The 72,089-nt window shown below is 38.3% G+C and overlaps 1 protein-coding gene across 1 annotated transcript; it reads right to left on the bottom strand.

The window, feature by feature from the left end:
- Positions 1 to 20,107: 20,107 nt before the first annotated feature.
- Positions 20,108 to 56,418, bottom strand: NAF1 (nuclear assembly factor 1 ribonucleoprotein; the record flags this gene model as incomplete). Its single annotated transcript, XM_084245972.1, has 8 exons — positions 20,108 to 20,580; positions 23,842 to 23,944; positions 27,347 to 27,398; positions 28,215 to 28,372; positions 34,063 to 34,145; positions 35,926 to 36,019; positions 52,076 to 52,244; positions 56,078 to 56,418. The coding sequence occupies 8 exons, from the start codon at positions 56,416 to 56,418 to the stop codon at positions 20,108 to 20,110; spliced, it is 1,473 nt and encodes a 490-aa protein (XP_084102098.1).
- Between the last annotated feature and the right edge of the window lie 15,671 nt (positions 56,419 to 72,089).

Here is a 72,089-nt window from a genome sequence, read left to right as displayed (position 1 = left end):
TACAATCACCGTTTTCACTACTCTCTGTCTTAGCACATTACAGCCAATTTTGAGAGGAAATGCTTTCTCTTTGTCAGTCTAGAAAACTCCTATTCATCCTTCAAGACACAGCAAGAGAGTTACCTCCTGTGTGGTGCCTTTTCCTGCCCTTCCCTTTATTATCTCACTGTGCCCCATAACATTTTTATTAAGACTTCCATTAAGTGAAATTAATGGAAAGTATGTATTCCTTTCTCTCTCACCCCTGCTAGAAAGTGAGCTCCTTAATAGTATAATTTGTGGTTTAATCATTATGTGTTTCCAGAATATAAAGCAATGCTTTACAACAAAGTTTTTCAATAAATACTTATGAAATAAATAAAGGGAGATGTAAGTCTTTTGATGGCACATTAACTGAAACCAGAAATAATTTAAAAAAAAAAAAAAACCTTACTTTAAGCATTAACTACTCTGTTAAAGAGTCACCTAGGAAAAGAATCCTAATAACTAGAAAGTTCATAGCATAAAGAACTCACAAAATGTGAAAACTGATGCCTGTATGAAATTTTCAGAAGAACTAGTGGTTTCTGCATACCTAGTAAGAAGTTTGGGGAAAAGAATGATTTCCATTTTCTGGATCATCACAGCACTAGATCCAGTGCTTTTTAAAGAGTTTCAACAACTTGCTAACAAGGTATGTAAGTGTATACTGGTAACACTTACTTCCTCTTCAGTTTAATCATCTCTAAGTCTTACTGGCAATCAAAGATGATTAGATAAGGAGGGAATCAGCTCTTCTGCTTAAGAGTTTTTCTATGGCTCATTCCACTTGTTCTTTTTGGTTTAACAGCTCCCTGCATTGCTTGCTGATAAGTACTGTCACTTACCTAATATACAGAGGTCAAGGACCCAAAGGAAAAACATTTCTCTTCACATTACAATAAAGCAGAACGACTTGCATGTCAAGCTCTACTTTGTCACATATAAAATATTTTATTGCTTGTAATTGTTTCTCTTTTTTATCACACATATAAAGTGAATCACAAAAATATATTACATACTACTCAACAAGGCTTAGATTTACTATTCCAAAATAGGATTATGCAATAATACCACACTAACAGACTTGAGATACAATTTTTAAAAATCATTTTTATTCCCATTAGAATATCAGCAACCTATTTTGAAGAACGCAGTCACTACAATTTTGTAATGTACAGAAATAACTGCATCTAGCCTCAAAGTTTAGTTAGAGTCAAAAAGAGGAGAAGAAAAAGTAAGAAGAGATGGTACAGAAAAAAAAAAACAAAACAAAACACCTTTACTTGGGAATGGGGAGAGGAGGGAAGAAAGAAAGAAAGAGAGAGAGAGAGAGAGAGAGAGAGAGAGACTAAGGCTTGATGAGATAAAGAGAGGGATTCCAGGAGAACTCAGCTCCACAAGCCCCACATCTATCTTGGAACAAGCACAGAAAAAAAAATCAAATCCACAAAGTAATATTACTTCACATTTGTAAGAAAAGGCATTCCTCAAAAGACAAGAAACAACTAGTATTAGAGAGGACATGAAGAGAAGAGAACATTTGTGTATTATTATGGGAATATAAATTGGTGTAGCCATGATGGAAAGCAGTATGAGGAGTTCTCAAAAACTTAAAATTAGGAATTCCTCAGTTATCTTATTTTTGAGTATTTACTTGATGAATACAAAAACACTAAAGTGAAGAGGTATATGCATCCCCCTGCTTATTGCCACATTATATATTACACAATAGCCAAGCGCTGGAAACAACCTAAGTGCTGGTCAAATAACAAGTGGATAAAGAAAATGTAGCGTGTATGCAGCATGAAATACTACTTAGCTTTAAAAAAAAAAATGAAATCCTGCCATTTGCCACCACATGGATGGATCTAGAGAGTTTTATGCTAAGTGAAGTAAGTCAGAGGGAGAAAGAAAAACACCTGATGATTTCACTCATATATGGTATAAAGAGAAAAACAAATGGAGAAACTAAAACAAAATTAAGCTTTTAGATTATAAGACCAAATTAGTAGTTACCAGATGGGAAGGGAAGATTTGCAGGGGGGTGAGGTGGGGAGGTAGTGATTGTCAATAAATTGGGTAAAATGGGTCGAATGTATTGTGAGGATAGAATTGGACTTTTAGTGGTGAACTTAATGTAATATATACACATTTTATTTTCAATGATGCCCTCCTGAAATGTGTTATAATGCAATATTACATCATTAAAAAATTATTAAAAAATAGACTTGGCAGTAAAATGTCATCAGGTAGATGGAGAATATTACGGACTAAACTGTGTCCCCTCAAATTCATATGTTGAAGCCCTAACACACAGTGTGACTGTATTTAGGGACAGGACCTATCAGGATATACTTAAGATTAAAGGAGGTCTTAAGGGTAAGTTTCAAATCCAATAGGACTGTGCATTATGACAAGTGGCAGAGGCACCAGGGATTTTGCTCTCTCCCCACATGCGCAAAGAGAAAGACTGCATGCAGATGCAGGAAGATGGTGACTTTGCAGGCAAGAGAGGTCTTACCTGATTTCCTGGCCCCCAGATCTTGGGCTCCCAGTTGCTGGAGCTCTGAGGTGGCAGTGTTTGAAGGAACTGTTCTGGTATTTTGTTATGGCAGCCCGAGCAGACAAACACAGACAGCTTTAGCTTTCTTGAGTCACTCAGTACTAGCTATTAAGGCAGTTTGCTAAAGAAAAATTTATAATTTAGTAAAATTTTGAGTTCACTGAAGGTCTTCTGCCCATTAGCTGACAGAAGTACACTGCTTCTGGCCCCCAGAGCAGGAAAGTCTATTTTCATTATTGTAATGGTTGGTCTGAGTGAAAGAAAAACAGGTCTTCATTTTTCAAAAACTAAGCCATTACTGAATCCAGTGAGTTTAAACATTTAACAGTCAAGTATATCATCCTCTAAAAAAAAAAAAAAAAGCCTTTAGGGCCTCCCCTGGTGGTGCAGCGGTTGAGCACTGGGCTGTGAAGCTGCCCGCAGCCTCTGCAGCACTGGTTCAATCCCCGGCCGCCGGAGAGGGTCCCACATGGCGCGCAGACCTCTCCTGCCGCCCGCTGCTCCCCTCAGCAGTGTACTTTGTCAGTCTGCCTGCCCTGCTCTCCACTCTGGGTCTGGTGAATTCTCTCAGCCTCCTGCGATTCTGACTATACCCATGCTTGTATAAATAAATAAATAAATCTTAAAAAAAAAAAGTTTAAAAAAAAGCCTTTAAGTTAACTAAAAATCTAAATATCAGTGCAATTCTCATTAAACTTTTGTTTATGATTCTCATTATTGCCATTTCTCTTTCTAGCTTCAGACCCTTAACTTCTGTCAGTTGCTTCAGTTCTGAGATATCAAGACTTGAACACCACTGATCTCAGAGAAATTTCTTTTGAAGTAAACCCTCCCAGGCTATATTTCCTGCTGCAGGCTGTGACTTCAAACTCAGTTCCTTCCTCTTTCATCTATCAGAGGATGAATTACTAAAAGAGAAAAGAAAGTAGTCCTTCTTTCTGATTGTTTCCCCGTATGTTTTTCCCTTGTACAGGTGAGGCATAAAAAAGGATTGAGAGAAAAGAAAATAAGCTCCATGTCTGTGTTTCAATACTTAGGGTCAAAAGCCTCTGAGTCTAATCTCTCACAATTTAAAGTGACTCATGGGCTTCAGGTAGTTTACTTTTTGTTCTCTTGTTCACGGGTCCAGTTCATTTGAGTCTCTGTCAAGTATTCTGTTACTACAGTAATAGTATCAGTCCCACTTCATTTTATCTGAGTCACAAAAGTTTTACTTGTCAAAGTTAGAGTTGTTTATGCTTTGGAATTTTCCTTTGACTATTTCTTAGACATTTGCTTATAACTAGCTTATCAGCTTACAGATAGGGGAAGCTATCTTCTATTTCTACTACGGAGAGCTTCTGCTTGTTCGGTCAATGACTGTGCATGAACTCGTGCAAGGTGTGCTTTGGGTGATTCCAATATGCACCTGTGCAAATGAACATGTAGTTAAGTTGGTAATTTCTAGTAATGCCACATTCAGTGTACTTAGCGTTTTATAAAAACGGGGTTTTTTTAAAGAATGAATACACATTACCAAGCAAATGAGTTTGCTAACCAACATGACAGAAACTGTATGACAAAAGGTCTTGAGAAAAGAAGTCAGCTTTCTGATTTTTATTGCCAATTGATTGGCAAGAGACAATAGAAAAACTCAAATCTTCCCTAATTAAGAAAGGGAATGACCTTAATAGAGGTTGTGGAGACCAGGGCTGAGAACAAAGGGGTTAAATTTTACTAACTGAGGAAAAGATTAAGGGCAAAGAAATGTGGAATTGGTTAAAGTCAGTTAGATTCAGGGCAGTTCATAGATGAACAGGTATAAAGAGGCTTTTCCTCATATAACTGTAGTTCTACATTTCTCTAGGCAGACCCCTAACCTCCTGCTAAGCACCTCCTCTCTGTTTGTGTGTGTTGATTGACTCCTTCTAGCCTTGGAGCTCAGCTCAAGGTTAGTCAGTAAGTCCTCAGGCTCCACTGAATCTATAAAAACAAGTCTCAGAGAAAAGTTAACACCCCCCTCTCTTTCTCTCATCTCTCAAGCTCTTTAGAGCTGAGGCCAATTTAACCATTTAGCTTCAGCTACTTACATACTTAGTGGAAAAATATACTACCAAAGAAACATCTGTAAAATATAGGTGATATTAGACTATTTTCCATTATGTTCCATACATGTGAATTTTTTGTTCCTAGTTTTACTGAATTTACAAAAAATGGACATATAAAGCCAGTGATATTTTTATTTCTGAAATTACTCATCTGTGTTAAGTGTTATTAAAAATGCACATTTATTTTCTGAGATACACCCATTCTTGACTCTAAGTTCATTAATTTATCAACCACAGTCACAATGAATGATCACTAAGGACAATTTACCATGCAGTGAAAGTGAATCATAACAGAGCAAATGGTTCCCTAAGAAGGTCAGTAGAGTGGTCTTTTCAGCTTCAGTAATCAAAACCTTGGTCTTGAGAAAAACCCTAGTCATTAGCAAATGACCGGAAAAGCTATTATTTGTACATAACGATAATTTCAGCTTAATTATAGTCACAAGTCAACAATTTGTTCAATGCTTTTTCATGCATTGAGAAGTTTTCAGTCTCAAAATAATAAGTAAAACCAGTGCTTGAAATTTTAATTATTAGGCTCAATACAAGTTTTTCTTCATCTTGATATTTTCAAAAGTTATACTCTTAGTGGCCCCCTGCTTAATAAAACCTAGTTTATAGAGTCCCTTTGTTGTTCCCAGGATGTGCTGTTCTATATTTGAAAATTCTTATGAGACAGTTGGTACAGAGGTTGTGATGTGAACATAGATGCAGGCATAGCCTGATGCAAATCTTAGCTCTGCAATTTGCTGTGTGTGTTAGCATTGGCCAATTGTTCCTTGTGAGCTGCAGTTTACTCCATAGTGTAATTCAGATAATAACAGTTCTTATATAATAGCATGGTGATAAACATATAGCGAGATAACATCTATAAAATTAGCACTTACATAGTGTCTGGCATATAATTTTAAATGCTTAATAAATGCTGCCTGTAATTAGATCACAAACTGAAAATTGGAAGAAAACAAGGGAAATAATCACAGACTGAAACTTAAGGTTACTTTTGAGACTATTATCTGTGACTTAACAAAAATGCGTCAGCTATTTAATATTTGACAAATTAATGTGAATACTCATTTATACTGTATCTAGATTTTTAATTGCTATAAACTTCTATTGGAAACGACAATTTCCTAAGCCAATAAATACACTGGACTGCATTTTCATTTTATTACAAGCAAAATTTCATCCCTACAAAATAAAATACCTAGGGACCTCCCAGGCGGTTGAGCACAGCGCTGTGAAGCTGTGCAGCCTCTGCAGCACAGGTTCGATCCCTGCCGGCCTGGGAGATACCCACATGGTGTGGCAGACCTCTCCTGTCTCACCCACTGCTCTCCTCAGTAATATATTTCATTCAGTCTGCCTGTTCTGTTTCCAGCTCTCTCTGGTGAATCCTCTCATCCTCCCGCACATCTGGCCTGCACCCTAGTTCCTGTATGCATAAATAAAATAAATCTTTAAAGAAAATTAAAAAAATAAAATACCTAGAGTTAACACCCATAGCCATACTTCAAGTGCTCAACTCTTTCCAAGAGTTATGTAAAATAAACCATACTTGCTTTTAGAGATAATGAGCATTGGCAAGGATGTGGAGAAGAGGAAACTCATGAATTATTGTGGGAATGCAAATTGGTACAGCAACTGTGGGAAACAGTATGGAGATTTCTAAAAAAAAAATTTTTAAATATGAGACAGTCATTTCACTCTGAGTATGTATTCAAAGGAATTGAAATCAGGATCTCAGAGAGAAATGTGTCCTCCCAGGTTTACTCTGGCATTATTGTGACACAGATACTGAACCATGTCACTATATGTGGAATCTGAACCAGTTCAGAGAAACAGGCAATAGAGAGGTGGTTACCACAGTGTGGGGCCAGGGTGGGGGTAGGGAAGAAAGGGATATACTGCTGAAGTAGTACATATTTATAGTTAGAAGATTGAGAAGTTCTAGGGATCTACTTCATAGCATGGTGATTACATCTATAATACTGTATTTATACTTAAGTGTTAAGAGAGTAGATCTTAATTGTTCTCACCACAAAAAGGAAATGGTAATTATGTGACAGGATGGAGGTGTTAGCTAAATGCTGTGGTGGTAATCATTCTGCTATATATAAATGTATCAAATCTACACCTTAATCTTACACAATGTTTTATGTCAGTTTTATCTCAGTAAAGCTGGGGGAGACTAAAAACATACTTGCCTTTGACTAAGCAAGTATATTTCATTTCATAAATAAAATGCAAGTACCACTTGCTTTATATTTATCGTAAATCATTTAGTAGCTTTGATTCAGTTTCCCTTAGGCTTACATTAAGTAATCTTTGAAAATAAGGAAAATTACAATGAACAAGATGCCAAATTATACCTTGTAATGTTTATTTATTAACATTGTTTTAAATTGTATGTTTCATTTAAATATAATGTCATATTAAGCTTATCTAAAGGATTTGTTTTGAGAAATGCATAATAAATCAATTCATTCTCATTCACTACACCTGTGGGAAGCTCTATTTGGGCTGTGAACTAGAGCATTAATATTGATAGTCACCTCAGCAGCAGCCATGGTCTAAGCCTGGGAATCCAAACTGATACAGTAAGGAAAATTCACACTGATTTTTCAGGGTTCTTATTATAGCAGTTCAAAGTAGGTAGTTTCTGTAAATTAAAGTTAAATATACCAAACATTATCATAGCACAGGTATAGCTTTGACTAATTTGGTAGGCAGTAGCCCCAGGCAGTTGTATAAATTTAAATTAATTAAAATTAAATATACACCTATACTTTGCACAGAGTAACAATTTTTCACTTTCCAAGAATGAAGTTTTATCTCGATTCAATATTGCCCCCTTTGATAAGGTCTGACAAACAGGAACTGAAATATCAGAAATAAATACTATTTTCAAAACCCTTTGTCTATGTTGCAGTACACTTGTGGGTATATTTCAAAGTTATAGATCTCTTGAATATGGAGACTAGTAAAATATTTTTTCCTCCTGCATACATCAATAGGAAAACACATCTGTATTATAATTTGCATACATGAGTAGTAAAAGAATAACCTCTTTGTGCTTTCTGGGAAGCCACAGTATGCAAAGTCACCAGACCTTGACCTTTTAGATCTAAAGACATTCTGCCCCAACATTTTCAAAGTAACTGCTTACAGGCAGGGGGACTTGTGAAAGGCTGGGTCAGTGACATGAAAGAAGGAGAGGAAATGAGGGAAGACACCTAGGTACTAGCATGTAGTGAGTACATTTTCGCTTTCCAGTAGCCATTCAAACTCATTAGCCAATTGCTTGCCCGGTTTCTTTTGAAACCTCCTAACTTGATAGGCTAGCACTTGGAAAGCATCTATTATTTCCAGTCTCAGTTACTAAAATCCCCCTATTTTCTTTATTTTTTCCCTACTATTTCCTTAAAAAGAAAACAATTATTCAAATCTAAGGCCCAGAATTCATTATTAAAAAAAATCATACTTTAAGGTAATTTAAATTGCTATAGATTTACACTATCCTACATTTTTTCAATTAGTCAAAACTATCCTTCTTCACATTAATTGATAAATCAACAAATCTTATGATTACGATAAGGTGTTCTGTTGACATGCCTCATACTTCACACAATAAAAAAGTATAAATATGAGCATTTTAAGTGCAATGAAATATTCCTAAGATATGTTCAATTAAATAACAGCCAAAAATATACTCTTGAATTTATTCTATCATTCAACAAATATTTCCCCCAGATACTACTAGCGCCACAGAAAAACGCATTTATCCTGAAGAAGCTGGCGCTAAGTCATCAAACCCGCTCAGCTCTCACTTCAGTGGGTTGGGTTCTCCTAAGCAAACTGTTTAGTGCCTTTTCCCTTTCTGTACAGTTCCTTAATGAAATTAGGCTCAGGAAGACAGTTTCTCATTCCCTCCTTTTCCTGAATCTTTGCTATGTCGACATGTTATTTAAAACTCTCCATCTGTACTTACCACGTTCCAAGGCATTTCTGTTCAGAGCAGAAAGTTTAGAGCACCAAGTTTTCCATTAAAACACTGCAACTGTACAGGGTGTTGATGCTTTCCTTTCACCTTCTTTTGTCCAAGGAGAAAATTAATCTTGCAAGAGCTCAGAGAATACAACTAGTAAAAATTATTTCTCTTATGTACATTTCAAGAATACTTCCTCTCCCTGTTACTGCCTATCTTATGTTTCCTATTGCAATATAAAATACATAATTTATACCATAAATTATCTCAAAATAAAGTACTTAAAATAATCTCATGGTTAAAACACCAATATTACTTGGCTAGGTTATACTGAAGTGTTGGCCTCCAATTGTTTGGGAGAAGAAAAAACAATTCTAAGTATTCACTCTAAATTCACTAAAATTCCTCTATTTTCTAGTCTGTAAAATATTTCAATCAATCTAAGAAGAAAAAACCCTTTTTTTTAATTTTTTTAAAGATTTATTTATTTATTTATACAAGTTCCAGAGTACAGACCAGATTTGCAGAAGGGTGAGAGGATTCACCAGAGACAGGGTAGGGAACAGAACAGGCAGACTGACGAAATACACTGCTGAGGGGAGCAGTGGGCGCAGCAGGAGAGGTCTGCTGCACCATGTGGGACGCTCGCCAGCCGGCAGGGATCGAACAGGCGCTGCAGAGGCTGCGGACAGTTTCACAGCTCTGCGCTCAACTGCCTGCACCACCCGAAAAAACCCTTTTATTGTGAGGCTTATATTTGTTTAAAGTATAGCAATTCCTCTAATGCTGTTCCACTCAATGTTGTTTTGGTTATTAACATCGAGGACAAAAAAAAATTTTCTGGTCAGGGACAGTATGTGTGGAGTCACACATTCCCCCATGTCTGGGTGGGTTTTTGTCTGGGTACTCCAGTTTCCTCCTACATCTCAAAGATGTGCACGCTGGGTTGGTTGTGTGTCTAAAGTGTCCCAGTGTAAGCAAGTGTGGGTTAAGTGTTCCCAGTGGTGGGACATCCTGTCCAAGGTGGGTCAGGCAGACACTCAGAACTGCTGGGCGAGCTCTATCCACCAAGGACATTGAACTGGAGTAATAAATGGCATGGAAAGTGAATGAATGAATGAATACAAATGATTGCTTAATATTCAATGTGCTCGGGTCTTTATTTAGAAGTTTAAGGATGTTTTAGAGACCAGAGATATGCTCTCGAAACTTAAATATTGCTTTTATCAATTAGCCTGTGGCAAAACTGTTTTTGTTATATGTCACTTAAAATTAAAGTTTACAAAAACGTAGTGATGATGCTAAGGGAGAACTGTATTTCAAAAACTAGCAGTTAGTGAATAAAGTAACATTTAGAAAGAACACAGGTGATAAGAAGGAGGCAATATCATAACCCTCACTCACTGAGTCAGAAAAGCAAGCCACAACGTGTTCAGCAAGATGCAGGGAGGAGTCAGAGCCTCTTTGGGGAGATACAACCTGACATCACTTGACACAGAGAGATTCCGCAGAATCACCTCACACTCCTGCATATGTTTAGCAATCATGGCCATCTTCAATGAGTTTGAGAGTGGCCTATAAATAGTATTGGGTAAGGTGTGAATGGCAAGTGATAGGTGTTTGATCTTTTGTTCTGAGTTGAATTGAAAATACATTTTCTTACATTGGTTGTGCTTTTAAAATAAAGGCATAGAATCTTTACTTTTTCATGCCTTTCAATTTGTCTTTTTTACTGCAAATGATATGTAAGGGAGCATCCTGCCTATTAAGTATGTAGATCTGGAGATCAAAAAATAGAAGACAGCTTTTCATTATTTATTTCACTGGAACATACAGTACATGAAACCTGTGGGTTGCAGACACGGTTTCCATGGAAACAATTCTATATGAAAGAATGCCTGATAAAGCTGGCAAATTTGCTGTTACCATCATCAGCCATGGCAACGTTTGTGAATCCCACCATATTAACTTGAGTAATTTGCTTGGATTTTGCCTACCCTTTTCCTGCTCTGGAAATCCAGTCAGTCAAACGTGTACATCTGTTTCCATGCATTTCTAAAGATGTTAAGCTTTTAGTTTCTATTAAATTCTAGCATGGATTTTTCAAACCCGCAGTGAATGAATCCTGGCTACTTTATAACACAGGTATTTCTATATGTGATCCCAGGAATTAAAACTACAACCTCCAGGAATTTATTTGTATTTAGAATAACAGATTAATTTGTTATTCAAATTTGTATTTAGAATACTAATCTAATTTGTATTTAGAATAATAGATTTATGGGTGTTTTGGTAGTGAATGTGGGGTGGTAACACCTGAACAGTAAATCACAAGTAACATTGATCTCAATTAAACAAGAAAAAGCCAAAAAAGCAGAAACTGACCAGCTATCTGAATTTGAATACCCCTGCTACAATAACTAGAAATTGTGGTCCTTTTCACATATTATAAAGCCCAGGATTTTTTTTAGGAAACTCTTTATATAGGTGGATCTTTTAAAAATCCATTTTTTTGGGGGGGAGGCTACATTTCAGGCTGTGATTTTGGCTATTACATTCCTACTTTTGTTATTTTTCCCAAATGATCAGTGTTGACAATACTCTTCTAGGTAAAGCTGTTTTCTGCACAAGTGTACTCTTCTATGAGAGCACTTGGTGCCCTCGTTTGCCTATTTCCTACTGCTGCACTCTAAGGTTCTCTATCCAGCAACAAACGAATGACTAATAAGCAAAAACTAATATTATTAAATAAATAAGAGTTCATTGGCTGTCTAGGGTGGTTAATCAAAAGAAATACTAACAACAAATGATAGGTACTTCGCTATCAGTTTCTCCAAGAGATTTTACAGATTTGTGTTATTATTTCCTAATATTTACAAGTAAATATAGTATATCTAGTGAGGTAGCTTCTCAATCCTGAAGTTATTTTACAAAGTAGATAAAACTTTGAAGTGAAAGCAAGTATTTCCTGGAATACTGTCTTATTCAGTTTTAAATTTCCTGGAAATCTTATCATATATACATATATCTTATATTATTTTTTGCTACCTATTAGGTTAGCTCTTGAAAGTTTCTTAATGGACAGAGAACTGTGGTGTAATCTTATTGAATGATGAATTATATATATAGATCAACATTCCCCACCCCCGAAGAAGACCCAGCAGATTTGTCATCCTTAGCAAAAAAAAATTTGATAGTCATGTTTTGATATCATCTAGGGTCTGAAAGTAAATTTTATTATCCTGAGAAAAAAAGATCATTAACTTTACTGCCCAAAATGTTGTGGGTTCCATATTTGCGTCAATAAAGTACTCTCAAAATGAGTTTCAAAAAAAAAAAAAAGTGAATCTACTTTCTACTTATCTCTCTGAGCCACTTTTGGGACACAACTTAACTGGAAATCTGTGCCAATACAGATTTTGACACCCCAACAAGTACTTTCACTTAAATAAAAAGAATCACCACCAATGACTGTGACATTCATCTGGAATGTTATACTTTAGAAACATAAAGGAGAAGTCCACAGGTTATGAAGCAGCAAGAAGCATCTCAGAAACAAGGTTTCAATGACAGCTAAATACCTTTTGTGGGTTAGGAAAAGAACCCCTGTTGTCAAGCTGTGCTTGTCCTCAAGATTATACTCTAACAAAAAAGCTCAATACAGTCACAGTAAAATGACATAAGATTATGACAATTTATATAGGACACTCTGAAAAGTGGCCTATTCTTATATTTCAAGCTGCATTCACAGAAATGCATCGTTTTAAACAAGCATTTTGTAAAAGGGCTTGCACCTTGTCTACATTGTCAACATATACATGTATATATATGTATATGAATATATATGTCTATATACATACATATATATATAGTTTGGTGTTTAGAAATATTCTTTGGCTAAAAAATTTTGACTAAAGGATTTACTTGTATGATTAAATCCACTTTTTGGTAAGAGGCTTTTGTTTTGCTTTCCGTAACAAAAATAAATCACACAACTTTAAGAGATAGTTATATACAATCACCCATGTCCTCTACCCTGAGGAAATGGAAAGATGCCTCAGATGGTTAAGACTAAAAGAATGGTCTCATTCTCTCCTAGTTTCTATTTCTCTTTCCAGAAACTTTTCTGGATCATCTGTGTTCCATTTGGGTCCTTCCCTTTTCTGTTGTTCTTGTGCATAACATTTTTATAGTACAGTATTTGCAGATATCCTCAGACTTTGGAAACTTGCTCAAATCAAATTTTACTGTTCATCACACTTTGCTTGGCAAGAACTAAAAAATGGTGACACAACCAAATCTGTTAAGCTGAAGACTGTGCCCCCTTCCTTTTAGTGGAACAGTGATTTCCTGCTTATAGTCTAAATTACAAATTCCTTACTAGGCAGAAGCATACATTCTAGACATTTTCTAGATATCTAAGATCATTAATGACATACTTCCTCTACTGCTGGTCATGCTCATTTAAGTCTTTCTCATACAGCCATTTGAATGTGTATTCATCTTTTTTTTTTTAAGATTTATTTATTTATACAAGAACTGGGGTATAAGCCAGAGGCATGGGAGGGTGAGAGAATTCACCAGAGACAGAGAGGAAAACAGAACAGGCAGAAGGACAGAAGACAATGCTGAGGGGAGCAGCGGGCAAGACAGGAGAGGCCTGCGCACCATGTGGGTTTCTCAAGGGATGGAACCGGCATTACAGAGGCTGCAGATAGCTTCACAGCACTACGCTCAACCTGCTGCGTCACGGGCGAGGCCTCCCATACAGCCATTTGAAATCTAATATAGTTTAGGGCCAATATTTCTCTAAATTGAGATTTATTAATTTGGTCTTACAAGTTAAAAACTGCACAAAGAAACCAAAAATTCTTATTTCATAAACAAAACTTTAGTTCTTTAGCTCAGTGTTTCCAGTTTTGTAGTCTGTGGATGTTTTTGAGGGCTCATACAAATTTTTTTAAAGGATTTCTGCATTATCAGACTTGAGAGACACTTATGCTATACCTGATCCAAAACTCTGTTTCCCTCTCTTCAGATAGTACTTTAAAAGCAAGATGAAATACATGGACCCACTCTCCTAGAAAAATGAACATCTCACAGATTTTTAGTGAGTTCTAGAATACAGGAGAACCAAAAAAACAACAACAAAAAAAAAAATAAGCACACAAACACCCAAACCCAGCTAAGAGCCACAAAGCTTACACTAAGGAACAGCCATTTCTTATCCAAATACAAAATATTTTAACATTCTTTTAGGCCCCATGATCTGCCTTCTTAGCAAATCTAAAGATATCTCTGAGAAATGTACATTTACTATGAATTTCTGCTAACATCTATGACAGCATTTCCCGCAAAATGTGTTCTGTAGTATAATGGTACAGGGATATGTTCTACAAAATGAGAAAAGCAAATATGGGAAATATTTTCTTTCTATCTAACTATCCATCTATTAAATCCATATATGGGATTGAACCAACTGAAACTGTATATGGTTCAAACTATTTAAATGCCTACTGTTATTTTCTTCTGTTCTTAAATATTGTTCTGCTCACAACTTTGCAAAACAAAATTAATTTGAACTTATATTGTTGCCAATAAATATATCAGCAATTATACTTGGTCAAAAACCAAACTGACATTAAAGAAAATTAATCATTTGCTTTGAATGAATCAGCTACTAAGCTTGCATAATTCTGCCTGTGAGTGCCAAATCATATCTGTGATGACACACTGCATGATTCTTAGTCAAATATATTTTCAATAGCGGTGAGATGTATGGGGGAGAGAAGACATGCTTCCCACCACTGCTGGATGGCAGAGTAGAGAACCATGAAAGGTTTAAAGAGCTGCAGTAACAGGTTTTGTACATTGTAGTGGCCATTGAGACCGAGATTGTTAGAAACTCATGTCTGCCATTCAACTTACAGACCACCATCACTTGCTTATCACATTTTAAAAGTGAATCTATGTTAATAGTTTACTCCTTTGCATTTATTGTGTTATTATGTGGGTCACATCTCATCACAATTTTTAGCCCATCTAACCTCAACAGAAAGTTCTTTTTTTTTTTTAAATGACAATTTTTCTTTTTAACATTTATTTATTTATACAAGCACTGGGTACAGTCAGAAGCGCAGGAGGGTGAGAGAATTCACCAGAGCCAGAGCGGGGAACAGAATAGGCAGACAGACGAAGTACACTGCTGAGGGGAGCAGCAGGCGGCTGGAGGTCTGCATGCCATGTGGGACTCTCGCCAGGCGGCCGGGGATCGAACCGGCGCTGCAAAGGCTGCGGGCAGATTCGCAACCACAGGGGAGGCCCATCAATAGAAAGTTCTTAACATATAAAGTCGGTTTGTTGTTTGGGGGACTTGGTATAATGCAACTAACCATAAAACAAGCTAATGTAATATTTATTCCCACCCTTATGAGTAGAAATAAAGGGTACTAAACAACCAAAACATGCATAACTATCAGGTTTTTTGTACAAGCATCTACACGCACACTCACATACCCACATATAAGGGGGTATACACATATATGAAGCATATGCCTTTTTATTGACTGTGCAGAAGACAACTTAGTTTTCTTCATTGGCTATGTTCATTATTTTACCTTTTGATATACCAATTCCAATTTGTACCTCCTTTCCAGGACACTAAGTAATTGTACATGTCTCATTCACCAGTGATAACAACTTGGGTACAGAGTGCAGAGTCGAAAATGAGATGTAATTTCATTGCTGCTAGTAGCTCAAAACAAGTGCTTTGGTCTGATGAATGGTATTAAGAAGATATTTCTGAACTTTAATTTCAGGCACACTATAGTAACTGTTTCCTTGGTTTTCTGGAACATAATTGCTACATAAATTTAGGATCAGACTGGGTTTCAGAAAAAGTAGAGAAAACTTTTGGAATATTGGCAATTTATCTACAGAAAAGAACACAAATGTTCTTTTGCAACCATGAATGCATTAAACCATAGTGTAGTGGCAACATTATCTGACAATGAAATCTCATAATTTAAAAAAATTGTCCAGTTTATAGCCTATTAAAAGTATTCTCTCATACAACAGTTAGACCTCAGAACTTATTATTGTTGCTATCAAATGTGAAATATCAGAGTGAAGACTTTATGAATGCGTATTATATTAACACACAAAGTCACTCTGCAAAAATGTTAGTTTTTAACATTTTTAAAAGGAATCCTGTATTTAACAATATACTGTTTTCCCTATCACTTAATTATAGAAGGACATGACTATTTCTAAAGAGCCTGAGTATGTGAAGACAGCACGCTAAGTATAGAATTTTCTCAAGTTTATCTCAGGTACCTTAGCCAAACAGACTGGGAAAGGGTGAGAAACAGACATAAGGGATTATTTCTCTTTCTGCACTTAAGTTCCCTGATTTGTGTCATCTGGAGGGGGTAAGGATGCTTTTTTCTCCAATAAAACTCAATAATGGGAAACTGTATAGAAGAATTAGAAGGCACTCAAACCAAATACTTATATTGTCTTAAAAATATTAATATAGAAATCAGAAGGAGAAAGACAAACACCAGACGGTATCACTTATACATGCGATATAGACACATAAAGCAAAGGCACAAAAAAAGCCAAACCAGTGGCAAATCCTAGAAATCTGACCACAGAACTGAGGCTGCCAGTGTGAGAGGGAGAGGAAAGTAGGAAGGAAGCACAATGGACTATGGAGAACTGCGGCTATTGCAGTGTCAGGCATGGAGTAGTAACGCTACATGAAGGGGGAGATCCTACATCTCTAATCACAATGTTATAAGCCAATGTTACTTCAATTAAAAAAATAAATAAATTGCCTATGTAGTCCTACTTTGATAAACATAGCTGAATATCAAATTGTATGCAATTTTGGGGGGTCTTTCACAAAGCCAGGCAAACTTTTCAGTTTGACATCACACAACAAAAGGACTTCATTAGTACTGCTTTAAGGCCTCAAAGTGTGTCCCCAATAAGAAGCTACTTTTTAGCTGAGATGTCTAATTTCAACCCAGAAAAGGCTTAGAGTAATTGATTGAAGTGTAATAAAATGCAAAATAAAACCTTGCACTAGATTAAAAAAAAGTGAATTTATAAAATTAAATGCAAATGCCTATTATTGTTAAAAAATGTATCAATGATACTTTGTTATCTTAAACCTTGTCCTTAAAAATACACTAAGATCTAAGCACCTGGAGATTTTAAATACTAACTCTTATTTATGAAGTAGGTTAAAATTACAATAGACTGGAACTCAGATACTACTCATTTCTTATTCATCAAATATCCTGAAAATTTTAATGCACTTAATATCCACCAGCTCTAAGCAAGAAATAAAAAAAGCAGCATAAGAGTCGAGGAGGGGGTAGAAAGTAAATCATTGGTGGGCTAGAAAAGAGGAAGGGAAAGCATTCTACATTCCTCACTGTCCAACAGACTTCTGCACGCAGGCCCCTGTCACTGTGCATTACTTACACATCCCCAAGGCCAATTATATGGACATAGATATGGAAGAATTAACTAGGGTCTACTAATCAAAGTGATGCATACATTCTGGTATTTAACTACACATGAGCTCACAACATGGACTTTAAGAAATGACTTTTGGTGAATCCTGAAACTGCATGTTCTGTTCCAGGTCTCCAATGTACAATCTCAAATCCAGTTCCTTCAATATCTAACAGTGGACAGATAATCCAGTTACTATGGACCTCACTGTCTTTTCCATAAAAGGGAGAGGAGACAGTTGTTGATCTTAGTAAAACAAAGATGGTTGCTTAGGGAGTAATTTTAATTATCACCGCACCAAATTTACAACTGTAGACATGGAAAGATACTCTCTACATTCAATCATGTGAATGTTATTACATTATTGTAGGAAGAGGCTAGTATAAAGGTATTTGAGTACATCAACATTGGATTTACTTCATACTATGTGGCAGTTAAAAATCTAGGACAACACAATTTTAAAAGCATTGATAAGAGGTCCTCCCTGGTGGCACAAGGGGTTAAGCACCGCACTACGAAGCAATCCGCAGCCTTTGCAGCACCCGGCCAGTCAGGGAGCACCCCACATGGCGCAACAGACCTCTCCTGACTTGCCTGCTGCTCCCCTCAGCAGTGTATCTCAGTCAGTCTGCCTGTTCTGTTCCCCACTCTGTCTCTGGTGAATCCTCTCACCCTCCGCCCCATCTCTGGCCTGTACCCCAGCTCCTGTACACATATAAATAAATAAATCTTAAAAAAAATTGATAAGATTAAGGTGGAGATGATGAAAATAGAAGTATTTCTCTTCCAAAATAAGAGATGATTGGCATCCTCCTCTTAAACTCCAAACATAGATGTAGTAGACAAAATACAGCTCTGACAACTAAGTGAGAAGCTATAGATATATTTTAACAGCTATGGTTTTATTTCTCTCTTCTATCTACTCTCATATCATTACCACTCACCCAACAGAACTCCCTCAAGGTCCAAAGAAGATGGACAGCAAGCTTGTGCATATTTACCCTGAACTCGCTACAGACCAAGAATAAATCCTGAAGTTAATCCCCTGGGGGTACAGGCATATCTCACTTAATTTTGATTACTGTGCCTCAGATTCTGCATTTCTTACAAATTGAAGGTCTACAGCAACCCTGCATCAAGCAAGTATAATATGCCATTTTTCTAAGAGCACATGCTCACTTAGGGTCTGTGTCACATTTAAGTAAGATACATACATTGGCTTTTGAAGACACAATGCTCTCGCACACTTAAAGACTACATAACTTTTCAAGACTCTAGGGGACAGAAAAGTTGGTGACACTCTTCTCTTTCTTGCGATATTCACTTTATTGCAGTGGTCTGGGGCTGAACAAGCAATGTCTACGAAGAGCACCTGCATCTGTCATAGTTGGCTAGGTCTCATCTCAGCTACCGAATTCACATCTGAGGATAAAGCCCAAGAATCTGCATTTTTAACAAGCTTATGTGTTTGTTATAGGTAATTTCTAGGTAACCTAGAAACTATAGGGAGGATGGCAAATAGGACCGAAGTGTTTAAGGGAGGAATTTTATTGAAAGTAGAGATGAAATGGTATCATTCAGCTGTTGTGTTAAATATTTACTGTCAGATACCAGTACTTAGGGATTAAAAGACTCCCTAAACACCACAGCGATTAAAAAAGGTTGTAGATTCTCCATAACTGGATGGCAAAGTCTTACTTTTCCCATTCTTGCAGAAAGTTATTTTTCAGGCTGTTAGATATCATCTCACTTAATACTTATGGTCATTCAAACAGGAGACGACTGGATCATCACAGAGAAGCTGCAAAAACAACTGAAGAAATAATTTAAAAAATGTAACACATGAGGGTGTCACAGAACGAAAGATGGAAAAGCACCAATTCAGTATAAAGTGCTGACCTTAGAATCGAGAACTAGATTATCCTTGTCATCTCAATGAGTGGCCTTACTTATCTTTGTTGGAATCCTTAGGTTCTTCCATATTTATTAAATGAGGACCAGTTTAGATGACACCTTAAGGCTTCTATTTCTAAAGTTCTGAACTTTTCTTATATTTACATATCATGATGTAAAATGCTCACTAGTTATTTAATCAAAAACTCTAAATTCAGTCAGTCATTTGATAAACACTAAGCACCTAATAGGTGCCACACATATGGGAATCTGGGTAACAGACATGGAAGACACTATGTCCTAATAGACTAACTCCTAACTCACTAATTCCTAATAGGAGTTAAATACATTTTGTGAATAAACAACACTTCATTGTAAACAATGTCTATACCCCTGTAAGTGGTGAAATGGTAAAGTCTGCCAAAAAGTATCCAAATAATGAAAATCTGCATATATAATTGAAAACTTACTATGATTAATAATTACAAATTTTTAATTATAAGTCATAGTTTTTGCTAATTGTAAGGTTTTCCATCTCTTTGCTTTACTTGCTTTAAAAAAAATTAAGACACTTAAATTTACTGGTAAATTGAATTTTATGATCAAATTTCCAAAGTTTGCAAAAATAGTTTATTTTAAAGACTTGAATAGGACTTTAACATCATATTTTCAACTATACCAAGTCAATCAATGAGCTTAGTAGGTTGAATCTGTGATGAAAGTTCCTTCAGATCTATTTTTTGACCTGTATGCTTTATTTAACTGGGCAGGGATGGGGAAAGCACAGATGCAGTTTTAAATATTACACATTTGAATTTTCCCTCCATGAATTTGAAGTGAAGTTTTCATACAGACACATTTTCTCTAAGGTTACAAATATATATATGCTTATAAGTGAGGGAATCATTTATTATTTTACAGTGTTTTAAAAATCTAGTTTTGTAAATTCTAGTTTTAAAAAAAAAGTCCTTCCTACACAATATTAAAAATCTACATTTCTCTGGAAATGCATACATTCACCTAATTCACCTAATAGTATGGCCCAAAATGAGAATTACTGTCTCCAGAAGAAGCGGGTGGAGGCAGGGGTGGAGGAGGGGGTGGAGGGGGTGGGGGGAGTGAGTATGGCATGGGTAGTACTGGATGAGCTACCATGTGAGGTGCAGGAGCCCAACCCACGTTTAAAGGTGCAGGTGGGGGAGGTGGAGGTGGTGGGGGAGGAGGGAGTGAAAAATTACGCATGTCAAACGCTGGAGGGGGAGGAAAGGGATACTGTGGCATGATGGGATTATCTTGTCTCTGAGGTGGAAATCCCAAAGTCTCCTGAGATACCACATGCTCTGGGTTATAAAACTGTGGAGGTGGGGGTCTGCCATGACAAGGTCCAGGGTATCTGCCCCGGGAAAATCCTCGTGTGAATTCTCTGTTGCGAAATCCTTTGGCGGGCTCTAAAGCAGAGCCGTGAGCATTCCAATTCTGATGTACTTCTGCAAAATCTTCACCTTTGAGAGGGGAAAAAGCACAAAAGCAAAATGAAAGCTAATTTTAATACATCTGAAACATTGCTAAAAATTCAATAATCCCTTCTTATGACAGTTTCAGAAGTTTAAGGCTGAATATTATCACATTTAAATAATCCAAAAAGAGGCCTCCATGGTGGCTCAGGGGGCTAAGTCTTAGCACTATCATTACCAGCCACTGCAACATGAATTCCATCCCCAGCCAGGGAGCTAAGCCACATGGTGCAGCAGACCTCTCCTGTCTCGCCCGCTGTTGCCCTTAGCAGTTTATTTCAGTAGATCTGCCTGTTCTGCTCCCCACTCTCTCTGGTGAATCCTCTCACCCCCCAACCCTGCTCCTCTGGCCTACACCCCAGTTTCTGTATGCATAAATAAAAACAAATCTTTTAAAAATAAATAAATAAATCCGAAAGACAATTGTAAATAAAGTCACCATAAATATTGTGGAAGACATTCTTTTTCCAGCTGAAGATTGTGTATTCTAATAGATACCCAAAAATGCAAGTGCTAAATAGTATAACATTTCTATTTTATTTTTTTAATAAAGATCCAATCTGCCTTCCAAAATGTTTCCAATTTACATTCCCAACAACAGCTACATGTTCCTCTTTCTTCACAACCTCCCCAATTCATTTTTTGGAGTTAGTGTTACCATGACACCAAAACCAGATATTTAAAAAGAAAACTGGGCCTCCCCGGTGGCTCAGCGGTTGAGCGCTGGGTTGCGAAGCTGCCCGCAGCCTCTGCAGCGCCGGTTCGATCCCCGGCTGCTCCCCGGACACTGGAGGAGGGTCCCACATGGCGCGCAGACCTCTCCTGCCGCCCGCTGCTCCCCTCAGCAGTGTACTTCAGTCTGCCTGCTTTGCTCCCCTCTCTGGCTCTGGTGAATTCTCTTACTCTCCTGCACTTCTGATGGTACCCAGTGCTTGTATAAATAAATAAAAAATAAATCTTTAAGAAAATAAAAAAGAAAAGAAAAAGAAAACTATGACCAGTATCCCTCATGAATATAAATGCAAAATCATTTGTCAAAATATGAGTAGAATTCAGCAATATATAAAAAGAAGTATACACTATGGCCAACTGTCACTTATTCCAGTATGCAACACTAGTTTAATATTCTAAAACTAATGCAATTTCCCTTATTAACAAACTAATAAAGAAAAATATCTTATCAATCAAAACAGAAAAACTGTCAAAATTTAACTCATTAATGCTATTTTTCAATGTCAGAAAAAATAGGAAGAGTTGGCAATTTCCTCAACCTGATATTGTACTATTTATTTATTTATTTATTTATACATACAAGAATCGGGGTACAGGCCAGATGCACAGGAGGGTGAGATGTTTCACCAGAGACAGGCTGGGGAACAGAACAGGCAGACTGATGAAATACGCTGCTGAGGGGAGCAGCAGGTGTGACAGGAGAGGTCGGTTGTGCCATGTGGGACCCTCGCCCATTGGCCAGGATCGAACCAGTACTGCAGAGGCTGCGGACAGCTTCACAGCGCGGCGCTCAACCGCCTAAGCCACCAGGGGAGGCCCTGAAGGATATTGTACTTAATAGTGAATCTTTTCTCCTATCATCAGGAACAAAGCACATTTATTTAACATAGTGCTGGAAGTTATAACCAGCAAAAGACGGGAAAAAGCATACATTTTTTAAAAGCTAATTTTTTCTTAAAGATTTATTTATTTATTTATTTATACAAACACTAGATATAGTCAGAAGCAAGGGAGGGTGAGAGAATTCACCAGAGCCAGAGCGGGGAGCAGAGCAGGCAGAAGGACCGAAGTACATTGCTGAGAGGAGCAGCGGGCAGCAAGAGAGGTCTGCGTGCCATGCAGGACTCTCTTCCAGTGGCCGGGGAGCAGCCAGGGATCGAACTGGTGCCGCAGAGGCTGCGGGCAGCTTTGCAACCCAGCGCTCAACCGCTGCGCCACCGGTGCGGCCCTAAAAGCTAAATTTTTTAAAAGAATGGTTACAAACACTTATTCTCTGATAAAAATGCAGACAAACAAGAGTAACTCCTACTTTGGTGATGGAATGTAAAGTGGTAGGGCCACACTGGAAAAAGTATGGCAGTTTCTTTAGAAACTAAACATGCATCATCATGTCATCCAGCAATTGTACTCCTAGATATTTAGCTCAGAGAAATAAAAAAACTTTTGTCAACACAGAAACCTGTACACAAATATATAAAGCAACTTTATTTCCATAATGAAAAGCTGTTAAAAATCCAGATGAGAAAAGAAAGCAAACATTGTAAAAAAAAAAAAAAAATATATATATATATATATATATAAAAAATCCACATTCCTTCAAAGGTTCAACAACCTATGACATAGTCACACCATGGATTACTACTCTGGAATGAATTATGTATTATATTTATATTAATGAATATATTATATTTGACATATAATAACCTGGATAAGTCTCCAAAAATTGTTGCTTAGTGACAACTGTCTCCAACAATTGTTGCTTAGTGACACGAAGCCCTAATCCTAACATAACCTGAGACTATTTATATAAACATTCTTGACACGATAAAACATATTACAGAAATGGAGAATAGATGAGGGGTTGGCAGGAGTTAAGGAGGTGGTTGGAGGGAAGAAAGTGGGTATGATTATAAAAAGGCAACTTAAGGGATCTTTTTCTGTGATAGAAAAGATGTCTATCTTAAGTGTAACTATGTTAACAGCCTGGTTATGGTACAGTCCTATGTCCCGTATAGCTCTGTAAGATGTTACACAATTTGGAAAACTTGGTAATAAGCACACAAATCTGTTATTAATTCTTACAACTGCAAGTGAACTTACCAAAAGTTTAGTTATAGAAAAGGAACAGGAAAAGAATGATAAAAGGGAATCCATGTTAAAAAAAAAAAAGTACCTTAATTTAGGTATTGACTACCATATCATTTCACTGTAAAACCAGAAGCAAATAGGTTTCAGCAAAAGTGCTGAGAAGCACAAATTACTCTGACAAGGATTAGTTTCCCTCAGTTACCCGCAGAAGCCATTTTTACCTCTTTAAGGCTTGAAAAACTACCACTGACTATTCATTCCTATTACTCTCTCCTATCACATCCTGTGCTGTGTAATGCTTGTGCCTTTGATGTTAATTGGATGCCAGAAAGTAAAGAGAAAACCCAGATGTTTTCTCAGTTTATTACTGATTAACTTATGCAGATGTAAATGAAAACATCAAAAAAAATTTATGTTGCATTTACTCACCTTGTTCATTAAATTCAGATTTGAATTTTTTCCGACCTTGAACCTGAGATTTTTTCCTCTGTTTGGCTTCTTTTTCCTTTTCATCATCGCTGAAATCTAAGGCCTTGCAGAGAAAAATAGAGAATTGTGTTTCAAGGATTTTCCAATTCAACAGTACTTATTTGGAGGTGAGGATAATAAGCCTGTTATTTAACACTATCCTGGAAATAATTTATCCTTTTTGATACTTAACCATCATCCAGTAATAAGTGAATTAGATACAACAGAAAAATCAAGCATTTTTTGGTAAGTGCCTCATGACTCTTAATATAGGCCAGTAAATAAGATAATTTACCCAAGGATTTTTGTTTTTTAATTCCTGTACAGTTTCACATAGGTCAATTCTTAATAACCTTCAGATATAGTCAGTCCCTAACTAGAAGTCAGACTTCTAGCTTAGAAATAAGATACATCATAGTGCAGCTGCTGAAGGATAGATGCCATGGGAATGGGTCATTAGGACTAATCAAATGAGAAATGATCAGATCTAAATAAAATTTTATACCTTTCACTCAAAAATATACACATGCTCATTTTATTAAAAGATTTATTTATTTATGCATACAAGAGCTGGGGTACAGGCCAGAGATGCAGGAGGTGAGAGGCTTCACTAGAGACAGAGTAGGGAACTGAACAGGCAGACTGACCGAAATACACTGCTGAAGGGAGCAGTGAGACAGGAGAGGTCTGCTGCTCCATGTGGGTAGCTCTCTGGCTGGCCAGGGATTGAACTTGTGCTGCAGAGGCTGCGGATTGCCTCATAGTGCGGTGCTTAACCCCTTGAGCCACCAGGGAGGCTCCACATGCCCATTATATACTAGACACTGCTAAATTCTTTACAGGTTCGTTCTTTAAATAGTAAGATGTTGGCTATTGTTAAGGGCTACAAGTAAATAATAAAGACAAAATAAAGGTGGAAAAAAATCACAGGGGTGATTATTTAGATAGGATTGCAGAAAAAGCCTTTGATAAGCAGAAAAATGCATGACCCAACTTATGAGAGGAAATCCTTTAAATTACAAGAGGGAAGATTCAAATTTAACCAAGAATTGGGGTTTACTGTACAACCCACCGAAAAAACAAGGTTATAAGCGATTATATATTGACTTAAATGACTTCACAGTAATTATGAATTATTATAATATCAGAAAACATTATTACACTCAATAAAAAATATGCAAAAACCAGGTCACTGTTTTTGTATGTATGCATATTTAAAAGAAAGAAATAAAATATATATGAAAGTCTTTAATGGAGTTTTTAGTATGATCTTACTGAAATATATTCTAGATCAAATGTTTCATGTACTATTTGTCCATTTACCTCAGAATCTATAATCAAATTCAAAAACATCAATTAAATTTAGCACCTTCAAGTATGTGTTATTTTATTACTGATTTTATGAGCTAAGTTGTGCAAGCTCATGTTAAATCTGGAATCTAACAGACAGTAGAAAACGATGAGATCAGAGGGAAGACATTCCTTTTCCTGAAACTGTTTATTCAAATGAAAAAGTAGATAAATAGGAGCATTGCTGGTAGCTTAGGGGTTAAGTCTCAGTGCTACCATCACAACAGCCTGAGTTCCATCCCTGGCCAGGGAGCTAATCCGCATGGTGCAGCAGACCTTTCTTGTCTCTCCCGCTGCTCCCCTCAGTAGTGTATGTCAGTAGATCCGCCTGTTCTGCTCCCCACTCTGTCTCTGGTGAATTCTTTCAACCCCCACCTCTGGCCTACACCCCAATTCTTCTACACAAAAAATTAAAATAAAATCTTTCTTAAAGAACATTCTTAAGTGAAACTATATTTAAAAAAAAAAAAGGGTAGATAAATATATCAATGAATTTTATACTGTGGGAATATGGAGCTAAAAAAAGAGTAAGGAAGACTTCTTGGTACAGAGTAACCTAAGACAAATCTTTAATGATGACTTAGCAATGAAAATAACCCAAAGAAAATTTTCAGAAAATGAGTGCAGGGAGACACTCTATACTGAGAATAGAAAATGGTTCTATAAAACAAAGTGAAAGTTTCTTACAGAGTAAGAATTCAGAGACAATAGAATTACAGAAGTTTAAAGAACTTTATTGTGCTATTTTATTGTGCTATTTTAAATAACAATATCAATTAAAGAACAGGTTGGGGTATAGAGGCAATAGTTTATTTTTTAACTTTTCAACATTTTAAAAAAATTGTTTGTTTTTTTAAAGATTTATTTATTTATACAAGCACTGGGTACAGTCAGAAGCGCAGGAGGGTGAGAGAATTCACCAGAGTCAGAGTGGAGAGCAGAGCAGGCAGACTGACGAAGTACACTGCTGAGGGGAGCAGCGGGCGGCAGGAGAGGTCTGCACACCATGTGGGACCCTCACCCGGTGGCCGGGGATCAAACAAGCACTGCAGAGGCTGCAGGCAGCTTCGCAACCCAGCGCTCAACTGCTGCGCCACCGGGGAGGCCCTAAAAAATTTGTTTTTAATGGAGGCAGCATTTGGATACTCCTATCAGGGATTGCCACAGTAGTGCATCCACCACCAAACCACACATAAGCCACTGTGCTTCCTTCCTTCTTTGTTCTTACCCGTTTCCTATCCTCCCCACTCCAGATGCTTCAAGCTTTCAAGGGTTAGTTTGTTTTGGTTTCCAAGGGTTAGTTTTTAAGCTTGTCCTTCTTCTACTCTTGGTTTAGTTACTCTAAAGTCCACATTTTAAAGAGACCACTTTGGCAACATTATACTGTATTTGCCTAAAATCAGAGACTTCACATTTTTCATGAGCTCAACTACAATTAAATGTTCATGTTAGAAACAGACATAAAGGTATTCCCTCTAAAAAGCAAGCCCAACATTTCCTATTTCACAGATGATTTTTTTTTTAAAGTTTAAACCCCACAAATTCCAAATGAGTTTCCCCCACTATCTCAAAGTAGAATGTTCCTATTTAGTAGAATTTGGTAAGTTAATTTTTGGGTGTGGGAACACCATTACCATTAATTTATATGGAATAATTTTTAAGAAAGGCAGTTATTAAGTCCCATTAACGAATATCTTCATGTCCTACAAGGAAAATTAACTAAATTGAAAAATAAAATTTTTTAAACTGACAATTCTGCTTTACCACTTTATCAACAAAATTGATTAAAAAACAGGAAATTACAACGGAAAATGAAGGTGGTGATTAGTAAAATGTGACTTTTTCTAAAACTGGAATGATCAAAAACTCTAAAAAGCAGTTGGAAACTACAGGCTGGTTTTCAGCCAAATTCCTATTTTTTTTAAATAAAGTTTTATTAGAACATACACACTAAAAGGCATAAAACAGTCATCTCAGAGAATGTGAGAGTGATTGGCTCGAAGAATAATATGAACACCAAGCAGCATTAAGGACCTCCTAAAAGCAAAGAATGATAAATTTATAAAGTTAAGTTCTGCCCTGCTTTCTAAAATTTTGTGTAAAAAGATACACTTACATCTGGCGGTGGTTCCTGATCATTCTTCCATGAAGCATCTGATCCCCTATCCCTAGGAAAAATTAAAAAAAAACAAGGAAATGTTAATATTCTGTCACACATTTGTGAGTCAATCACCTAAAATAGGAGTGTTTTCTACTCTTAATCTGACAATATTTTTAGGGGTTCATATTCACTACTTCTTTCCAAAGCATTTTAGTTATTTTTATGGAAAGATTTATTCCACTTGAACTCATAGGCCATTGATTCATTGGAATCATATGCCATTGATTCCAATTAACATATAGAAAACACAGTTAACCAATGGAAGCATAAGTGTGCAGGTAGTATTTCTGTACCATAAGCCACAGCACCATAAGTGTAATTTAGCATGTTTACACACAAAATGGAAAATGCTGGCTTATTGGCTAAGTCAACCTAATTTTACCATGGCTTGATACACAACTCTTCAGGGACACATTTTAGTTGTTTTGCCTATACATTTATTATTCTTAAGAAGGCTGAAATTTATTCATTTTCTTGAGAATTACAGTTTTATTAAATAGTAAGCCTATGAATATAATCAAAGAAAATTTAAAACGGAAAAATTCTCTCAAATGCCAGTAATACTGGAAGTAGCATATATATGAAAGAAATTATACAATGGAAAAAAACAATGAATTAAAATTCAGAAAGCTTATATGGCCCAAAATGTGCTGTTTATTACTGGATCATGTTGTTTTGAAAAAAATGTACATGATCTCTATCTTTATCTCTATAAATGTACTCTGTGAAGACAGGCACCATTTAACTTTAAGAAACAATGATCACAGATAATTATTCCCAAAACATTAGAGAACAACAACTAACAAGTAAATAAAGTACTTACTTAAGTTTTTCTGTGAATATATATTGGGTAAAGTCCTTCATTGATGGCGCAAAGAACATAGTATCTTTTATTTTAATACCTTTACTTTCAATGTGCTCTGAAGAATTAAACCGTAACACATAAAATGGATGTGCAACAGGTCCAAATATCTCAAATATCTAGATAATAGAAGGAAAAAACTCTTTTAAACATTTGAAAGAACAACTTGAAAAATTAGTGATACTTTAAAAGTACCCACTTATAATTGCTTAAGGTGATTTTATCAAAGTTAGATCAACAAAATAAAATTTTGCATATAGATTCAAAGTGTTTGAACTTATTCTAGATTTCATCTTAATGAGTTTAAAATAAGTAACAAGTTTGCTACTTGTTAAATTCAAACTGCTTTGGTGGTACTAACTATCAATAGATGCAAATTACAAATTTTTGGTTTTATTACTGACATTTAAGTCATTCAATAAAAAGAAACAATCAAAATTGGTAACTTTTGAGAAATAAAATGTTGTATGTTGTTTGGAATCTTATGACATAAAACTAACTTCTGCTGCCATGATCTAATCAATCACTTCTTTTATTTATTTTCAGTGGTTAACATTGTCATAAAATTAAAGCCACAACTTTTCCAATTGAAGAAGTAGCAGAGTTTAACTCTGTTATTATTTCTCGAAAACCAAAGATGCCATACAGTCTTTAAAGTAAAGGAACTAGTTTCAGTACATACATAATTTCTAAAAACGCTTTCTGAATAAAAGTAAGTCTTTCATTTTCAAACTCTTCTCAAAATAAATAGTTGAATGTTTAATGATGTTTCTGATAGTATATGTAGCTTATAAAAATTAGATCAACACTAATATAGATTTTTCCTGTTAATAAATTTTTCATTTGAGATTATACTGTAATTTTGTATATTGGATCCTTTCATTTATTGAAGAAACAATGGTTTACAACATTGCATATAATTTAGAGGTATAAGATCACACCCTTCAGATGTTTGGAATGACACCACACACACACAACTAGGGCACCCAGAGGCCTCCACCACAAATCATTCTGCTCACCCCCCACACTCTGTTCCCCACCCCCAGTCTCCAGTAGCCTCAATGTAGAACTAAGGTAACCACACCCTTTTAAAGCCTAAGGTTGCATTAAGCTTTTCCCAGGTTATAAATACTCTTCACAGGTATAATTTCAGTGGCCATATAATACTCTTTTATAAATCTAACACATTTTACTTAAATTAGTCTTATAGGAAATTTAGGCTGCTTTCAATGTATTTCAATAATAATGATGCTGGAGAAGTATATTTATATGTAAATTTTTATACTTTAGATTTTCTGAAAACTGATTTATAAGAGATGAAATTATTAGAGCCAAAACTAAGATTACTACTAAACCTCTTGGTGAAATTTAAATTACTAAATCAGAAATTTATTTTTTATTATTAATCTGGACTAATGATAACTAACACAACACTGAAAATGCCTGTTTATTATATCCTCACAGTTGTTTATTTTTGACAGTAAATGCTCTCTCATTTTATGCTCTTCAGTATACCATTTTTTTATTATTAAGTTATAAAACAGCTCACCACCATTTCTCAAGGCTTGATTACTCTTAAAACATTCAAGGCAATTAAAGTGCTCATGTATTCTGAAGTAACACTAATAGCCTCAAAAAGTCTAAAGCTTTTTTTTTAATTTTAAAAGCAAACAATATAAAAAAGTAGCAAGAAATTTGCTCTGAAAGGTTTAAATAAAAACAGTAGACCTCTTGCAACCAGAACTGCATAGGATAAACGGATCTACCCCAGCACCACTCTCACATACATTAGAGAAATATACTGTCTTACTTCTACTTTTTAAACAGTCTTAACAACTATCAATTTGTTTAAGCCCCTTGATAAATACAGACAAATCTGATTAAGTTTGGACAGGGATAATAAACAGCCAAGTGTCCTATGGCTCCATTTCTACGTGGTAAAATAATCACTGTATGTGACCTGGCATAGAAAGCTGTTTCCCAGGGACTTGATTCCTCGATAGCATGATTTCATTTTCTAACTGTGAAACATGATCTCACTAGAGAAATGATGAACAGCTTTAGGTTTATGCAAAGAACGAAATGTAACATGATTCTTAGACAAAAGCAGAGCATATTTAGTTGATTATTCTTAGGACCATAATATTTGTAAGCCAGTTACTCTAAAATGAGTAACTAAACCTTCAAGGTCATCCAGAATTGTCTCTTATGGTCGCTTTACACTATTTTGACTTCTTATTAATAAAGATGAAGAAAAGAGAGTACTCTAATTCACTGGTTAAACAAATGATTGCTTCAATCACTGTGTGTATTCTATATCACAGGTTACTGACAAGAGAAGAACCACTGGGCCTCCCTGGTGGCGCAGGGGTTAAAACGCAACCTATGAAGCAATCCGCAGCCATTGCAGCATGAGTTCGATTCCCAGCCAGCCAGGAAGAAACCCACATGGTGGGACAGACCTCTCCTGTCTCGCCCACTACTCCCCTCAGCAGTGTATACAGTCAGTCTGCCTGTTCTGTTTCCCACTCTCTCTGGTGAATCCTCTCACCCCCCGCATCTCTGGCCTGTACCCCAATTCTTGTATAAAAATAAATAAATCTTTAGGAAAAAAAAAAAAAAAAAGAGAAGAACCACTCTCAACAGAATCAAGAGACTGAGAAAACTGTGACATCTGACCAACCAAGACTTTACCATAAATTATTTCTTTATGAAATGATCGGTAAAAATTCATAATGGGCCTCCCTGGTGGCGGAAGGGGTTAAGCATCACACTATGAAGCAATCCGCAGCATCTGCAGCAAGAATTCAATCTCCAGCCGGCCAGGGAGCAACCCATATGGAAAGGCAGACCTCTCTGTCTCACCCACTGCTTCCCTCAGCAGTGTATTTCAGTCAGTTGCCTGTACTGTTCCCCACTCTGTCTCTGGTGAATCCCCTTACCCCCGCATCTCTGGCCTGTACCCCAGCTCTTGTATGCATAACTAAATAAATCTTAAAAAAAAAATTCATACTCAGTGATGTTTAATAAGGAATCAGACTCACTGTTTTGGTCTAGTAAAAAGTAAAACAAATGCTAACAACAAAAATAAAATCTGCTCTAACAAAGACTCAAAACAAGTAACCAACAAATTCACAGAATACAGGGAAAATAAGTAGCAAAGTTGACAAAGATATTTTAATTCCCTGCTATTACAGAACTAAATATTATGGCATTTTATTCATCACTTCTCAAGAGAAAAGAATATTAGGATCAAAAAGCAAAAAGTACAAATGCAACTCTGAGCTTGTCCTTTAGTCAGTGAGGGAGGAAAAGCTTTGCGGTTTTAGCTAAATGGCAATAATTTCACTTCCACATGAAGTTTTAGTGAATTTTAAAAGATACACAAATACTTATCACTGTGGTTGATGATTATTGTTACTACTCAAGAGCAGGGGATAAAGAAACAGTGTATAAAGGTTTGGAAACGAAGGTTGAACTAATTTAGTGTCTAGATAAATTATGCTAATGATCTAAAAGGAGATTGAATATCATTTTCTGGTCACTGGTTTAGCTGATACTCTCAAACCTTCCCTACTTCCACCATTAGTTGCAGGAATTATTTCAAGGTCCTTACATTTATAATCAAATATTTTTGAAAGCCTTGTCACTTTTCGAATTTACAAAGCTTTCTATGTAAAATTTAAAAATAGATGTAATTTATCCCTCTAGACTAAGTCACATAGCTAAAATTGGAGGCGTAAATGTTACATTTTTATTTGAATCCTCTCAAAGTCATATGACAGCAAAACTGAATATTATTAGTCATTTACAGAACCGAAAATTCAAACGTATTGGAGAACATGAGAAATGTGAATTTAGAGGCTTTTAATTGACAACATATTGGGTATTTTGAAATTAAAATGGTCTAAGTTAGCTACTAAAAAGACAACTGTCACGACAATCAAAAATAAAAGGAATCTTGAAAATAATCAGTTTCAATTCATAGTCAGAAAATCAAGGAATATGTTTCCCGTGCCTCTACTCCCCTATGCTCTTCTACTACTTTGTTGAGGACACCGAGAAATGTTTTGCTTTTTCACCAGGGCAAAATACTGGTTTCTCCTAAGTATCCAATGTGCATGGAGAGCTGCTCACAGCAGCAGTGATCTACTCATTTCTCATCCCTTTTCTCTCTCAACCTTCTCTAAGGTTAAACCCTGAGCACATCTCTAACCTTTTTAAAGACAACGGCAGCACCGACACTTAGAAGTACCAGGTCTAGCTATGTCAAAGGAAGTGACAACCGCACCATCACCATCCTTCAGTGTTAGAAAGTCTTTCTCCCCTTTCTAGAATTGCTGAAAAATATTAGTTCCACAAGCCAATTAATTCTGCTGCTAACTGTTTGGCAATCCCAACTGCCTCATTTCTCTTTGCCTGTCACCCTAAAAGACTGCGTTGGTAGTGCAAGGTGGCAGGACCCTGTCAAAAATGGATGCCTTTTTAATTGGTATTGGAATGGAATAGTAGGGAAGGCAAAGAAAAAGGGAAGATAGGAGAGTCAACCTAATAAGATAGTTTGAAATATATGTTTTGTTTTGATTAAACATAACTAATTATATGTACTAGAGTAACAACAAAGCCAACTACTGTTATCCAGGGAAAACTAAGCCCCAGAAAGCAGCTTCTCCAAAGATAGCAGGCAGTTTCTTCTTTGTTTTCAAATCAATACACATTTACTTAGACATAAAATTTACAAACGACCATACTACAGACAGTGGGGAATACTGACATGAATAAAATCTTGTTTCTACTGCCAGAAAGGAAACACCACTTGATATATAGTCTCAATCTTAGAAGGTTCTATATGCTTGGCTGACTAATCAGCATTGTATATTTGCTGGGGAAAATGTATGGTCTTCCATATTAAGGATGAACAGTAAAAATATATATAAAATAAAATATATATATTAAAAAAAAAAAAAAGGATGAACATTAGTAAGATGGCTACAAAGGACTGAACCATATGGTGAGCTGAAACTATTCACAGTTTCTCAGAATGCCCACAGTGACACTTTACAACTACTGCTGAAATCTTTTTGAACTTGAAAAAGATTCCACTCACTCTCAGCTTCCACCTGAGGAAGTTAGCCTAAAAAGTTTTGGGTCACTACACAAGGGACTCACAAACCAAGAGGTTAAGAATACTATACTAGGGCCTCCCTGGTAACACAAGGGGTTAAGATGCAACCTATGAAGCTATCAGCAGCCACTGCAGCACGAGTTCGATCCCCTGCCAGGGAGCAACCCACATAGCGCAGCAGACCTCTCCTGTCTCACTCACTGCTCCCCTCAGCAGTGCATTTCTCTCAGTCTGCCTGTTCTGCTCCCCACTCTGTCTCTGGTGAATCCTCTCAACCCCCACACCTCTGGCCTGTACCCCAGTTCTTGTATGAATAAATAAATCTTTAAAAAAAAAAAGAATACTATACTATGGAAAGTCTCTTGTCCTCAACTCTGAGTACATAGAGGGTAGGGGACTTTATCTTATCCAATTCGTATATTTACTGCCTCCCAAAGCACCTGACAAATATTAGGAAAAATTCTTAAACTGTGTTTTTAATGTCTCAAGCAGCAGACAGTTGTAAGCAATATTAAACCAATTTACAGACAGAAACAAAATTCTGAAGAAAATCAAGAATGTACTAAAACAGATTACTCAACTTCTAAAATTAATAAACTCTTACTAGGACAGACAGGAAATATCAGAAAAACCAATCAACGAAGAAACAGAATAATCTGTAAGATTTAAATTTTTTTTACAAACCTTTCCTGCTGCCTGTCGATCACTTTTAAAAACTACAGTCTCCTCATTAACTGGAGGTAGGTTAGTCATAGATTCAATTATTACTGGAAAATAAAACAAAATAGATTATTTCAAGATTTAATCAGAAGATAATGGAGCTTTTAAATGGAAAATTAGCCCTTAATTCCAACATAGTTTAAAATAAAATTTAAAGTGGATAATATGCCTCAGTAACTATTCCTGTTGGATAAACAAAGTATTTATTTCCAAGTATCACAGAGAATGACACTTTTTAATACAAAAAGTTAAAATTCTAAGAAATAATTTGAAGTAATAAAACCTCAAAGATATTGAGTCACCTATTAAAGAGTCAAATTCAAGCTGCAAACATTTTCTCAATTTTTACCCAAAAAGAAAAATCACTTTTAATCACAAGACTCCTGTTTTACAAGAAATTAGTCTTTCTCAATCTAGAAATTCTTTTCCACAAAGTACTGGTACATACTTACTATTAAAGGAAAAAGTTAGACCTCACAAAAGTATCTTCCTTTGAACAGATGAAGAATGACAGAGCTCACAGTAATTTTTAACACTTCTCTTCTCAAAAAGTAAAAGCATTATCCCACTGGTCTAGCATAATCTACAAGTCTTGTAAGTGCCACAAATGTTACACAACCAATCTACCAATAGCAAAGAGAAAAAAAACTAAACATGTTAAGTTCTTAGAAAATTACAGCAGCAAGTAAGAGCACTCAATTACATTACACAGATAATGCCATATCCACTTTGGAATGGTATGTATTAGTTCAGATTATAAAACTTCATGAAAAAATTTCTATTGTATAATATTTAATTTCAACAATTAAGTACTTCTAAGTTCTAAACATGTACAGATTATGGGTCAACATTTTTTGAGCGAGATCTGCTTCTGGAATAAAGATGATAAGCAAGGATTGATAATGACAGTGTGCATTAACAGACTCCATTCTCAATCACCTCTGCTCTCTCTAACCCCCCTCTCCCAAAGTCAAATTGCATGCTAAAATATCACCCACATGACCAGATTTCTTTTAGCTGTAATATCTAGATCTCATATAGTCCAATAGCTACATGTCATGGCATTAATGTTAGCATTAAATATTAAAACTTTCTAATTTACATGTTTATAAGAGAAAACCAAAGGTGGTAGGTAAAATAACCCCCAAAAGACCAACACACACCCTAACCCCTGAGCTTGTGGATATATTACCTTACATTAAAATAAGTAAATAAATAAAAAATAAAGACTTTGTAAATACCGTTAAAGTTAAGGATCATGAGATGGATATTATCTTGTAGGCCCAATCTAAGAATTCTTAAAAACAGAGAACCTTAAAAGCTGTGGTCAGAGAGAGAGAGAATGGTGGAGAGAGGGTCAGAAAGAGGCAACATTATTGGTTAAGGATGAAGGAAGGGGCCGTAGGCCAAGAGATGCAGGTAACCACTAGAAACTGAGGGGGAAGGAAATGGATCCTTCTTTAGAGCTGTCAGAAATAAACAATTCTGATGGACCCACTGATTTTAGCTCTGTAAGGCCCATGTTACCTCTGGCCCACAAAAAATGTAAAATAATAAATTTGTGCTGTAGTTAAGTCACTAAATTTGTACTAATTTAACAACAGTAAACAAAGAAAATTATAGAAAAATATTTCAGTAAAAGCTGACTTTAAGTTTCCAGAGTCAATATATTTACATATTGCTAAGTACATGAAAACTGAATTTATCTGATTTTAAAATGAAATTTTTTTACCTATTTCACAAAAAATTCACTAGTCATAGTGAAGTCTGATTAAATTATTAATACATGCTTAGATATAATTTTTATTAATACAATTATTTACATACCTAACTGCTCAATAATACTCGAAACCATCCCAAGAGGTTTCAATTCAATATCTTCAGGCAAAATAATTGTGAGTTCTTCAACAGAAGGTAGTTCCTATAAGATAAAAAAGCATTAACTTCCTCCCATTTCAACAGCCTGAATTTTTAAAAATGGGACTTTGCTTTCATTTAAAGTGCTACACACATTTCTGAAGATGTAACATTAAGTCCTCGAACCATATCTTTGATGTTGTCCTTTTCAGTGAGTGACAGTACTTCTCCAACATCTACCTAAAATGACACAGAAGGTCTGGCATCTACACCTGACCCAGATAAACTAAGAATGTAGGCAAAAGTAATATTCTGGATTTTTTAAATTATATTTGAATAGGACACACACAAATGCAAACATACTACATCCCTGAACAATCCCAGATAAAGAAAAGATAGAATTCAAAACATAATTTACAGAGACATTTCAGACTTTCCATAACAGTAATAATTCTACTGGTCACTACAATTTCTCCAAAGAACAGTTCCCTCTCTTAGTGTCTTGATTTGACTAATTAAGTTGACTGATTAAATAGCTGAACAGAGAGGCAGCAATCTTTTGGGTAGAATGGGGCTCTGTGAAGAAGACATGAATGTTTGGACTCTTTAAGAAAAAAATATAGAATTCCTGAAACAGTCCAGAAAAAGTTATGAAGGTGTTGCATAGAGAGGGATCTTTATGTTAAAAAAACTAAATTTTGCTACATCTAAAGATTTCCCTTTTCTGACCTAGCTGCTTCTATCTCAGTTGCTATAGAAACTAGATAGTGAAGCAGAGATAAAGCTGAAGAAAAATCTAAAAATACAACTGACCTTAGGCTTTAAATTAAATAAAGTTTCTGTTCTTCACCTTTGCCAAATGATCACAACTAACTCAGAAGGAAGTTTTTCTTAAGAAGGACTGAAAGTGTAAAGATTCTATTAGTGGCACGTTAGGAGTTAGCTTATGAGAAAGGTAACTTTTGGAGATACGTTGGGAAAACCTAAATAATACAATATACTGCAGATGAATGTACCACAGATAATCATTTTCCTCTACTGGGAGTCAGACAAGGTGCTTAACAAAACAATTTAACCAGAGTAAAAGTGTAACTTGCTTCTAGTTGATGCTGCTTTCCAATCACAGAATACTTACCAGGAAGGATCTAACCAACTAAGGATCTAACCAACTCAATGCAGAAAACTAACTCACCTCTGTATGGCTAGTATGGCTGGTGCTGGAGGAAAGATTTTGTTTAACATATCTGAATTTTTCTGAGAACTTTTAGAGAAGATGGTCAATTGCTGTTTCAACATATGAAATACGGAAAGTCTTTTCCTGGTAAGACCATTGTTTGAAAGCGCCCATGTGTTTATCAGAATAAAGAAGGGATATCGTTGTTAGAATGAACTTGGAAGGAACATACAACATGAAATAGCCTTACAAAAAGTCGTTTAGCTAAAGAAACCCCAATTTCTGTTAAACTTAAGACTGAAGAACTGTAATGTCAGGGGACTACAGACAAAAGGGCTTTGATTAAAGTTTAAAGGGCAATTGCAACAATGTGGGTCTGATTCTGATTCTAATTCTTGGAGTGGCACTTCTGACAGGTGGCAAATGGCATTTTCTTTCTTTTTTATTTTTTTTAAATTCATTGTTTTTTATTTATATCTTTACATCATTGTGTATTCCCCACAAAATTCCCACTACCAATTCACCTGTGAACCATCACCATAGTCCCTTGTAAGGGATCAGGGCAAAAAAAAAAAAAAAAAAAGCAAACCAACAATAATGACAAAAACAACAAAATTAGCAGGCAACTATAAATCAGAGACATTCTGCAAGGGAGGGGGAGGAAAAGGGATCAAAACAGGGGAGAGAAGAACATAAGGGCAAAGGGCATTTTCTTTTTTTTTAAAGATTTATTTATGCATACAAGAACGGGGTGCAGGCCAAGGTGCGGGCGGTGAGAGGATTCACCAGAGACAGAGTGGGGAACAGAACAGGCAGACTGACTGAAATACACTGCTGAGGGGAGCAGCAGGCAGGTAAGGAGGGGTCTACTGCGCCATGTGAGTTGCTCCCTGGCTGGGGATCGAACTCATGCAAGTTGCGTCTTAACCCCTTGTGACACCAGGGAGGCCCCAAAGGGCATTTTCTTTTTTTTTTTAATTTAAATTTCATTTTATATATTCCCCATACAATTACAACCCCCTTATTTTGACCCCAATCCCTCCTTTCCCCGCCCCCCCACCCCCCATTGAGTGTCTCTGGTTCATAGTTGTTTGTCAATTTTGATATTTTCTTTCTTATAGTTACTCTTTTACCTGGTCCCTTATTTAAGTTTTCTAGATTCCTGCTATGAGTGAGACCATCTGGTATTTTTCTTTTTCTTTCTGGCTTATTTCGCTGAGCATGATCCCTTCCAGTGTCATCCATGTTGCTGCAAATTGCATGTGTTTATCTTTTTTGAACGCTGAGTAATATTCCATGGTGTTTATGTACCACATCTTCTTTTTTTTAAATTTTATTTATTTATTTTAAATAATAAATTTTATTTTTATATTCCCCATACAATTGCAGCCCCCCCATTCTGACCCCAATCCCACCCCCCAAAAAGTGTCTCTGGTTCATAGTTTTTTGTTGATTTTGATTTTCACTTTCTTATAGTTATTCATTTTCCTGGTCCCTTATTTAAGTTTTCTAGATTCCTGCTATGAGTGAGACCATCCGGTATTTTTCTTTTTCTTTCTGGCTTATTTTGCTGAGCATGATCCCTTCCAGCGCCATCCATGTTGCTGCAAACTGCATGTGTTTATCTTTTTTGAATGCTGAGTAATATTCCATGGTATATATGTACCACATCTTCTTGATCCAGTCATCTATTTTTGGGCATTTGGGCTGTTTCCAAAGCTTAGCTATTGTAAATAGTGCTGCTATAAACATAGGGGTGCAGGTGCTCTTTGAAATTGATGTTTCTGTGTCCTTTGGGTAAATACCTAAGAGTGGAATTGCTGGATCATATGGAAGCTCTATGTTTAGTAGGTCCAGAAATCTCCACACAGCTCTCCATAGTGGTTGGATCAGTTTGCACTCCCACCAGCAGTGCAGGAGAGTTCCTTTTTCTCCACACCCTCGCCAACATTTGTTGTTGCTAGTTTTTTTAATATGTGCCATTCTCACTGGTGTAAGATGGTATCTCATGGTAGTTTTGATTTGCATTTCCCTGATTACAAGTGATGTTGAACATTTTTTCATATGCCTATTGGCCATTTGCATTTCCTCTTCAGAGAAGTTTCTTTTTAGCTCTTCTGCCCATTTTTTGACAGGATTATTTTCTTTGTTTTTGTTGAGTCTCAACAGCTCCCCAAAGGGCATTTTCTAATGAACAAGGGTGTAATGAAAACAATCCTGCTCCCTAGCCAAATTCTGGTAAGATCTAACGCAAAAATATTCATTACTTTTGGACTATGATAAAGTCTACTGCTTAAATAAAGTCAGGCATAGGTAGAAGGTTATTAGGAAAAAGATAAGGAAGTCTCCAAAAGAGGAAGTGCTGGTAGATATTTTACAAAAACCTCTGAACTGGCAAGAGGGCAGACCACAAGTCATTAACACTTAGCATAGAAAATCAATGTTATGCTCTGATAAATAAATGCTATTTGTGTATAAAATGAAAGGCTCCTCGATTTCTATTTCCTATTAGAAGGAATACAGGCCCACGCAATATAATTAAGTTTTGGTACAAACCTAAACTCTTAATCTCCATTTTTGATTTTTAACTTTAAAGGATAAAAGAAATATATTTTCCTGTTTTCCAATAAAGGAACAAATCAAGTAGAGAAGGATACAAAGTAAACAAAAATTCCCCTCTCCTACTGCTTTCAACCTCTCCATTCTACTCTCCATAAACAGCTGATAGTTGTCTGTGAAGGATATTTGAAAGAAATGTTATAACGCAGACATAAATTTGACATTTCTAACTTTAAAGTGCTACTTAAATAAAATAGCAACTTGTAAAAGCAAGCAAGCAAACTATCCTTTTTACCTATCATATTGTGCACATCTTTCTATCATTTTGTAACTCCTGTCATAAATTCTGTAACTTCTGTCATCAATTTTTCTAAGTGGAATTGCCAATTCCAACGGAAGGAACATTTTTAGTTTTGACAGATAGTGCTAAATTTCTTTTCAAAAACTTAGTTACATCACTTCACACTTTTGCAAACAATGCGGTACTCTCTACAGCCCTATCATCACTGAGAAGCAAACTAAATCTCTGCCAGCCTGATAGGTATATAAAATAGTATCTTGCTTTAATTTGAATTTCTTCATTAATTTGGGAATACTGAATATCCTTGCATATATCCCATTTGTGTTTATGAATCATCTGCACACGTCACACATTTTCTTTTGGAGAGTTTGTCTTTTCATTAATTATTAAGAGAACTTTGGGATTTTAAGAACATTTGTCCTGGGCCTCCCCTGGTGGCGCAGGTGGTTGAGCACAGTGCTGTGAAGCTGTCCGCAGCCTCTGTAGCGCTGGTTTAATCCCAGCCGGCCGGCGAGGGTCCCACATGGGGCGGCAGACCTCTCCTGGACTGCCCGCTGCTCCCCTCAGCAGTGTATTTGGTCAGTCTGCCTGTTCTGTTCCCCGCTCTGTCTCTGGTGAATTCTCTCACCCTCCCGTGCATCTGGCCTATACTCTGGTTCTTGTATAAATAAATCTTCAAAAAAAAAAAAAAAGGACATTTGCCCCGTAGTAAATATGCACAATGCCCCTTCCTTACATCCTAATGTATGTTTTTATCTTTTAAATTGTTTAATAAACTTTGGCATTTTAATTTTTATATATTCAATTACATTAATTTTCTCATTGTTTGGTTCATGAGACTGTGTCATATCTAGAAAGATCTTCCCTACATCAAGATCATACTTTAATATTCACTGATGATTTTGTTGCTTCTCTAGTTTGATTTTCAATATTTGTACGTTTGGTTCATTTTTGGTCTTATTCTTTTTTTCTTTTTTAATTTATTTATTTATGCATACAAGAACTGGATATAGGCCAGAGGTGTGGGGGGTGAGAGGATTCACCAGAGACAGAGTGGGGAGAAGAACAGGCAGGCTGACTGAAATACACTGCTGAGGGGAGCAGTGGGTGAGACAGGAGAGGTCTGCTGCGCTATATGGGTAGTTCCCTGACCAGGGATCCAATCTGTGCTGCAGTGGCTGTGGATAGCTTCATTGGTATTAACCCCTTGTGCCACCAAGCAGGCCCCTGGTCTTATTCTTATGTAACAGTGAGGCACAGATTAGCTTCATCTTTATCTAAATCATCAGTTATCCTCACACGATAAATAAATCCATTTTCTCCTACTGATTTAAGAGATAATTTTTAACATATTCATCTATTTGGGGTGTTTATTAAAGTCTCCATTTGGTTCTGATATATTTCATTACCAGTACTAAATTATTTTAACAACTCTGCCCCTCATAGCATGTTTTAATATGGACTAGTTTCCATGTTTTGGAAAAAAGACTAGTTCCCCTACCCACTCCATCAATATTTTTCCCCTTGGAATTCTTCCAGCTATTTTCACGTTTAGTCTACTAGATAAAACTTTAAAATTACTTTGTCATATTACTGTTAGTACTGATTTAAAAGCACAATTATAGTTGTCTAAATTGTCATAGGCTCTACACACAGTCTTTAGGTTTATTCAAAGACAATACACACTGTACTTGTTGTTACAAATTCTTGGTGACTTAGTATCTTTTACTGTTATTGTAAATGGATTCTTTATAGGGTATTGTTTGAACACAAAAAGCATCATTGGCCTCCCTGGTGGAGCAAGGGGTTAAGCACCACTCTATGAAGCAATCCACAGCCTCTGCAGCCCAAGTTCAATCCCCAGCCAGCCAGGGAAACCCACATGGCGCGTCAGACTCTCGCCTGCTGCTCCCCTCAGCAGTGTATTTCAGTCAGTCTGCCTGTTCTGTTCTTCACTCTGTCTTTGGTGGATCTTCTCATTGCCTGCACCACTGGCCTGTACCCCAGCTCTTATATGCATAAATAAATAAATCTTTTTTTTAAAAAAAAAGGGAATGTTTCAAATGTTAATGATTAATTTCATTTGGAATTTATTTTCAATAGGATAAGGAAATAGCCATCTATTTCCTATTTTACCAACTTTTTTTTAAATCAGAAATGACTAATCAATTTTATCAAATGCCTTTTCATCATCTTTTGAGATCATTATAGCATAATTTACCTTAAGTAGAACAATTCAGTCAGTAACATCTGATTAATTCCTGATGTTCTACTCCAAAAATGTCATAAGATATCCAGCATGAAGACGACAAGAGACAAAAGCCAGAATATTTGTAATGACTCACACTTGTGGCCAAATAGTCTGCAGACCCCGTAATTCTAGCTGCTGCTATCCTGTTTCTGACCTCTGTATTAACACAAGTTTTGCCTACCAATGAGGAGGACTTGTGACCTCATACAAAACCAAACTCGGGTGTATATAAATGGAGACAATGCTATCTGTAGTCCTCACCATACATCCAATTCAGTGATCCCAGTATCTTTTTTTAAAAAAAGATTTATTCATTTATGCATACAAGAATTGGGGTATAGGCCAGAGGTGCAGGGGGTGAGAGAATTCACCAGAGACAGAGTGGGGAATAGAACAGGCAGACTTACTGAAATATACTGCTGAGTGGAGAAGCAGACAAGACAACAGAGGTCTGCTACACCCTGTGGGTTAGCTCCCCAACCAGGGAGAGAGCTCATGCTGCAGTGGCTGCGGATAGCTTCACAGTGCTGGGACTTAACCCTCTGCACCACCAGGGAGGTCTGACCCCAATATCTTGTGATGTCAGAAAGTTTAAAATAGTTTACAGAGGCCCTACCCAGTGGCGCAGCGGGTTGAGCACAGCACTATGAAGCTATCTGCAGCCTCTGCAGCGCAGGTTCGATTCCCAGCCGGCCAGGGAGATTCCCACATGGTGCAGCAGACCTCTCCTGTCACGCCCAATGCTCCACTCAGAGGTGTACTTCGGTCTGTCTGCCTGTTCTGCTCCCCACTCTGTCTCTGGTGAATCCTCTCACCCTCCCGCACCTCTGGCCTTTACCCCAGCTATTATATAAATTAAAAAAAAATCTTAAAAAAAAATAATAATAATTTACAGAGGCATTAAGTTGCCTCTTAGTAGCAACAAACCTACCTGTAACAGAGGTATACATAGAAACACTATTACAAATACTCTTAAAGAGGATAAAGGTATCTGAAGAACTAGATACTGCACATAAAACATGTAAGAAATAAATTAAATCGGTGAATTAAACCAATCTTATTCAATCAATTCCAGGTTGGGGGCCTGTTATGGATTTTGCCTTTAAAAATTCAGTTAAGTCAAGCAGTATTTTGTTTGAAAATGGTAGACATTTTTGGGACTGAATCAAGGGAGAAAAGATGTAGAGAATGCTAGGAGAAGAGGACAAAGAGGCAGGGGGAGATATTCCAAACTTCATCAACAAGAATTCACTGAAAGGATGTGCTTCCCATGAACTTCCTTGACAAGTTCAAAGAGGCAGAATTTTTGAAGGCTCAAAGGGCAAATTCCTTAGATTGCTATGGCATCTTGGGCAATATAAGATCTTGTTTTGATGTTTGGATGTCAAATATCACTTTCTCTTCCTGAACTACTAAATCTAAAGTACTACAGCACACCACCACCATGCTTAGTAACTCTTTATCAGATTATGCTGCTGTTTTTCTCGCTTTTAAACACATTACTGGGCCTCCCCGGTGGCACAGCGGTTGAGTGCTGGGCTGCGAAGTTCTGCAGCACCGGTTTGATTCCCGGCGCTGGGCAAGGGTCCCACATGGCACGCAGACCTCTCCTGCCGCCCGCTGCTCCCCTCAGCAGTGTACTTCATCACTCTGCCTGCTCTGCTCTCCCCTCTGGCTCTGGTGAATTCTCTCACCCTCCCAATCGGCGCTTCTGACTATACCCAGTGCTTGTATAAATAAATAAATCTTAAAAAAAAAAAAAACAAACACATTACTAACACATCCAACTTGTTTACTTGCGAAAAGTCCTTTATTCTAATTAGACAAAACCCAGTAATAACTAGTACCTGTCAATATTGCTCATTGCTATAGCAACCAGAACAGTACTAGCACATGGGAGATGTTTAGTTTTTGGCATATTAGATGAATTATTTGGACAGTCCAAGCAAAACAAAAAACCTCAGAAAAGGTCACAGTCTTTTTTTTGGTCACAGCAAAAATCAGGTCATGAAAGTAGAATTCCTAGAATTCAAATGGGAATTCTCCATGAAGAAAAGAACCTTGACCCAATCTACTTAAACTATACTAAAAAAGGTAGATTTCCAAGGAAGCTTTACAACCCAGAACTGACGCATAGATATGTGAGGTTTGCAGAAGCAAACATTATTATAGTTATTAGATTAGCCTCCTACTCCCTGATAACATAGTAGCAGCTGCCCGTGGAAAGATAAATGAATAAACCCCCTCAATCTCACAGTCTCCTTTAAAGAAATAAAGATTAATCACTTTGCTTTCCCATGAGTATGGGTATGTGTGACATGAAAAGAAAAGGAAGAAATAGACTCCAATAAGGAAAAAGTGCAGGACACATACTGAAGGACACTACCACGGTAACAGTGCATATAGGGTATAAAGAATCATAAGTAAAAGACACAGTGATAAACTATAAAGACACATTGATAAATTAAAGGTAGAAGTAATGACAGAACCTGGATTAGAAAGACCTTCATCACGTAGTAAGCAAAAACCAAGTATATTGAAGATAAAAGAAAACAAGGCTTTTTACTGCAGGTCAGGATGATTGTTACAGCCTGGATTCTATTACAAGGGAAAGACTCCTTTTATCCTGCTTATCCAATACTAGATACTAGCAACATTTGATATGTAAATTTAATTAAAATTAGGTTATATTTCAGTCACACTAGTCACATTTTAAGTGCATAACAACTACAGTATGAAAACAGCATGGATACAGAACATCTCCATGGCTGCAGGAAGGGCTAATGGACAGCACTAGTTTATATTCTTTCTCATACATTCAGAGCCACTTAATACAAAACATAGCCCAGACATAATAGCATCAATCAATTCTCAATCACTAATAAGCATACTTTTAAGACCACTTCTAACAGCAGGTGCCACATTACTATGAAGTCTTAATGCTAACTGAATATTTCACTTGAGAAATGAAGTTTTGTGATAAATCTTTATTTTTATCATTGTTATTTCCCCAAATCCCCTAAAAAAGCTATTTTGGAAGTGTAGCATCTACATCTAGAGATAAATATCTATGCCACCATTTAAATGAAATTAATATTAAATGTCTACTAACTCAAAATCAAAGGAGCAAAAGTGTTTTTTTCTGAACATATTCAGTACTTCAATATATAATAACAAGGCAAGGAAAACAAATTTCATGAACATCATCAGTAAAAGAAAAGGCCACGTAGGAAAAAAAAAATCCCAGATACATCACAGCATTTGGCAAATTATGGCAATTCAAAATACTAAAGAAATTGAATCATTTATTTCCTATACACTCCACAGTCCAAGTCAAAAAGACTTTATTAGGAAGTATGGTCCAAGCAAATACTATATAAGAAAACTCATATTAGATGACACACATTCATCCTTCACCATGGCAATATATGCCACATTATTTAGAAACCAAATAATCAGACCCTTCAAATGATTAAATTCCAATATTGCTATATGCAGGACTCCACAAATACTAAAAATATAGAAAAAGTAGAATCTACCTGTTACTAATTCTGATCTGCTCCTTCCCACTTAAACCATCAAAGACAAGTCATTTTGTTTTTAACTATCAGTTTCCTTATCTAAAAGCAGAGAGGGAACTGAGCAGAAGTTTTGAATAATTCATACAAATATCTAAAATTATAATTTAAAAAATGTTTAATTTCATATAATGGAAAAGACAGAGCATTAATGCAAAAATTGCATACCAGACTCAAATGAAATTACTATGATGCTGTGATAATTAAGGTATTCATAAACTGGTATCAAAAAATTCAAGGTTCTAACCACACTTGTGGAATATCCATGAGAGGGCAATTCTCATTTGTGTTGTAAGTATATACTGTATTCTGATTCTCTAACAGCTGCATATACTACAAGATTGCTCAATCAAGCAAAATATTCAAATCAATAGGGTTCAACATTTAAAATCCACCCTATAAGAATTAAATTGTGGACGTGTCAAAAATTGTGGACCCAGTCAAAAAATGGTTGTCTAAGACTTCCAGCACAAAAATGGAAGGAGCTAATGAATTGAAAATAGTCCTATGAAATGAGAACATTTATACTTTATAAGAACCTTGACTTCCCTGGCTCTTTGAAAGCTTATTATAGGGCAAGAAAAAAAAAAAAATAACAATTTGATCACCTTCTGACACAAAATTATATAAAGAACCTTGATTTGGGTTTTCACTAACAAAGAAAGAAAAGAGGGGCAGCATAGCGTGGTGGGGAAGGAATCAAATGTTCCAAATAGAAATTAATCCTTTTTGCTATTAGTTTGAGGGAAAGTTTTAAAGGAGAAGATAAGCGGAATTCTATTATCTGACCACTTTTCTCATCTATTAAGTGAGCCTTCACTTTTCAGATATGCTGATAAAGTAGGATCCAATTCCTCGAGTACTGAAAGTTATGATTAGAAACGTTTTCCCCCTGTAGCTGGTAAACCATATTAGAAAAAAGAATGGTCGGTATATTGTGTCAACTATGACTACATGCAAAATTCACTAATTCACCAACCTCTCCAGAAAAGAGAATGAAATTTTACTGCATGAAATTCAATTATTACTTTAGCTATTACCAATAAGCACTAAGTGCCTTCCCTAATTATCCTATTGTATGACACTAAACTTAGATTCAGACTCAGCCGAATAAAAATTTCCACCAAAAAAATGAAAGTCAACGCTTCCTTGGAAGTGCCTACATTTTTCTTTTTTAATAAATAGTGTTTGACTTGTTTTTCTCTAAAATTACTGTCACAGAAAGCTTATAAGAAAACTTTCAAAAGCTGACTCCCATGAACATCAAAGTAAGAAATTATACTTTGTCTCAGTAAGGAAAAAACTAGGACTATAACTCTAAACATTGTCTTTTATGTTAATTGAAAAATCCAAATTTCATCAAATCTGAGATAATAGGGGGTGTGCCTGGTGGCCTAGGGGTTATGTCTCAGCACTGCAACAGCCTGAGTTCCATCCCTGGCCAGGGAGCTAACCCACATATGGCGCAGCAGACCTCTCCTGTTTCACCTACTGCTCCCCTTACCAGTGTACTTCAGAGTAAACCTACCTGCTCTTCTCCCTACTCTATCTCTGGTGAATCCTCTCACTGCACCCCCCCACCTCTGGCCTGAACCCCAGTTCTTCTATGCAAAAATAAGCAATCTGAAATAATGAATTTATAGCAGTAAAATGAAAGCACTATCAAACAATGATAAGATGCCATCTATTAGTTCCAACTTGTCAGAAATGTTAAAAGGAGAAGAAAATGTTCTTTTTAGAACTAGCATTAGGTGTAACTATGATGAATGGATAAACAAATACTCCGAGTCCCATCAACATAGCCAACTCTGGGAATACAGCTGACATATGCAACAGACTTGGCCCTTTCACTGGGAAAGGTCATATTCTCTTCCTATGTACATCCAATCCATCTTTCAATCTAAATTCAAGCCATGTCACCATCCTTGGCCACTGCAGTGCAAGCTTTCCCTGTTCCAATCTATCCTACAGCTTCTTATGCCCAGTATCATTCATCTGGCATTCAATCATTAGCTGTCGTTACTTTGCGTTCAGCCTACGTGTGTATGTTCACACTCTAGATAGATTCCTTTACAACAGACATTTAGTCTTTATCCTCTAGAGCAATCAGCAGAACTCACCAAAATCTAATGAGGAAAGGGGACTCTAATAAACACAAGGTTTCTATGTAATATTAATAATATATATGTATTGATATACAGAAGACATATACTCTATAAAACAATACTTATTTAAATTTTAAGGGATAATTCATTCTCGATGTTAAGTTTTACTAAAGTAATTTTGTGCAATGAAGCACAAAATTTAAATGTTTAAGCATTACTTTTAAAGACCACTGAATAGTAATGAAAAGCTTACCTTCTTTGAAGTATGTTAAGTTGATTCTTAAATACTGGGTATTTTGAGGATGTTAATAAATACCAGCAGCATTCTACATGCAGTACATGTTATATATACCTACTCATAAAAAGCCGAAATTGAAAAACTACATTTCGGACAAAACTTAAAAACCAAGTTAGGCCTTGAAAACAACATATTCAGTCAATGGTTATTAAGTCTTGACCAACGTGTAAGATAATTTCATAGCCAATGGGAGGTCAAAAAGGTATGAAATAATCCACTGTAAATTCTGACCCCTCGAGATGGCCCAGATGTTTCTGCAGCCTCTTGTCAAGATGTTTTCAAGTACATGCCTGCACAGCTAGAATCACAGAGAGAACATAGTGTACTCATCCTAATTTCAAAGTGCATGTGTACCATATGCACTGGTAATAAAGGTAGTCTGCAAATATGAAGGTAAGTTTACCAAGAATCACCTACAAACAATTTTCTTGGTCATGCTATATTATGCGCATAATGGTACATTATTATTTCTACTGTAGCATTATCCATTTTTCATTCCCACAAGCACTATAATCACAAGTTTTCATGTTATGCAAAACCTTTCAGATTTTCAAAAGAGAAACAATAAGCACTAGTTTATATAATTCACTGCTGGATTAAGACTGAAATGTCACAATTCCATAAATGTTTTTATGATTCAAAAATTTTAATTACATCTGAATTATGTGAAAGCAGAGCTCTGGGCATAAATTGCTATGAAAATCTTTTGAACAAACTTCATTTTCCAATTCATTCAAACAATGAACAAACCCAATGGTTTAATGTAGGTCTCAAAGCTGTAATATGTAGACTGCTTTACATTTACTGTGTAGGTTATATATAAATCCTCAGCATTAAAGATGGGTGCATGTTTTAAAAGGATAATTCCACTTGGTTAAATTTAACATCAAATATTACATAATTGTGACATTATGAAAAAAGCCAAGTAAGACTCTCCTTTTCATTGCCACTATAGCTGACTAATCCCTCTTTTTTCTCTTCCCCACCTCTTCCATAAAAATCAAGTTATAAGCAAATCCTGTCATCCCAAAAAATGTTTGCAATTCTCAAACATTTAGTTCTAAAAGAACAATCTCAAGGTGATTTCCATATACTTAAAGATATGTGATAGCTATGCGTGAGAACACCAGAACTTGACTCTGCAACAATGCAAGTATTTAAAAGGTAGACAGAAAAGCAACAAGTCTACTTGACAATCAGACTAAATGGGAGTAAAAATTAAACTCGGCATGGCTAAAACAACAAACTGCCTGGAATATGAGACATGTTATAAAGAGATGGGACATAAAACTGGATTAAATGGGTATGTCTATATTCTAGAGTTCTCCAAAGACCCAGCACAAACAAGACAATTAGTGCTGTTTGACTAGTTTTCCATGTGTATATTTTTTTTTTAAGCAAAAAACAACATGGATAGAATATTTCATTAATTTTCTTCAGAATTTCATTAGGCAAGTAAGTTAATGGCCTAAAAAGAGCAAAAACTCCATGCATCCTGCTGCCTGAGAGGAAATGATGTATCAGGACCTGAACAAAACAGCACATATGACACTAGATAAAGTTAGTTAACAGAAGAGGAGCACTTCTCAGAAAGTGAATTGTTATTTTCAAAACACACACACACACACACACACCCCTAAATCTATGCTAAGTAACAGAAGTGTCCCACAAGTGAGTAGAGAAATAACACTGTTCATGGGGAAGTTGACAGGGACACGAAATCTGTATACAGGGTAGAATTAAAAGGTGAATTTAGGCAGCTCTGTCGCCTATGACTACGTACAGGTGTCTTTTTTCCTTTTCCTGATAAACCTGTCCTTTATATGTTTAAAAAAATGAACTAAAGGTAAACAGAAATCAGTACTAATGATTGAAATGACACTCAAAACCATGAGAATGTCCAAGAGGCATATAAAAAATTAAATAAAAAATAAGGCCAACCTCAGTAGCTGCCAGTACCCAGTGGCAATCCTATCCAAGTAAATTTAAAACAAATCCCCCTTCCCTTGAGGTAGTTTGACAGTCTCTGCAGCTCCCAAGCACAAGAGACCAACAGAAGTCAAAAATGATAACCCCTTCCAAATACTTCCCTTTTCTTTCTATTGCTGATTGAACAGCATCTTCTGAAATATAAGCCTCCCTTTCCTGTGATAGAGAATCCATTCCAGTAGTTCGCAGGGGTTGATACCACCCACCCAATCTCCACTCTCCTTAGAATATGCACATATTCATTCTTCCTTTCCTAACTGGCTGTCATCTGCTCCCACCCTCACATTCGCCCATGTGCTTTCTCTCAAGCACTCACTTTCCTACCAGGTCTCCCACACAAACAGGAATGACTCTGACTCATGCCCAAGCAATTTAAATGCCCACTCCACTAGCCTCAAGGACTTGTTCAGGGCTGTGTATCAGGCCCCAGGCGCCAGTACAAGCCCTCCCCATGACCTTCACACAAGAGAGTCAGTGGTCAGGGCCTCCACAGTGGCACAGCGGGTTGAGCGCCGTACTGTGAAGCTGTCCACAGCCTCTGCAGCATGGGTTCGAGTCCCAGCCAGCCAGGGAGAAACCCACATGGCATGGCAGACCTCTCCTGTCTCGCCCACTGGTCCCCTCAGCAGTGTCTTTGTTCTGTCTGCCTGTTCTGCTCCCCGCTCTGTCTCTGGTGAATTCTCTTACCCTCCCACGCCTCTGACCTGTACCCCAGTTTTGTATAATTAAAAAAAAAAAAAAAAGAATGTCAGTGGTCAAACTTTCAAGGAGAAACACCTACTGAGCAGCAGAGAAGAGGCAGAGTTCAGAGATACTACATACTTGTAGTCATAGCATCCTTGGGATTCACGGCCAAGTTTCTCTCTTCCCTTGAACTTCAGAATTGAAGTCCTGGAAGAACTATAATATTTCAGAGCCCTAAATCAAAAAAGTTTATAACAGACTGGGAAACTCACTCCTCTATCTCTAGAGGCAGAGTGATCTAAAAGGACTAGGAACTTTTAAGTTTATTTCTGAATTGTGCAAATACGAAGTGAGTCAAGAACCCAAACTTCAAAAATACAGACCATAATTGCTTCTTCCATACTTCCCCAAGACCTCTCAGAAGTGGCAAAGGAACAGGCCAGTCCAGTGTTACAAATTTTAAAACCCTATACTTTCCCAGCAAAAATGGTAAGTTTCTAATATGAGTGAAATATACACTCACAATTCAAAAGTACTTCCAGCAATTAAATATATTTGTCTATTGTATTTACTGTCATTCTTGCTACACTTGATGACAAGAGAGCAGAAACTGGATTAGTCTTATATATATTAGGTGCACTATGACAGATAAAGAACATTAATCTTCTTACAAAGTAACTGTAATTAGTGAACAATAATTTTAAAAAGCATAACAAAAGTACATGTGAGGGTGGGGAAAATAAACATCTTGAATACAGTCAAAAAAAGAGAATGATTGCAATGGCCACTGCACAAAATTTTCCGACTTGTGGAGGAGGAAAAAAAGGCAAGATTACTAAACACACATAAAAAATATCTTCTAGAGGGGGAAAAAAAGGAAAATAGCAAGCTAAAATTACTACCTTGGAGCAATAAAGAAAACAAGTATTTTTTTCTTGCAAGAAAAAAAAAAAGAATAAGGAATAGTTATCAAATGTTAAGAGTTAGAAGTATCCTTTCTACTTATGCATCCTCTTTTACTTAACAAAGTCAAGGGATGAGAAAAATGTGCCCCTCCCCCCCCAGGAAGTTAAAAGAGCTTTCAAATTTTATGGAACAGATACAGGCCAAATGGAATCAATGACTATCAAGACATACTTCAGAAATGCAAATGAGGTTTAGCAACAAATCTGACTACTTACATTAAGAAGTAACTCATCTTTTGTTTTAAGTGGAAAACTCTTATTTTCCTTCTCAATCTGTAAATCATCTTCTCCATCTGATAGCACTGGAGGAAGTGATACACGAGAGGAAGATGATGAGGAAGATGATGAGGAAGAGGAGGAGCTTGAACTATCAGAATCTGTTTCACTGTAGAAAAAAGAACGGTTGAAAATTTAGTAAAACCCTATTACAGTGGCATTAAAATAAGTAGGAACTAAGTACTACATGTTTACCAATGCTGTTATTAGCCTTTTAAAGGTGACCATGTATGGTATTTGGGAAACAGTAAGTCATCACCTAACATCCTGCACAGGTTCTTGGAAACTGACTTTAAAAGAATGGAAATAGTCTTTTCATACAATGGAGCCAGGTTTGTTTCTCATCAACATTATAATGAAACATCAAAGACCTACTGTAGTCTTTAATCTATTCACAATATTTTCAAATCCCCCACTATAAATCAAACTCTTAAAAGAGTTTTATACAATAAATATGGGAGTTAATATAAGTTAACATGGGACAAATCACTGACAAAAAGAGAACTTGGGGAAAGGAACCTCTTACTAGCCACTAAAGACCAAAAATCTCTTCATTGACAATGAAGAGTTTCTTTTCAGTCTTCAAGTTACTTGCACACTCAAAGTCACCAACTATACTGACCACTCTACGATCTGATTACCCCTTTAGCCCCTGACTTCCACAGCAATTTTTGTTACAAATAAGCCTGTTCTTAATTTAAATTGTCAGATAGCCCTCTTCATTTCTTTTTATTGCTGTTTCTAAGGGTTTCATCTTCATCTTCTCTTCCCATGAATAACCTCATTCACTCCATGATTTCAATCATTATCCTCATGCAAATACTGATAATCTTCAGGCTTGACAACTCTAAATTTCAGCCTAATTTTTAGCTGCATTAACTGGTCACTTCTACATGAATAACATACAATAGCAAGAAAGGAGGTACACTTTTCTTTCTTAATCCGCTTCTCTCCTTTAAATCTATTTTATTTCACTAGAGGAATGCAAATTCACACAACGAAATACCACCTCTTGCCTGTTAAGAGGGTCATCATCATAGACAAGAGGAAACAAAGATGGGTTGGATGTGGAGAAAGGGGGATCCTTTGTGCTCTGTTGGACAGATTGTACCACTGTGTATTAGTACAGTCACGATGCACAACAGTATGGAGTTTCCTCAAAAAATTAAAATTAGAACTACCGTAAGATCCAGTGATCACTTTTCTGGGGAAAAGATCAAAAGGAAATTAAAACACTAATTCAAAAGATATCTCCTCTCCCATATGCAGATATGACATCATTCATAGCAGCACTATTTACACCAGTCAAGACATGTAAACAAATTATATCTATTTATGGAGGACTGGATAAGGCAGATGTGGCATATATACACAATGGAATATTATTCAGTCATAAAGAAAAAGGAAATCCTACCCTTTGGGCCACCATGGATGAACCTTGAAGGCAATATGCTAAAAGTGAAATGTCACAGGGGGAAAGACAAATACTGTAAGATGTCACGTAATGTGAAATCTAAAAAAAACAAAAAACCTCAAAGAGAGATCAGACTTCAGACTACTTATGGTTACCTGACGCACAGGATGAGGGCACACTGGTGGAATATGTTCAAAAGGTAAACTTTCAGTTATAAATTAAAGGACTAGGTATGTAATCAACACAATTATTGTTAACACTGCTGTAATACATACAGGAAAGCTACTGAGGTTAGATCCGAGGTCTTGTCATAGGAATCTTTTTTTTTAATCATGTGTTTGGATGCGAACTGAACTTCCTGTGGTAATCATTTCATAATACATGTAAATTTAACCATTATACTATACATCTTAAACGTACTCCATGATGGCTTTTCTTGATAAAACTGAGGGGGTGGAGATGCATAGTGAAGAATTTACAGGTATGGTGGAATGCTTTAAAATCAGGATTTAGGGCCTCCCTGGTGGCGCAGCAGTTGAGCGCTAGGCTGCGAAGCTGCCCACAGCCTTTACAGCGCTGGTTCGATCTCCGGCCACCAGCGAGGGTCCCACCTGGCATGCAGACCTCTCCTGCCGCGCCCACTGCTCCCTTCAGCAGTGTATTTTGTCGGTCTGCCTGTTCTGTTCCCCACTCTGGCTCTGGTGAATTCTCCCACCCTCCCGTGCTTCTGACTGTACCCAGTGCGTGTATAAATAAATAAATCTTTAAAAACTTAAAATAAAATAAAATAAAAATTTAATATTTGCTTTAAAATTCTCAGGTTAAATAACAGAAATGTTAGAGAAAACAAGATTTGCAAAAGTTTTATCTTTTATCTAATTATGCTCAAATGTACATCTCTGGACCAGAATTGTCCTCCAAACTCTAAATGTTATCCTAATGCTCAACTGACATGTCCTATTGGCTGTCAGAGAAGTCTCACATTTACTGTCCACATTTGCCATTCCAACTGGCCTCCAGCCCCCATTTCAGCTAAGGTAAATGGGGGATCAGACTTATGGTTACCTGAAGCACAGGATGAGTACCCTGTACCACCTGAGTAACCTGAACCACCACCCACCCAGTTGATGCCTTGGTTTTAGCCCTCTGCCTTATCTATTAGCATACTTGATGCAAATGACTTAAAAATATTTCATCCAGACAACCATGGTCTCATTATGGACTAATGCAATATCTTTCCTACTGTTTGCACACTGGTTGTGTTCCACTCATGCTTCTCTGCTTTCACTCTTGAATCCAGCTCAAGTCCTCTACAGAGCAAAGCATGCTGGAATGTTAAACTGAACATGCCATTTCTCTATCTAAAATTCTGCAATAGCTTTTCTGACAATTAGAATTAAAACTTTTAACCATAGAGTCCTATAGGATTGGACTCTCCTATTACTTTCTAATAATTTCACAATTCACCTTGCTTGGTCCATCAAATTTTCATCAATTATAATTTTATCCGTGTGGTTACTAAGAGTTTTCATCCTCTCACTACAAGGATCATGTCTATTTTGTTCACCTGTTCAGTATCCCACATAACAAACTCAATGTTTGTAATCAACGTTCAGTGTGGTTTAGTAACATACTATATGCTTTAAGTCCTTTCCCATCACAAGGTGTCATATTTAAAAGCCACAGGTGTAGGGGAAGGTTAGTAGAGAACACTCATAAGACCTACGCAGAGCATAAATAATACTAAATAACAATACCTCTCTTATTTTAAGAACATGTGATCCCTTTAAGGATTCTACAAATTAACAAAACTGTCAGGAGTCAATTTAGAAACACAAAAGAATCCTTTAACTAATATTCAGTCTATCTACTTCGAAAAACCAGATCAGGGCCTCCCTGGTGGCACAATGTGTTAAGCATCTCACTATGAAGCAATCCACAGCCTCTGCAGCACAAGTTCGATCCCCAGCCAGGGAGCAACCCACATGGCGCAGCAGACCTATCCTGTCTCGCCCGCTGCTCCCCTCAGCAGTGTATTTCAGTCAGTCTACCTGTTCTGTTCCCCAGTCTGTCTCTGGTGGATCCTCTGGCCTGCACCCCAGCTCTTGTATGCATAAATAAATAAATCTTTAAAAAATTTTTAAAAATAAAGAAAAACCAGATCACACGCCGAAGTTTATGAAATGCGAGTCTGACCCAAAACTCAAAATTATAGCCACAACTGGAGGGCCCCAAATGAATACTGCAATAATCACAGAACCTCGTTTTTCACATTCTACCTGAAAATGATAAAATTTACATAAGGCCTTCAGATGACTATATTTAGGGAAGAGCGGTCTGATTATCTGACTCCGATTCACAACGCAATTCGCAGTGGACGCGAGGAACCGGCGGCCCCCAGCACAGGTGAACTCCCGGCCCGCGCGGGCACCCCCCGCCCCCCTCCCCGCCCGCAGGCCCCGCCCCTCGCAGCCCGTAAGGGACACGAGGCCTCTCCCCGCAGCTCCGGGACCTGCAGGCAGCCCAACCTGTCGGAATCCGAGTCCGAGGTTCCCAGGGGGTCCGAGGTCAGGGGCGGCTCCGCGGGGCCGGGGCCGCTGGTCCCGCCGGGCGTCGGTTCGGCCGGCAGCGCCGGGCCCTCGAGGGCTACAGGGCTCCGCGCGGGCTGCGGCTGCTGCTCCTCCGCAGGCTGAGCCTCCGTGGCCTGCCCAGTGTCGGGGGTCTCCCCCTCCGACTGGAGGGGTGGCCGCGGCTCCGGGGCAGCACTGGAACCCCGAGACACCGCTGCCTGACCTTGGTCACCCCCAAAGCCGGTGCCATTGAACTTCAGAGTTTCCAGCTGAGCGGCGGCTGCCTCCACTACTTCCATGGCGTCGCGCCGGAGCCCTCGTCAGGCTCACGTCCCGGGCGCGCCGACGAGCTCGCGACTCTCCCGGGGAAAGGGAAAATCACGTCGGCAGCGGACGTAGCAGCAGCGCCGGCGTCCGAATTCCCGCGGTTCTCCGGTAACCACACGCGGGGCAGCCCGCAGACACGCCCCCGCCGCCGACTCGGCGCACTTCCGGGAAGCGCGTGACGTCACGCGACGCGACGGCGCCCGCCGGGGGCGGGGCAGCCCCGGGACGCTCGGAGAAGGGACTTGCGGTGTTGTCTGTTGTCGCGGAGCCGCGGCTCAGCCTGCGAGTCCGGAAGGTCAGACTTTCCTTCTCCCGGACCTGGTTTCTGCCCCCAGCGAGGGAAGCAGGAGGGTTAGTGGGACGTGAGAAAAGCCTGATTGCGCGGTGCGCTGCGCTGTGCAGCGGAAAACTAAGTCAGCCAGTCCAGCAGACGCTGGTAGGAACTTCAGGAAAGTTAAAAGAGGTTGAGACATTGATGTAAGTTAAAGCGTTGAGGTTAAATTATTGTCATTCACCTAAAATAAAAGTACTACAACTGGGCCTCCCTGGTGGCGCAAGGGGTTGAGGCGCAGCCTGTGAGGCTGTCAGCAGCCACTGCAGCGCCGGTTCGATCCCCGGCCCGGAAGCTACCCAGATGGCACGGCAGACCGCTCCTGTCTCGCCCGCTGCTCCCCTCAGCAATGTATTTCGGTGGATCTGCCTGTTCTGTTCCCCACTCTATCTCTGGTGGATCCTCTCGCCTGGCGCACCTCTGGCCTAGTGCCCCAGTTCTTGTATGCAGAAATGGGTAAATCTTTAAAAAAAAAAAAAAAGAAAAGAAAATACTACAACTATTTTACTTTTTGCAAGGACTCTCAGAATAAAGGAAGCAGGAATGGTGAAAGGTACATTGCTGTTTGTTGATGTTATGGTGTCTGTATTATAAACACTGCTTCATAGAAAGTGGAATGAGACTAAAATGTACAAACTTAGCCTGGGAAACCATTACTCTAGATCATAAGGAAGGCAAGCAAAAAGTTCTTAGGATTGAGGTCAGAGATGAGAATTTTCTGGCTTCCTATTAGAACTTCAATTTGAGGCATCAGTCCCTTAAGTAATTATAAGTACACACTGATACTGCAACAGGGTGGTCCCCAGGAAAGGGGGAGGTTCCCTGCCCCACCCAAGGGAGGGTGGAGCTGAGCTGGGAGAAAAGAAGCTGCAGAAGAGACTGAGGAAGGAAGCAGGATGGAGCCAGGAGACCTGGAGGAGGCACATGGAGCTTAGAGACACGTGAAGAAACCGCTTGTCTTTTGATCGTGTACTGGGTGACACAGATGTGGGTGAGACCCGTGGGGAGGTGACAATGGCAGCTTTTATCTTGATGTTGATTTTGCTCTTTTCCTTCCGGGCTTGTCTGGTTGTTTCTGACCCTTTTCTGTGGGTCCCCACTGGAAGATGCTTTAGACTTGTGGCAGGCTTTGGGGCCTTGTTCTGGGCCGATCCCATATGGATGGAGTTTTACCCATGAGGGGACGGGTAACTTTGGGTGCTTCATTTAGAAACTAGACTCTGCCTTACCTGTATTGTTTCCTAGTTTTATTAAAGTTCCTTCCCCTTAAAGTCTCCTATGTTTTCTGTTGATGCGGCAGATGGCAGAACCCATTTAGAATAGGCAGGTTTGCGGGGTTTGGGCTGCCCCTCTCCCTGTCCTATAACAATACCAGTTATTAAGAGTGCATATGTAGCAAGGACTGTGCTAAGTATTTTATCCATTATTCACTGGAAATGTATTGTGTGCCCTCCACAATAGTAGACCTTCCTAGAAAGTTAAAACTAATAGTACAGTCTGTGGGTTTAGGGAGCTTACAAACTAACTGAAGTAAAATGGTCAATGCACATGAGATAACTAAAAAGACTTGAAATGTGGAATAGAAGATGCAAGTTCAGCAGTAATAGGGAAGTTAAGTAATACTGATGGGCTGTGTCTTGGAAATCCTTCAAAGACAAGCAGGATTTAATCTTGAGATATTGGAAATACCAGAAGTATTTGGAAATAGGAGACTGTAACCAGACCCCCTTCATCTCATAATGGTAAATAGAATAAAGTGGGTTAAAGTAAGAATCAAATATTGAGCTCACTCCGTCACTTTCCCTTCCTGTGTAATTTACTCTTGAGCTGCATTCCTGGGAACATTGAGAACTAACTGTATTAATTCTACAACAGAATTCACTGTACCCCTTCAGGGATAAAGAAATCAGGGCAAGCCCCTGCTGGCAGCTAAGGATGGTGAGCCATCCCCACCCCACCCCCAGGAGCACACTCTGCTGGAAAATGTAGACATTTAACTCCTGATGGCTGCACCACCTGGTGCCTCCCCAGCACTGGCAATTTGAAGCCCCTCACTCTCTTTATGCCCCACATCTCCCCAAATTCCTCCTTTGTGTATAATCAAACCCCTTCAGGGCCTGCTTATTAGGGAGCTAACACAGTTGCCAGCTCCCTTGGTGGCTACCTCATAATAAGCTCCTCTGAATAGATATATTCTTTTTTTTTTTTTTTTTTTTTTTTTTTTTTTAAATAAATTTTATTGTTATATTCCCCATACAATTGCAGCCCCCCCATTCTGACCCCAATCTCTCCCCTCCCGCCCCCCTAAAAGTGTCTCTGGTTCATAGTTTTTTGTTGATTTTGATTTTCACTATCTTATAGTTATTCATTTTCCTGGTCCCTTATTTAAGTTTTCTAGATTCCTGCTATGAGTGAGACCATCCGGTATTTTTCTTTTTCTTTTTGGCTTATTTCGCTGAGCATGATCCCTTCCAGCGCCATCCATGTTGCTGCAAATTGCATGTGTTTATCTTTTTTGAATGCTGAGTAATATTCCATGGTATATATGTACCACATCTTCTTGATCCAGTCATCTATTTTTGGGCATTTGGGTTGTTTCCAAAGCTTAGCTATTGTAAACAGTGCTGCTATAAACATAGGGGTGCAGGTGTTCTTTGGAATTGATGTTTCTGTGTCCTTTGGGTAAATACCTAGGAGTGGAATTGCTGGATCATATGGAAGCTCTATGTTTAGTAGGTCCAGAAATCTCCACACAGCTTTCCACAGTGGTTGGACCAGTTTGCACTCCCACCAACAGTGCAGAAGAGTTCCTTTTTCTCCACACCCTCGCCAACATTTGTTGTTGCTAGTTTTTTTAATATGTGCCATTCTCACTGGTGTAAGATGGTATCTCATGGTAGTTTTGATTTGCATTTCCCTGATGACAAGTGATGTTGAACATTTTTTCATATGCCTGTTGGCCATTTGCATTTCCTCTTCAGAGAAGTTTCTTTTAAGCTCTTCTGCCCATTTTTTGACTGGATTATTTTCTTTGTTGTTGTTGAGTCTCATCAGCTCTTTGCAGATTTTTGTGATCAGTCCTTTATCATTAGTGTTGGGTGCAAAAATGTTCTCCCAGTTGGTGGGGTTTCTCTTTGTTTTTGTTATTGTCTCTTTTGCTGTGCAAAAGCTCTTTAATTTGATGTAGTCCCAGCTGTTTATCTTTGCCTTCACTATCACTGCTTTGGGTGATGTGTCTGTAAAGATGTCTTTGATGTGCAAATCACGTAGTGTTTCGCCTATATTTCCTTCTATATATTTTATGGTTTCAGGTCTTATGTCTAGTTCTTTAATCCATTTTGAGTTGATTTTTGTGTATGGTGTGAGGTGGTGGTCAAGCTTCATTCTTTTGCATGTAGCGACCCAGTTTTCCCAGCACCATTTATTGAACAAACTTTCTTTGCTCCAATGCATATTCTTTGCTCCTTTGTCAAAGATTAGTTGACCATAAATCTGTGGGTTTATTTCTGGATTTTCTATTCGATTCCATTGGTCTGTATGTCTGTTCTTGTTCCAATACCATGCAGTTTTGATGATTATGGCTTTGTAGTATAGTTTGAAGTCTGGGAGTCTGATGCCTCCATTCCCTTCTTTTTTTTTCAGGAGAGCTTTGGCTATTCGGGGTTTTTTGTGATTCCATATGAATTTCATCAATAATTGTTCTATTTCTTTGAAGAATGACATTGAAATTTTGATTGGAATAGCATTGAATCTGTATATTGCTTTTGGAAGGATGGCCATTTTAATAATGTTTATTCTTCCAATCCATGAGCAGGGGATGTCTCTCCATTTCTTTGTGTCTTCTTCTATTTCTTTTAACAGTGTTTTATAGTTTTCTTTGTATAGGTCCTTTACCTCTTTTGTTAGATTTATTCCCAAATATTTGATTTTTTTTGTTTCAATAACAAAAGGGATGGTCTTTTTGATTTCTTCTTCTTCAGATTTATTGTTTGTGTATAGGAAGGCTACTGACTTTTGCGTGTTGATTTTGTATCCTGCCACTTTACTGAACTGATTGATGAGTTGAATTAGCTTTTCTGTGGAGTTTTTGGGGTTCTCTATATATAATATCATATCGTCTGCAAATAGTGATAGTTTGACTTCTTCTTTTCCTATTTGGATTCCTTGGACGTCTTTCTCTTGTCTTATTGCCCTGGCTAGGACTTCCAGTATTATATTGAAAAGCAATGGTGAGAGTGGACATCCTTGTCTTGTTCCAGATCTTAATGGAATTGCTTTCAGCTTTTCACCATTGAGAATGATACTGGCTGTTGGCTTGTCATAGATGGCCTTTATGATGTTGAGGTATGTTCCTTGTATCCCAAGAATTTCAAGGGCTTTTATCATGAATGGGTGTTGCACTTTGTCGAAAGCTTTCTCAGCATCTATTGATATTATCATATGGTTTTTATATTTCTTTTTGTTGATGTGTTGGATAACGTTGATTGATTTTCGGATGTTAAACCATCCTTGTGCCCCTGGAATGAATCCAACTTGGTCGTGGTGAATTATCTTATGGATACATTGTTGGATTCTGATAGCTAAAATTTTATTGAGGATTTTTGCATCAGTGTTCATTAGGGAGATTGGCCTGTAGTTTTCCTTTTTTGTGTTGTCCTTGTTCGGTTTTGGTATTAGTGTAATGTTGGCTTCATAAAACGTGTTTGGTATTGTCCCTTCCTTCTCAATTTTTTGGAAGAGTTTGTGAAGGATAGGCACTAATTCGTCTCTGAATGTTTGGTAGAATTCATTTGTAAATCCATCAGGTCCTGGGCTTTTGTTTTTGGGGAGGTGTTTTATTACCATTTCAATTTCGCTAATTGTAATTGGTCTGTTTAGGTGTTCTATTTCTTCTTTATCTAGCTTTGGGTGATTGTAGAGTTGTAGGAATTTGTCCATCTCCTCTAGATTGTTGAACTTGTTTCCATATAACTGTTCATAGTAGTTACTGATTATTCTTTTGATTTCTGCTGTGTCCGTTGTGATTTCTCCTCTTTCATTGATGATCCTGTTTATTTGTGCTTTCTCCCTTTTTTCCTTTGTGAGCCTGGCTAGGGGTTTGTCTATTTTATTGATTTTTTCAAAGAACCAGCTCTTGGTTTCATTGATCTTTTGGATTGTTTTTTTAGTTTCAATTTCATTTATTTCTGCTTTGGTTTTTATTATTTCTTTTCTTCTACTGGTTTTGGGGTTTTTTTGTTGTTCTTTTTCTAGATCTTTGAGCTTCGAGATTAGGTTGTTTCTTTGCGTTCTTTCTTGTTTCTTGATGTGAGCTTCTATTGCTATATATTTTCCTCTTATTACTGCTTTTGCTGCATCCCATACATTTAGGATATTGGTGTCCTCCTTGTCGTTCAATTCAAAAAATTTTTTAATTTCTTCTTTGATCTCCTCATTAGTCCAATGGTCTTCCAGTAGTGTGGTTTTTAATCTCCATGAGGTAGGAAAGTTCCTTGCCTTCTTTTTATGGTTTATTTCTAGTTTGATGCCTTCATGGTCAGAAAAGATGGTTGATATGATTTCAATCTTGGTGTATCTGTTGATGTTTGTCTTGTGCCCCAGTATGTGATCGATCCTGGAGAATGATCCGTGTGCGCTTGAGAAAAATGTGTACTCCGTTTTTTTGGGGTTTAGTGTTCTATAGATGTCTGTTAAGCCCAATTGCTCTAGGTCCTTATTTAGAGCTTTAGTTTCTTTACTTATTTTTTGTCTTGTTGATCTATCCATTGTTGATAGTGGTGTGTTGAAGTCTCCCACTACGTATGTGTTTTCTCTGATGTCTGTTTTCAGAGAGGACAACAGTTGTCTGATATATTTTGGTGCTCCTTCGTTTGGTGAGTATATGTTAATGAGTGTTATTTCTTCTTGAAGTATTGTCCCCTTGATCATAATGTAGTGACCCTTGGGGTCTCTTTTTATCTTTTTGAGTTTGAAATCTGTTTTATCTGATATAAGTATAGCTGTTCCTGCTTTCTTTTTTGGTCCATTTGCTTGTAGGATTGTTTTCCATCCTTTAACTTTGAGCCTATTTTTATCTTTTGTAGCTAAATGTGTTTCCTGGAGACAGCAAAAGGTTGGGTTTTGTTTCTTAATCCAGGCTGCAACTCTGTGTCTTTTTATTGAAGAGTTTAGTCCATTTACATTCAGAGTTATTATTGATATGTTAACATCTGTATTTGCCATTGTGTTTGTCTTTCCTTTGATTTTATTTATTTATTCTTTTAATAACTTTTTTTTTTTTGGCCTTCTTTCATTGTTATTCGTCCCTCTGAGGTTCTGGCTTTAGGACTCCTTGTAGTATTTTTTGGAGTGGGGGTTTAGTTGCAATGAAATTCCGGAGTTTCTGTTTGTCTGGAAAGGTCCATATTCTTTCTTCAAAGAGGAAGGAGAGCTTTGCGGGATAGAGTATTCTTGGTTGGCATCTGTTTTCTTGGAGTCTGTTGACTATGTCCCTCCACTCTCTCCTTGCCCGTAGTGTTTCTTCGGAGAAGTCTGATGTCAGCCTGATTGGTTTTCCTTTGAATGTTATCTGTTTCTTCCCTCTTGCCAGCTTCATTATTTTTTCCTTGTCCTGGATTCTTGGGAGCTTTACTATTATGTGTCTTGCTGTATTTTTCCTTTCGTCGTGGAAGTTTGGTGTTCTTCTTGCTTCTTGTATATCAATTTTCAGCTCCTTCTTCACATTTGGGAAGTTCTCTTCAATTATCTCTTTGAATATTTTCTCTGTTCCTACATCTCTCTCCTCTCCTTCTGGTATTCCTATAACTCTTATATTTCCTTTCCTCATGGAGTCAGATAGTTCCCGAAGTCTTTCTTCGTTCTTTTTCCTTCGTACTTCTCTTTCCTTTTCTGTTTTGGTTCTTTTTATTTCTATGTCTTCAAGATTACTTATTCGTTCTTCCATTTCATCTATTCTGCTTTCATTGCTTTTCCCATAATTCTTTAGTTCTTCCATTAATTCTTTGATCTCCTGCATTTCTTTTACTTCCCTCTTTAGGGACTCAATTTCTTTCTTCTGACCATTGTTTTCCCTCTCTAGGGACTCAATTGCATTCTTCTGATCGTTGATTATTTTTCCCTTATCATTGTTTTCCTTTATGACTTCTGTTAGTTTTTTAATCACGGCAATTTTAAATTCTCTTTCTGGAAGGCTCAGAAATTCTTCCAAGTTATTGTCTTTGCAATCTGGGGGCTGGCTTTCTTTTTGTGGTGTGCTTTTTCTCTGGAGAGTTGCTAGGTTGCGTGTGGTTCTTCTCTTCCCTACTGTCTGTTTTCTAATTTGCCGTATGCGTTGGGACAGTGTGTTGTTGGGACTGGCCGGCATCTTGGGTGGGCTTCTCTGTTCCCCTCTGGTTCTTCCAGGAGTCATCTGTCAGTTTCAAGCAGTCTTTACTGGAGAAAGGTCCCTGTTCTAAAATGCCGATGTAGGGACACACTCCCCTGTGCGCCTGGTCTGCCCCGGCGGTGGGTTCCTGCTCCCCTCTGGGCTTGGACTGCAGGCCAGAGGGGGTCTGGTGTGGGCGAACTTCCCCCGCTCACCTCTGGCTCCTGAGGAAGCCTTCTGCAGGTAGTCTTTACTGAAGAAATGTCCCTGTTCTAAAATGGTGATGTGGGACACACTCCCTGCGTGTCTGGTCTCAGGCACACTCTTCTGCGCACCTGGTCTGCCCCGGCTGTGGGTGCTCGCTCTCCCTGTGGGCTCAGACTACTTGTTCGGAAGGGGCCCGGTGTGGGCAAACTCCCCAGCTGGCCACTAGCTCCTTCAGGAGCCTCTGCTGGCTTCAAGTCGCTAGGTGGTGCCAGAGATCTCTCCTAGAGCCCTTGGGGAGCTGATTTTCCACCCCGTGGGACGGGGAGCAGAGCGGGGATGGTAGGGTACACCTCAACGGCTTTGGGGTGCTGTGTCTGCCTTGTGCCCCACCGTCGTGGGGAACCCACGCCCCTAATTTCGTGCCCCGGGTCTCTGTTCCAAAGCCCTCAGTTCCAGGACACGGGCTGTAGCCCAGATCAGTGGGGCGGGAATGGCGCCTTTTGAATCCTGCTCCCCTGCTTGGGCGCCTTGTTCCTGCTCACTCAGGATGGGCCTCCGCCGTCTCCCCCTAATTTCGTGCCCGGGTCTCAGTTCCAAAGCCCTCAGTTCCAGGATGCGGGCTGTAGCCCAGATCAGTGGCGCGGGAATGGCGCCTTTTGAGTCCAGCTCCCTTGCCTGGGCGCCTTGTTCCTGCTCACTCAGGGAGGGCCTCCGCAGTCTTCCCCTAATTTCGTGCCCCGGGTCTCAGTTCCAAAGCCCTCAGTACCAGGACGCAGGCTGTAGCCCAGATCAGTGGCGCGGGGATGGCGCCTTTTGAATACAGCTCCCTTGCCTGGGCGCCTTGTTCCTGCTCACTCAGGGAGGGCCTCCGCAGTCTCCCCCTAATTTCGTGCCCCGGGTCTCAGTTCCAAAGCCCTCAGTTCCAGGACGCGGGCTGTAGCCCAGATCAGTGGCGCGGGAATGGCGCCTTTTGAATCCCGCTCCCCTGCCTGGGCGCCTTGTTCCTGCTCACTCAGGGAGGGCCTCCGCCGTCTCCCCCTAATTTCGTGCCCCGGGTCTCAGTTCCAAAGCCCTCAGTTCCAGGACGCGGGCTGTAGCCCAGATCAGTGGCGCGGGAATGGCGCCTTTTGAACCCCGCTCCCCTGCCTGGGCGCCTTGTTCCTGCTCACTCAGGGAGGGCCTCCGCCGTCTCCCCGCAAGCCTAGGTCGCAGGCGCGGGGACCTGGGCAGCTGCGATCCGGTCCGGATCCGCGCCGCTTTCCGCACGCAACCTTACCGGGCGGCCGGGGCTGTGTGCTGGTGCTGGTCTCCTCCTGGGGGGCGTGGCTCTCTTTAATGGCGCCTGGAGCTCACCTCCGCGGCGGATCCTGCAGGGTTCGCCTCTCCCGTTCACAGGGTGTGGTGGCTGCAATAGTTCCTTTCCACTCACAGTCCCACTTGCTGCGTCCGTTTTTCTTGTTGGCCGTTTTGGTTTGTTGTTTCCCTCCTTTCTGCCGGTCGGTCGGAGAGTGCCGACTTTGTGGGCGGGGGAGGGGAGCAGGGTTCTGCGCTTCCCTCCCTTCTCGTCCTCTTTTATGGCAACTTTCTTCTTCGGGCAGTTTGCTGGAGTCGTCCGTTTATCTTCCGTGTCCCAGTTCTCACTGGGACCTGCCGCTTTTCCTCCCTATTAACTTTTTTTAATGGGAGATCTTACTCGCAGCGTCTCCTCGCCGCCATGTTGCTCCGCCCCCTCTCCTGAATAGATATATTCTTATGGTTTAAAGTTTGACTTTCTGGGCATGAGAGAATGATCCAGTTTGTTTGTTTACAATTGAATTTTGATAGGAAGGTCAAAAACAGAAACAGGTTCAGAACAATTCAAATACTGTGCCATATGCTATGCTCTTGTCCAGAAAGCCAAACTCTGAACCATGAGGGAGAATGGAAAACAAAAGCTACTTTGAAAGGGAACGGCTAAGAAAAGGAAATCTTTCCCTGTTAAAGAGTCATAGAGCTGGAAATACAAAGTAAATAACAAGTATGCTTCCTTAATAAGCATATGTAAACAAGGTCTGGCAACCTGCTAGGCTGATTGATCTCCCTGGCCATCCTCAAAGATTTTCATCCTTCCCCTTTTATTGTGTCAAGAATTTGTATGCTAACTAACCAATGTTATCAATGTAAAGTGGTTATGTATAAAAGAGACCCTTTGTCCCCAGACTGGTGCTCAGACCTTACGGGGTTACCCAGGGCTGGGACCTCATGCATGAGTAATAAAGCTTCTCCTGACCTCACCATTCCTGAAGTACTGCTTGTTCTTCCCCTGCTTGGGTAAAAGGCTAGAATTTATTTCTGCAACACTTTGTATTCGATTCTGTTTAGTTTAACCTTTTCTATTCCAAGAGATTTTAGGTCTGGCTAGAGAATTGAAAGTTGCAAGCAGTAAATGCTGTTGTAGAGAAGTGTGTGATAGTAGAAGTGTTGGAGTCTGTGGGTTTGGAGTGCGGGGTCCTTGCGTTCACTCTGGGAAAGGTTTCACCAGAGTTCCCTTTTCAGCAACGTACGGTGAGTTCCCCAGGCAAGTTTCTCCTCGAGACAGAGACATTAGTTATATTTAAAGGGCAGGTTTATTAGGGTAGGGATAAGACAGTTAAAGAGACTTGCACAGACACAAACGGGCAGGAAGAGCTGTCCAAGAAGGGACAGGTTTGCTAAAAGAGGCTTGCATGTTTGCAGGCGGGCAGCCTTGACAGGTCACGGGCAGGCAGGAAGGCTGCTGCCCTGCAGAGGGAGAGAAATGGTGAAAAAAGGCACCTGCATGGTCATGGGCAAGATGACAGCCCCCAGCCAGTGCAGAGACTGCACTGATAAAGTCTTTTTCTATTTGGCAGGGCTCACTCCTTGTGAGCTGTCATTTGGTTGCTAATTTTGGATAACTATGTAGAATTTGAAAGGGACCAGAGATTCTTCAATGGGCTCAATCTCCATATCTTTATCTTTGGGGTTCTGCTGGGCTCAATCTCCATATCTTTAGACTACACCTCTCCTCCAGATACTAGTGTCTGCAACTGTGTGGATGGTTATGCTAATCTCTTCTGTCCCCACTATTCTTGTCTTCCATCAGAAGCATGTTCTATAGAGATGGCTGTACAAATGGGAATTGTAAAGAGGAAGTACTTTGAAAGGAAGACTTTACAATAAATATGACATTTGAGCTGGCCCTTTGATGAGAACCATGAACTTGGTAATATGAAAAAGTAGGCAGACTTCCTACAGGAGAATAAATAAGATCATGTAATTTCCTGCTTAAAACCATAAATATTAGTAATCATGCCACGTCTGCTTTGGTCTTCAAAGCTTTACCTGATCTGGCTGCTACTTATCGCTCCAATTTCCATCTCCTGCCACTCTCTTCCCCTTTGTTGCAACTTTTCTCACTGATCTTTATCTCCTTTCAACAACAGATTTATTCTCTACATATGGCATTTTCATTTTGCTGTTTTCTCTTCTCTTTATATGGCTCCTTGCTTATTTCACTCATGTCTCTACTTAAATGCCATGGCCTAGATAGGATTTTCCAGACTACATAATCTAAACATACCCCCAAAGCCAATCACTCTCTAGTTCATTTCTCTTTGTATAAATAGCACTGATTTTCATATAAACTGTCTTATTTATTTTCGCTGTTTTCCCATAAATTGAGTCTTATGTACCCATATTACTAATTCACAGCCGTCTTTCAGTATCCAGACCAATAACAAACCCTAAAAGAATTTTTTTTTAATGGAAGAGTGAAGAAAAAACAAAGTTTCTCAATCACAGTAAAAGAGAAATGATTCACAGATAAAGGTATGGATGGCACCTATGTTATTCAATTTAAATGAATCTAATGCTATCTAAGTGTAACAGGGTGGTCTCCAGGAAAGGGGGAGGTTCCCTGCCCCCCCAAGGGAGGGTGGAGCTGAGCAGGAAGAGGAGAAGCAGCAGAAGAGATTGAGGAAGGAAGCAGGATGGAGCCAGGAGACCTGGAGGAGGCACATGGAGCCTAGAGACACGTGAAGAAACTGCGCTTGTCTTTTGGTTGTGGACTGGGTGACACAGATGTGGGTGAGACCGGTGGAGAGGTGACCATGGCAGCTTTTATCTTGATGTTGATTTTGCTCTTTTCCTTCCGGGCTTGTCTGGTTGTTTCTGACCCTTTTTTGTGGGTCCCCACTGGAAGATGCTTTAGACTTGTGGCAGGCTTTGGGGCCTTGCTCTGGGCCAATCCCATATGGATGGACTTTTACCCACGAGGGGACGGGTAACTTTGGGTGCTTCATTTAGAAACTGGACTCTTTGCCTTACCTGTATTGTTTCCTAGTTTTATTAAAGTTCCTTTCCATTAAAAAGTCTCCTATGTTTTGTGTTGATGCGGCGGATGGCAGAACCCATTTAGAATAGGCAGGTTTGCGGGGTTTGGGCTGCCCCTTTCCCTGTCCTGTAACATAAGAAGTAATACTGTCTTTCAATAAAACCTTTTTCTGTTTTCAGGGTTGAGATGGTCTCTGTGTTTCAGGAAAGAATAGCTGTACCTCTGCCTAACTTTAAACTAGGTCATTATTTTGCAACAGATATTTTCCCTACGTGCTTGAATTTACCTACTTCCAGAGTTTGCCTCTACTGCATTATGTCTAACAACTTCTAAACTTAGTCTGAAGTCTCTAGCCTAAAGCCAAAAGCTGAAAACAACAAAAAACTCCTTGAATGGACAAGTTGTTTTCTAGGTTCACTTTTAAAATTGAGTTTGCATTAAATTAAATTGTGGATTAAAAGCAATATTACATCTCAAGGCAAATATGTAAAAACAAACATTCTCTGAAGTGCTAAAAACAAATAATAAACTTATCTGAAAAACAAGCTGAATTTTGCAAGTTCTCTGCTTATCATAAAGTGTGTACTTATTATAAACATTGTGAAATTTTACAAAAAGAAAAAATATACTGCTAACTCTTAGTGACATTTTTACTGATTTGCAGTGCCTCGCTACTCTAAATTCAGTGAGGGATGAGCAGCTTCCACATCACATGAAAACGTGTTAAAAATGCAGAAGCTTAGGCCCCAGCTTCTCCATCAGAATGTGCATGTTAATGAGAGTCCCTACAGGATTTTCATGCACGTTAAAGTTTAAGAAACTGCCCTAGTGATTACGTGAGGGTAGGAAATATCCTTGGATTGGCATAAAGCCTGAAAGTGAAATGATGGAAAGTCTTTTCCAATAGGAGCCAAGGACCTGGCCATGAAATCTAAGCTAAATAGACTGAATAACTCTTTGTCTGTTGATCCCTCTACTTGAATGTCCCAGAAGTACCTCAGTCTCATATCCAAAACTGATCTCTGCAGCCTTTCCCCATACTTCTTTATCTCTCTCTCTTTTTTTTTAAGATTTGTTTTTATTTATGCATATAAGAACTGGGGTGTAGGCCAGAGGTGCAGGGGTTGAGGTGTGAGAGGATTTACCAGAGACAGAGTGGGGAGCAGAACAGGTGGATCCACTGAAATACACTGCTGAGGGGAGCAGCGGGTAAGACAGGAGAGGTCTATTGTGCCATGTGTGTTTGCTCCCTGGCTGGGATAGAACTTATGCCCTAGTGGTTGGTGATAGCTTGGTAGTGCTGAGACTTATAACCCCTGCACCAGGGAGACCCCTTCTTTGTCTCTTATCCTAATAATGCCACAACATCAACCATTCACTCACTGTATGCTAAATGTCAGCCTCATCAATTTGCTATGTGACTTACTCCAAGACACTTCATTTTCTGATATCCATTTACTGCTTCAATCAATTAATATTCACTAGGCACCAACTTTGATCAGGTGCTGTGCTAGGTATTAAGAATGAAGAGGTAAACAAAACAGACAAGGCCTTGAGCCCATGGAACTCTCAATTTAAAATTTAATTTTAAATTGGGACCTGTCACCAGGTCCCATCAATGCAGGAAGATCAAAAAAATAAAAAATAAAAAAATAAAAAACATAGATTGATAACAAATGGAAAGAAGAAGAAATTGCAGGGCAAAAGGATCATTGCAAGATTAAAGAGAAAAGGATGTTCTCCTTCCCATAGTCAGTTGCCAGCTCAAAGTAGATATCAACAGGTGAAAAGTGAGATTTTATGTTGAAATCAAATTTACAGTTTCGATTATCATCTGGAACATACTTCATTTCTGATCATAATACTTTCTCTTATCTGAGAGTTACCAGAAAAGTCAGAGGGATTGAATTTTTGCCCAGACAGGAGGATTACTCCCGCTGGGCAGACTTAATGGGATAGCAGAAAACAGAAATAAAGCTGCGTTTAGATTGCGTGGCATGATCTGCCATGTTCAAAGTGCAAATTCATAGTCATATCGCCCAGATTTTCCCAGCCATCTGCTCAGTCAAACGTGAAGAGCTCCCCACTCTTTCATTGGCCAAGTACCCCTCAAAGCCTCGAAGAACAACATGCTCTGCTGACAACAAAGGGCGAGTCAAGCAAAGACAGTGTGGATGACTAGGCCCTTGGCCCATGCCAGAGTCTCATCACTTTCTTGCCCCAAATCCCCCACATTGTATATTTACCTTCACTCATTGTTACACATGACTTTTGGGCGCTCTCTCATCCCTCTTTCCCCAAACATTCTGACACTCAGCTTCAAGTGCCTGAGTAGGTGATCAGCCTGAGGGACACAGCTAGTGCCTCTGCCACCTCAAACACACTCCGCACAGGTACATTTGTGGTTCTGGTGGATTCCCTAAGGGAGAAGGGAGTGAGTGATTAGACCTGCCCTGGCAAATGAGTGTCCACAACAGGCTTAAAACCCTGAGTTAAAAGGGGTCTCTGAGATATATTGAACTGCTAGACCCAAACCATATTCTATACCCAATTTTGTTTAGTTATTTTTCTAACAACATTTTTGTAATTATTTTCAAGCTCCAGCTCATCAGGCAATGCACTTATCATTATGTATCTATGTTTTTGACCTTATTAAAGCTTTGTAACTTCATTAGGGAGGTGGGGTAGGAAGAATAGGAAGAACATAGAGAATTTTGGGGGGAAGTAAAGATACTGTGATAATACACTGGAAACATGTAAATATGGCATTGTACATAGTCCATAGCCAGAGTGTACAGCCCTAGTGCAGTGGTGATGATGTGTCCATGTAGGATTGTCAATTTCATCACTTGTAACTAATTACCCTCTGGAGGAGGATATTAGTCAGAAGGGAGACTGTGTGCCTGCAAGGAATATAATGGGAAATCTCTGTACCTTCTGCTCAATTTTGCTGTGAACCTGAAACTGCTCTGAAAAATGCTGTATATTAAAACTTTTTTTTTTTCATTTGAAAAAAATTCACTTTATTCCACTGACACTGATCAGAACTATCTTGGCTGATACTGTTTCAGAATCTCTACTTTAGCTCAAACAACCTCTAGCATAGGGGTAAATGGCTGAGAACAGTGCTACCACCCACTTGGCCTTAAGGGCAGAATCTGAACTGAGTCAGGCAGGAATAACAGACACAGGGACATCCAGATAATGGTGTCAATTTACTGTGAAACTATTTTATAAGTCAATTATGTCTCAATTAAACTAAATATTTTTAAAGGAGGATAATAAAGAAACCAATATTTTGGAATTGCTATAACACAAGGCAGATGTAAAGATAACACACGCTGGGGAAGGATATTTCTTTCATTTTTGTCTATTAGTTTTTTCTGATTCCAGGGCTTAGAGTGCCATT

This window comes from Talpa europaea (genome assembly GCF_964194135.1).
Source record: "Talpa europaea genome assembly, chromosome: 10".
NCBI classification, from domain to species: Eukaryota; Metazoa; Chordata; class Mammalia; order Eulipotyphla; family Talpidae; genus Talpa; species Talpa europaea.
Note: the sequence above shows the minus strand (reverse complement) of the source record. Positions and strands in the feature narration are given on the sequence as shown.